At 40.0% G+C, this 72,089-nt stretch overlaps 3 protein-coding genes and 1 pseudogene across 3 annotated transcripts; all 4 read right to left on the reverse strand.

Annotated features, from left to right (window-relative positions):
* Positions 1 to 5,224: 5,224 nt before the first annotated feature.
* LOC143572916 (uncharacterized) lies at positions 5,225 to 12,974 on the reverse strand. Its single transcript, XM_077057944.1, has 7 exons — positions 12,736 to 12,974; positions 12,444 to 12,646; positions 11,913 to 12,360; positions 11,465 to 11,821; positions 11,216 to 11,394; positions 7,988 to 10,951; positions 5,225 to 7,881 (listed from the first exon to the last, which is right to left on the reverse strand). Exons 1-7 carry the CDS (start codon positions 12,935 to 12,937, stop codon positions 5,302 to 5,304), a joined length of 6,933 nt encoding a protein of 2,310 aa, XP_076914059.1. The 5' UTR covers positions 12,938 to 12,974; the 3' UTR covers positions 5,225 to 5,301.
* Positions 12,975 to 24,245: 11,271 nt separating this feature from the next.
* Positions 24,246 to 27,222, reverse strand: LOC143572917 (FT-interacting protein 3-like). Its single transcript, XM_077057945.1, has 2 exons — positions 26,470 to 27,222; positions 24,246 to 25,946 (listed from the first exon to the last, which is right to left on the reverse strand). The coding sequence occupies exons 1-2, from the start codon at positions 27,078 to 27,080 to the stop codon at positions 24,248 to 24,250; spliced, it is 2,310 nt and encodes a 769-aa protein (XP_076914060.1). The 5' UTR covers positions 27,081 to 27,222; the 3' UTR covers positions 24,246 to 24,247.
* A 4,430-nt stretch (positions 27,223 to 31,652) lies between these two features.
* Positions 31,653 to 35,764, reverse strand: LOC143572907 (dehydrogenase FPY6-like). The gene is made up of 12 exons (XM_077057936.1): positions 35,559 to 35,764; positions 35,327 to 35,467; positions 33,970 to 34,018; positions 33,786 to 33,803; positions 33,583 to 33,698; positions 33,400 to 33,513; positions 33,101 to 33,151; positions 32,899 to 32,987; positions 32,745 to 32,805; positions 32,567 to 32,644; positions 32,377 to 32,487; positions 31,653 to 31,830 (listed from the first exon to the last, which is right to left on the reverse strand). Exons 1-12 carry the CDS (start codon positions 35,673 to 35,675, stop codon positions 31,696 to 31,698), a joined length of 1,080 nt encoding a protein of 359 aa, XP_076914051.1. The 5' UTR covers positions 35,676 to 35,764; the 3' UTR covers positions 31,653 to 31,695.
* A 34,104-nt stretch (positions 35,765 to 69,868) lies between these two features.
* LOC143572908 (receptor kinase-like protein Xa21) overlaps positions 69,869 to 72,089 on the reverse strand; it is a 3,116-nt pseudogene continuing 895 nt past the window's right edge.

Consider the following 72,089-nt stretch of genomic DNA (forward strand, 5'->3'; position numbering starts at 1 on the left):
CACGGCCACTTTGGCCATTTTGGGTTTTTTTTGTGAGCTTGATTAAAGTGTTCAAATCCTAGCATCAATTGGTGTTGTTGATTCAAAGCTTGGGGTATACAAAGCTTGAGGGTTTCTCCTTTGCAACCTTGCCATTTGAAGACATCATCTTCTTCATCCATCTACATCTTCTTATAAGGTATAAGAAGGTACCATTTACATTTTGTAAGCATATTGTTCTTGTAATATTGATCCTTGTTCTTTGGGTTTTAGTTTTAACATAATGGTATGTTCATAACAAGTTATAAAATCTAAGCTTCCGTTGCGTTTTCTAGTTAAATATGGTTAACTTGAACTTTGATAATCTTGTATAAAACCCAACATATACACACACATAACTTATTATACATATCACTAATGACTAACTTCTAACCCTTTTAGTTTGTTCATCTTATTTACAAGTTCCATGGTGTGGGTTTGTATAAGACTAACCTCGGTTTAACCGAAACTAGTCCAAACCGGAAACCGAACTTTTGTTTACTAGTTTTGTTAAAATAGTTGTTTAAACATGTTTATTGCTAGATTTGAGTTTCAAAAATCATTTTTACAAGTTCTATGATATTAAGCATATGGAATCCATCTATGAACTCGTTGGGAGATGGAAACCGAACTAAACCGAAACTTTTGCTTAAAAGACTTGTAGTTAACTTTTTAGTTGTAAAATTTAAGTTTTCTTCATTTATAAACCAATATACAAGTTCTATGATATTTGGGCATGTAGAAACCATCTATGAACTATTTGTGAGATGGAGACCGAACTATACCGACTTTTACTCGCTTAAGACACACAAGTGTGTTTTTAGCTATCAAGACTTGTATATTTCTTTAAAAATAGTTTACAAACTGATTTTAATTATTTTCTTAAGTACTTGGAATTATTGGATCCAACTTGATCTCATCACATAGTTTGGACCGACAAAACCGAACACTCGCTTAACGTGCGTTGTTTGTTCTAAACAATAAATCTACATACTTGGTTAAGTGTTAGTATATTTTAATGAGTTATCTCATAACAAGTAATATGTTGGAAAGTTGACTTTGGGTTTGACCATTTGCCAAGACCCGAATCGACAACCCGAACGCTCGTTAAAAACCCGTTTTAGTATCTTTGTCCCAAATGAACTTGCATTTTAGCATTTTTCCCACCTTATTACTTAACATTGGTTAAGTAAATATTAAAGTTAGATACTTTAACCCGGTTTCGAGCAAATTTACATTTTTAAAGGATTGTTATTTTAAATTCTTAAATAGTTACATTTTAAACCTTGAACTTTAATTGTTTACTTTTTGCAACAATTATTTTATTTAAAGATCTTCAAGACAACCATTCTAAATCCAAGATTTTATTGTCATTTAGGCCTTGCTCGTTAAACTTCATCCATCCGGTTATTCATCTTTTACCGATCAAGTTTTATACTTGAACGTGAGTAACTTCATACCACGTTTTCTATCTTTTGTTTTGGGGTGACATTTCATACTTATTCAAATCAAATGCTTTATACTTGAGTCTTAAACCACAAACGTTGTTGTATACTTTACTTGAATAATTGCTCGATTTGGTGTTCTATGCTTATATGCCTATGTGTTTATCGCTTTCAGTTGGTGGAATCTATAAATCCTAGACTACTTGGCATCCCCTTGTAGCAAGGTGTCGTTAACGTAATTAACGATATTCTATTAAATCCTAGACTACTTGGCAATCCCTTGTAGCTAGGTGGCGCTAACGTAATTCTATTAGCGATTGTCAATTTATCCAAGTTTATAGCTATTATTTATGGTTTTGTATACTAGTTTTGTGGCTTTTCATACTATATATCTATTGTTCAAACTTATGAATTGCTCACCAACCTTTGAGTTGACAACTTTATTTTATGAAATGTTACAGGTTTGCATCTAGGTTGATTATGGAGTTCGGTGAAGAAAATGACACAAATACCGTTAGGATATTAGCAAAAATGAACAATATTTGATTTGCTATATTTTGCTATATTTTATTGTATTTGACTTATGAATATTTGGTTATGTGACATTTTCGATGTTGTGAAATGAAATGAGTTTGTTAAATATTGTCGCTTTAAATAGTGTCATGCGCTTATGGGCAATCGTTGCACCTCGGCATGTTCCGCCGCTTTTGGTCGGAGTGTGACAAAAAATAAGCGTCCAAGATGAGTTTCTTTTGGTAGAATGTTTGAAGAAGTTTAACAATTTATTCTAATAATAGTATTATTTATTATAATATATTTAATTTGGATGCTATTGTTTTATTATGTTTTCAGGTGGTGAAACAAAATGAGTTTCTTTTGGTATAATGTTTGAAGAAGTTGACGGTGGTTTAATATAAAAAGAACATGTTTATGTCTGTTGTTGATGTTTTTTATTTGTTCGGTGTACATTAACTTATTGTAACTTTTAACTTTTAATATCTAGACAAAGTAAATGGTTAACGTTTTGGTCCGAAAGTTTGAAGAAGTTTTGTGTTGCTTGAATTTGCTGTTTAAATTTATTATGTTTGTTGAAATATTTTTCCACCCGTGTGTAACACGGGCTATACCCTAGTTCATCATTATTTATACAAAGACCCCTAACTTAAAAATAGGGTTTGAACTCGAAACGAATACTGTTATATATGGGCATCTACACACCTCCTCTCCGCGTCAATTAGTCATTCCATCTAGCATAGAAATATACATATATGGTACACGGGCATACATATGATATATTGGCATAAAGTTAGTGTATGCGAGTGTATAGTTCTCGAATATTTCATGGTATATGAGCGTTTACACTTTGTATATGGGCATATACTCTATAACTTGTACATCAGTACATGGATGTATACTCCATTTATACAGGCGAATGGAGCGTGTAATACGTTCTTATGCCAATTAAATTAGTAGAGGTAGGTAAATAAAAAAAGAGTGGAGGTCAATTATATTAATAGAGGTTGGTTAATACTACTACTAATAATAATAAAAAAGAGTGGTCACTTTAATTACTAGAGGTTGGTTAATAAAAAAATGAGTGGCCAATTAAATTAGTGGATTGTTGGTTGAAGAAACACGTTAGGATCGAGGATTTAACAGAGTTTTCAAATAATCTGGAGTTTTTCAAGAAAATGGTCCTATATGAATGACAACTTTAAATTAATGGAATCATATTTGACAATACCATAAAATTACATAAACGTCATTAGCCTAGTTACATAAAAGGGGTTTTCTGTAACCACATTTTAGCATGAGAATTGATATGGTAAGTGATCAGAACAATTTGAAGATTAGAGCTCCGATAAAATGATACTCAAGTATGATTTTCCTTTCTAGCTATAGCCGGTAGTGGTAGTAAATTGACGATTGGATGTGTGCCACGTGTAATAATCCTTTGGGTCCCTAGTCAGTAACTTGTGGGGCCGCCATAAATCATCATCATCGTACTCAGTATATCCCACCAATAGCAATGCTATGGTAGGGTCTGAGGAGGGTAAGATGTAGACAGCCTTACCTCTATCCCATAGGGATATAGAGACTGCTTCCGGTGAGACCCCCGGCTCGATAGTAGTTTTGCATCAAGCCTTGGACATAAGGCACATAGCACTCAATCATCGGGACACCGGCTGATTGGTGCATGTGTCCTCGTCTTTCGGCTATCAATGGGGCCGCCATAAATGATTGGCTTAATAGTCTCTTCATATAAATATAATTACATTGTGAAGTGAAAATATAAATGTGAAAATGTTAAAAGAATTTTAGAAAAGATAATACTTGGTAGGGTTGGATGTTGGGTAGTGGGTGGGAGTTTACTTGAAGGTGAGGTCGAATCAAGAGTTGGTGTAAAATGTGGGTCAAAAAGATCGGCGTAGATTTAGAACCAAGGACTCGGATATTTAAGGTAGGGCCGGTAATTCGTGTCTTAACAGGTTTAACAGGTAACATGTGATGCGCGTGACATAAATATAAAACTTGAATACAACTCGTTTTAAAGGTCAAAGTATTTCCCTGTCCTTCCATCGATGCATATTTACAATATATAAGGGATTTACATAACAAACCATCCCTAATATTATGGAAAGGAGATCACAATCAATCAATCTAAAATGTACAAATATATAATAAATATAATGCTCTAATACGATTAACTACTTTATATGCCATGACTATAAGACAGTTTTAAGTTTTGTGTACCAATAAGGGATAACGAGGGAGTCTAGCCTACTAATTTCAATTATTTAAGAAAATAAAAAAATCACATACCGCACTTTTTTCAATTAACAGGTCTTATCGTGTCTTAACAGGTACCCAATTTCCAGCCCTAATTTGAGGACTCGAGTATAAACTATTTTCTAGAAAGTTTTGAAACACAATGAATTTAGAGGTCTAATTAACAGCAATAAAATGATCTGGTTATAACAGGAAGTAGGTAAGCGGACAATAAGCTGCGTCGTCATCCTCTTTTGAATGACAAATCTGATTCTACTGAAAACAAAGTTATCGTTCTTCAGCGTAGATGAGTTAATGTGCACGACTTGTTGAACTTTTTATAAACTTCTTATTAAACAAACTAGATTGTGTGTATCAGGGGACAGTTAAAGCTATTGATGATAAGTTGCATAGTATAATCTCGGGAGTAAGATGTCAAGCAACAAAGATGTCTACAGTTTTGTAATATTATTTCTTGAGGCGATGACCGGGAAAAGGCCAACTGGCATCTTTAATGAGGGTCTCACCCTTCTCAAATTTGCCGCCATGGCCTTGCCCGACCATGCAACTCACGTTATTGATGTTAACATGCTAAACATTTACGCAAAACAAGGATGCGAATGCAAAGAAAATAGAGGAATGTTTGGCTTTAACAATCAAGTTTGGAGTATCATGCTCTTCATATTCCCTACATCAAAGGATGAATATGAAAGATGTTGTATATAAATTGCAACATATATGCTACAACATATTGAAGTCACAATATTTATATTCACAAGGGGAAGGTTAATGTACAAATGAATTTAACGTGCTAAACGTGAGAATCAAGTAAAGTAATTATGTAATTACATTATAGAGTAATTATGTAATTACTCTACTTGTATATATAATTACTCTACTTAATTCTCACGTTTAGCACGTTAATTTCATTTGTATTTGATTCAAACTCATATTCACAATACTATGTATGTTATCTTTGTTAATAAACATGAAATGCTTTATTTGATACATCAAGATTCAAGTACATGATGCAAACATTATTAAACCACATATAACAACATAACATTAACTATTTTGACTTAATAATCTCTCCCTTGAATGCAAGTGACAATGCACTAAGACTACCACCATTCTCCACACAAACTCCAGGCATAACAACACTTCTACTCCCTACAAACCCATCTTCACCAATTCTAATCTTCCCAAACATCACCTTCCCACCATCACCTTCATATATATGCCCGAACAACACCGCCTCCCGCCCGACACAGCCCCCGCCCTCTATCTCCACCATCTCGGGGTTCAACACTGCTCCCATACTATCCACGTAAACCCCTTGGTTCACGTCAATATCCGACCCCATCATCTTCATCCATACATTAAACATAAACGACCCGCTCACCATTTCCATAAAATACTCCCCGACTAACGTCCTAAACGCTTGCCATATCGTGTCCATAAACACTTCTTTTCCCCATATCAACACGCTCCCGCCATCTTTCTTCTTTCCAACTACTACCCATTTGGCTATAACGCATGCTAACCCAGCCCACGTACCCGAACACACCCAAAACACTGGCAGCAGCCACTGAATGGGGTACCCTGTCGATTCTTTTACGTAAAACATTATGTTTAAAGGACCCGAAATGAGCAATGCCATTAGATAATAAGGCAAGAATGTTTGTAACAAAGGTTGACTGAATAATGTCCATGATGTTTGATACCATGTTCTTGTGAGTGTCACTTCGGTTGACTTGTGCTCGGTAGCTGACGTGGCGGGCCTGGCGGCCATCGGACACCCCGAGAGGTCAACTTTAACATCTGACTGTTCTATGAAACTCCTCCATGACTCGGGAAGCGGTTGACCGTTTCTCAAATGCTGACATATTTCGTATATCAATGAACGACCGTGATCGATGGAAGCGCTTTGTGACGCTGACGTGGCACGAATAACATCCACCTCGTTACATCTAAGGAACGGATTAAACTCGAGTTCCTCTGATTGTTTTGGAGTTTCGTTTTGATCGATCGTTATCTCGCCCACGTCAATGTATGGGAATTCAAACTCGTCCCATGGTTTCGTGCAGTCGAGCGCGATGTCCTTAGTAACATCATCGTCGGGTACGGGCCGGACTTGTAATTGGAAAATATACCGAACTCCACCCGGTTGACTCACTCGGGTCTTGAAATCATCAGCGAGGAAAAGCGTCGGCCTTTTGTCATTAACATCTCTTGGGATCGCACCCGTTTCGGGTGGAAGAATCCCGATCGGGTCAACCTTACCCGAATCTTCAGTAATATTAACATCAAAAGGTCTTAGTTTAAACTTCACATACATTTCACTTCCATCTTCAAACCGAAAAAGCCTGCATATGTTTGAATAATAATGCAAGTCAGTAAACGAATCCGTGTTACGTAGCGATGCCCAAACGGCTTCACGCACGTGCGGGACCCGCTTCACGTACTCCTCTCTAGCTGGCAAACCACAAACGAGCCACGTGGCAAAATCAGAAATCGTTCTCGCGTAGAAAGCGTTCCCACTTTTTAAAGTCAGATCAAGAAGTGGTGTTTCGGGTCCAGTTTCGGTTTCAGTTAGTATTCGCACAGCTGCACCGCGTGCATCGAGTCTTGCATCATCATCTGCACTTAAGCTGTTACTGTGTCTGATGATCACAGGGTAAGCTTTCCCAGGTTGAAAGATTTTGTGACTCGGGAACCCGTTAATGTTATCATACATTTTAAGAACTCCTTTCCCGCTAACACCGATCCGATGGAAGTATCTTGATTTCACTTTAAGCGTAGTGGCAGCAAGATTTGCAGCTAAATTACCAACAATCTTTTTGTACTTAACATCCATTTCTTCTATGCGATCGTCTAAATCATGCATGGTGTTCTTTATCATAACGGGTGTATCCGACCCGATGTAAACACCTCCTCGTTTGAGAACCGAGTCAACCGGAGACACTGACAAAGCTCCAAGGATCACATTGTTTTCTACAACTGTACCAGGAAGCAAAATGCTTTGACTTCCAACGACTGCGTTATCATGAACTTCGACTTTTTCGGATTTGAACCCACTTTGAGAATAAAACCCCGCAATGATTCGGCTAAAGTCACCCAAATGAACACCAGCACCGATAGAAATTAACCTCGGGTCAGAAACCGGATTGATGGCCCGAATCGAACAGTGATTTCCAATTTTAGCACCTAACAGTCTTAAATACACGCAAAATGCTTCGGTTCCAGAAAGAAGCTTAGCAAATTTGAGATGGCAAGCGATGGTTATTCGGTGGCGAAGCCATATTGTTAACGGGCTTTCGTCTTTGTCAAGGAACTGTGTGACTGTACAGGTTAGGAGGCTGAGGATCAAGCCATGAGCCAGGTAAGCAGTGGCTAGTGATGTGGCAAAGGTCAGTGGGTACACTGTGGTGGTTAAGATCATGGCTGCGTATGCGATAATGGTGAACGGAAGCCAGTGGAAAGCTCCAGCAACACAGAGAAATGAGAAGTGTTTGAGAGATGGTGATTGTTGGTATAGTGAGATGTAAATGAAGTATGCAATTGCAGATGAAAGAGAACTAAGGAACCCAACTGCATATATACCCATCAGGTGATGGATAGCCTCGGTTTGAGTACTGTTTAATGCATCCTGAGACGAAACAATCACAAAACATGAAGCACCAAATATAACCGTGACCCGTTAAAGATAAAACATAAATGTTGGGGTATTAAGAAGTATAGAAGTTATAAATTACCTTTTGAACACTTTTGCGCCTGCTTGATCGAAAAACGGGCTTTCCAGTTTCGGTTTTCTGTAGAGTTCCTACTTTACCCTCTTCACCAACAAAACTTCCTTTTTGGATCACAGCATACGGGCCAATTTCAGACCGTTGACTGATCCTAACTGGCAAAAAACTCAAAACACCATGTTTCACTTCATGTCCTTGAATCAATGCACCTTCTGCAATCACAGCTTGGTCTCCTATAGAAACGAGAGCCGGGTCCGTAATATTAACTGTATCAAGCAAAACCGACGAACCAATTCTCGCACCAAACAACTCAAACCAGTATTTCAAAAAAATCGTCCCACGCAAATGAACTGCCATGACATTAGAACAGATATCTTGGGCTTTGTAAAGCGTCCACCATTTTACAAAGTCGATTGACCATATGGAGACTTCAGGGGTTAAGGCGTAATTCGGCTGGAGAAATGATGTACCGAAGAATGCCACCGAGATGCAGGTGGCAAATATGCAGAAGATCCAAACAATGGGAGCAAATAATAAAGAAATTGCGTACCCCATCAATGAATTTTCAGAAGAAACCAAGTGCATGAATACAGAAATTGATTGATAAGCAGGAAGAACAAGCATCATGCATATATATACAAGTGCAAATACTTGCAGTGTCCAGATACCAAACTGTCGAAGTGTTGAAATCTCGGTCAACAAGTCAACGTTACTGTCGTCTATGTGGTTTGGAATAACAGAAAACGATTGAGTTGTTAGGTTCGGTTGAGATTTCATCACAAGGTTTTCTGAGAAGCTTGCTAAATCTGCAATGCAAGTGGATGTAAATACATCAACCGCGCCAACAGGCACCCCGAGAAAATCCGAAAGCTTTTGTGCAGATCGAACCACACCGATCGAGTCAATCCCGTAAGAAGTCAAACCCTCTGTTGTTGAAATCTTGTTGACCGAAATCCCCGTTTGTTCAGAAACTAAACCGATTAAAAAGTCTTCAATCTCTTTGTGACTCGGCCCCATATCTGGCAACGGGCGGTTCTTCACGAAATCGGGCCTCGGTGTATTCCCTTCTCGACATGTGCCCGTTGTGTAGGACCGCATCAACCTTTTCTTGGTCACAATCGGCTCCGGGACCAGATTCAAAGTTCCATCAGCAAACTGTTTAAGACATTCAAATCTTTTTATCTTACCAGAAGTGGTTTTACTGATGGTTCGGGGCTTGATCAGTTTAACCGAGGCAATCGAGACACCGTGTTCTTCTGCAACCCGAGCCTGAATTTGTTGAACCACTTCTTTGTTAACGGGCTTTCCGTCTCGAACCTCTGCAATCACCACCAAACCAACTTGATCAGAACCATCCGGAACCGATATCCCTTTTGTCGATAACGTCTCCTCCGGGACACCGATTACCGCGCAACAACCGGGGCGTAAGAGCTCAGAAGCACTTTCAACCGTCTTTTCAATATCTGCAGAATATATATTTCTTCCACCAACAATAATAAGATCTTTTATTCTTCCAGTTATGAACAAGTTTCCATCTATTATCCTTCCCAGATCACCGGTTCGTGTATAAATTTTACCGGGTTGGTTTTCGAGCGAATTCTTGAAAGTTGTTTGACTCAGTTCTTCTTTGTCCCAGTACCCGATTCCCGCACTCGGGCTGCTAATCCATATCTCACCTTCCTTACCGGGCTCATCATGCTCTAAACCTGTTTCCGGGTCAACTATTTTGATATCGACATCTTCATCACTCAGGCCCACATAACCGCAACACACCCTTCCTTGCCAGTCGATTAAAACGGGCTTCTTTTCTCCATAAGCACAACAAACATAAACACAGTTTTCTGCCAACCCATAACCAGGAGCCATTACTTGTTGAGAAAGCCCGAATGGTGCGGTGAGCTGAATAAACTTCATTAACGTTTTTTGTCTAACGGGCTCCGCAGCAATCATGAGAAACTTCATATTAGAAAGATCATAACTCAACACTTTATCTTTGACACCCTCTAATCTTCTGACCACTAGTTCGAACGCGAAGTTTGGGCCCGCACTGTGTGTGGCCCGATACTTGCTCATGATTTGAAGCCATAATAACGGTTTCACGATGAACGTCATTGGCGAGAGAAGAATTGCAGACCCGCCACTAACGAGAGATGTAAAAAGCCCGCCAATTAGGCCCATGTCATGGTACTGAGGAAGCCAGCTTACTAACATTGTTCTTGATGTACTTCTATATATCCTTCTCATTAGCTTAACATTATGAATCAGCCCACCATGTGTTATCATCACCCCTTTAGCATCTCCAGTTGACCCAGAAGTAAACTGAAGAAAACAAAGATCATCTTTCATCGGTTCAGAAAAGGTTTTTAAGTCAAAGTCAACACCTTTTGCATTCTTCACAAGTGAATCTGTATGTATCCATGGAAGATTGGGCCATTTCGCAGAGCTTTTCCCGCCTTTTCTAGATAACGAGATCATGCTCTTCACATTACCCGCTCTCACCGCTCCATGATAAAGCACTGTTGATAATATCGCCTTTGCATTGCTCGATTTAGCAATGTTTTCCAGCTTTAAAAGTGCTTGGCCACCTCTTTGAAGCGGGTCGGGAGGAAGAACAGGAACAGGGAGGACTCGGGCTCGTAAACAACCAAAGAAAGCGTCTATGAAATCAAGCCCGGGAACATGGAGCAACAAGACCCGGTCACCGGGCCGGATAACGGGCTTTGAGCCCGTCAACAGGTTATGAGCAATGCAAGAAGCATTAACATTGAGTTCTGCATATGTCCTCTTGTATGCTTCCTTGCCTTCATCATTAATCCAAGTGTAGAGCGTTTTTTCCCGAGTTATTTCATGAGTTCCCCAGTGCTTTAAATAGTTATCGAGGCTATTTAAGTCTGGGAATGTTATTCCCGAATATTCATCCAACGGTTCTGGGTTCCTGTCCCAACAATCTGATAAAAGTGGAAACAATCTCTGCAAAATAGAGGAAATAATAATTTCTAATAAGTTCAACAAAAAATTTGAAAAAATGTTATTGTTTTATTTTATCAATAAACTAACTTATTGAATAAATGATTTAGGAAGTTAAGCTGTTTTAGAAATTTACATGTTTGACTCACTAGAGATAAAATATGACCCAAATCATTCCATTTATAAGTAAATGTCAAAACGGGTTAATATTGACATTCTAGTAATTAAATGATGACAGTATTCTGATTAATAATTATATTAAATTACCTTCACATATGGAAATTTTGGTAAAGGATCATCACTTGCAAAGTGTTTACGAACTAGATTCATAGCATATGATGAATTCCTCTCGGTTAGCTCAAACGCAACAAGTCCACCTACGTAGTAAGTGTTCTGTTGACCTTGTAGTTCATTCTCCATTTTATCATAATATCCATCCTTCATATCTGCATTTTTTGTAAATATATTTAATGGAGTTCACAAATGATATTATTAACTTTTGTTTTTTTAGCATACCTTGGCTACTAACATGAGGGAAATATTTAAACTGTCGCTGCAATATTACATTCTCAACTTGGCCTCCCATTCTGTTAACCACTTCAGTTGCAAGTTCAGTGACCCGTGGTCCTTTAATATCAACCGCATTTCCATAAGACCAGAAAAGATAAATATCTGTATCAGCATAAAATTTCTGAATCGCGACCGGATATCCTATACTTGCAGGATTCATGAACTCAGCAAAGTAATAAAATCCTACTGGCAGATGATCTAGCCCTTTTATTTTCATGACAGTCGTGTAGTAATCTATCGTCTGCACTTTACCAAACAACTCCTTTTCAAGATCAGTCAAATCCATTAATTCATCATCAGTTTCTGTAGTTGCAAGACCAAAATAACATTAATTTAACATACGACGGTATGACACAAATAAAACGTTAATTATAAAATCATCCCATTATATTACCTGGTGTAACATAATTTGGTGATCTGTAGATTTTCCCATTTGTAAAAGGAAAAGCACCAGAAATGATGACTTTATCAAACTCCATAGTTTTGACTTCCCCGAAGCAATTCTTGACTTTGACCGACACGTTTGAGGAGTTTCGTTTAATAGCTAAAACTTCAGTGTTGCAGTGAATATTAATGGGAAGAGATTTACTCAAGTTATGCCAGAATCCCATGTAACCGCCTTTAAACCGTCTTATTTTACCAGCCATTGAGGTTCGTGTGAACTCATGAATGTATGCATAAGGCATATCTTCAACAAACCCATAACCAGAAGCCGTGTATCCATACACAACTGATTTTGGAACAGTTTTTAGTCCTTTAGATTCAAGAAATTCAGGAACTTGTTCTGAAGCAAACTCACTAATTGCGTGAACTCCATTTCGACCTGAATTCTTTGCCTTATCCTGAAAAATAGTACATCAAGATATTATTATCATCAATCTTCAAATTTAATCATCAAATCATACATCGAGTTATTATTATTAACCTGGAGTTCTAAGGTCAATGAAACTACAGCAAGATAATCATCAGCAACTTGTATGTCTTCATATTTCCCGGTTGAACTGTCGATCAGGGCTAGTTTATGAGAGTCCAATTCTTCAAGTTCAGACCCGATTTCTTTTGCTAAGTGAAAAATAGTGGGCGCACTATTTGCTGCGAGAACTTGACCTCCGAGATCATAAACTTTTCCTGTAATTATAAACTTAAGTTAGCATCACATTATTATCATTAAGATGAATAATTACATAAATCGGGAATGTAAAAGAGATGCATCTTGCCTTCAATTTCAGCTGATTCACACATGCCACTGACTGTGTGGTATTTTTCAAACAGGGTCACATTATTATACCCAAGCTTAGCAAGTGCGTAAGCTGCTGATGAACCACTCGGGCCACCTCCCAGTATGCATATGCTTGCGTTCACAGGCATACATGGATGCATTTTTGTAAGTTGGTCTGGTATTGACTGCTTCAAGTCCATTTCTTTGGAATATTTTAGGTCTTATAATTTATGTCAGTGGCTGATGATGTCAACAGAATAAATTCACTCAATAACACTACATGGTATCCAGTAAATGTTACCAAGAGTTACAGCTAGAATTGGTATGAACATCCACTAATATAGAAAGAAGTCAATCTTTATTATATTAAAAAAGTTAACTACTTTTTAGCAGAAGTTTATACGTGATTAAATGCAAATGAACATAATTTTATTCTTTTGTCTTCCGCACAATATCACAGCTAAAAGAGGACAATAACGAAGATACTAAAAATGAAATATGTTAAGTACTCTCTTGCAGTCTTGCCACCTCACCAATCAAAACAAAGATCAAGTTTCTGTTGATGTTTACAATGAAATGCAGTCCTAAATCATCCAAAAGATAATCTTTTTGCTAAAAAATAATTAATTTTTCAGGTTCATCAACATAAACATGTTTCTAATGTGATGGAAAATAATTTTGGTTATAGTTTGTAAATGGAATCATATAGAGATGAGAAGAGTGTGAACTAACAAGTTTTTTTCTCAACCAAACTCAAGCCGGTGTGAGTAGATATTCTTGTAATGCACGAACAACTGCATTTATTTCGAAGATTTACTAGTTAACTCCTGCAACTGCAATAGATTCTTATGTGAACATTCTGCTCTACAAACATGAATTCCATAACATGCAAAACCGCACTATCTCGCTTCACGGGCCTTCCTTTCCTCCAACATATTCTAACATCACAAAGTCTGTAGAATGATCTCCTCATTGAAATAAATATTTAAAAGAACTTTAAGTTCTAAGTACCTTCTCATTGGAGATCAGTATCTCTCCCTATATATATTATACATTTTACTTTAAAGTATAAAGTCTTTTTTTATATATAATTCACATCTACCAAATATGGTTCTACAAAGTTCATGACAACCCTCTGAGTTTAGGAATGCACACTTCACACCCCTCTGGTTCCAACTATAGTGTAGCAACTAACAACATAATTGAACTTTTAGTTTTATAATTTGCTTGAATATGCAAAAAGCTCTTGCTACTGAATCCATAGAATTCATTACTAATTATTAGCTCATATCAAGACCTCTAATTAGCATGTTCCATAATATTTTTCGATTTTCGACTCTTCATCTAACAAAGTACATTTAGCAACCATTATATGAACCTAACAACATGATACATGATCAACATTGTCCAGTTATAAAAATGAATAATGTTGTAGCTATGTAACTTCAAGGTACTAATTTGCAAATTCTTAAAATACAAGGACTACACTGCACATATACTAAATGCATAACGAAATAAACTGCCGACAAGTCACTTCACCTAAAAAAATAGTTCTTTTACCAATTCTAACACACAAAGCATAAATCATCATCCATGAATCTGGTCATTGAACAATAAATTACTAATTAAATACCCACTAATCCTATTTACATTTACTAAAAGAGTCTCCACACAATGCAGCGGAAACACATACGCCGGTAATCACGTAACATGTTAATTTTTTTTTGAATTAAAATAAACTATAGCAATAAATTTAGATTAAAAAGAATAAAATGCTCGTTTCTATAATGTATATTTTTTTTAATATTAACCTATGTAAAAATTATATATGTTTAAAAATCGTGAAGGTGATTATATCCTGTACAAATTAAATTAATTTACTAAACGTACAAAATAACCAGAATAATTATTATTAATTTACAGTTTTGAATCATAGTTTACGACTTTACGGTACAAAAATAAAGTAAAGTAATAATAATAATAATAATAATAATAATAATAATAATAATCATAATCAATTAATCATAATAATAATAATAATAAGGGGAAGGTTCATATACATTTTGATCTTAACATCTATAAAAATAAACCTAATCATAACAACAAATTGGTTCTCACCGTTTTCATGTTAAGAATAAAATGTATTTGATCATGTTTCATAATAATAATAACTCTAAATATTCTAGTTATTTATATGTTTAGCATGTTAAACGTAAAATATATGTGTATTTGATCAGAACACACACGTAGTAATAATAATAATAATAGTAATAATAATAATAATATAGTACAATAAACATATAACCAACCTGAGAGTCAGAGTCAATGATCGTTGTATCAGCAGTTGAAAATGCGCGCCAAATGGCACACAAATTGTAGAGATGTGACTGACGGTAACAACCGGATCTCAACGAACCACAAGTTGTTGTGACGAGTGACGAGTGATATTTAAATAGCATCGTTGGTGAACGATTCCAAATACGAAACGACAACATATCGGTAAATTCTAAAGCGCGGTTAGTCCAACAATGGAAACTGAAGGTAATTAATTGGTATAAAAAGTTAAAATAATAACAAGATATTCTGCAGTTGATTCTTGCTGCCATTTGTGATCTCCGTCAAGGTTGTGATATTTAATTAGGGCTTGAAATTGAAAGTAACGATGACTGAGAGATTATTGATTAATTAATGGACCGGTTTAGGATCTTAGAATTTGTATCCTTGTTGAGTTGTTGGTTGGTGTGTGTTACCGGTATTGGGAAAACCGCCGCTGCTCCGCCCTAACGACGTCATCGGGGTGAAACACGCTCGTTGTTTTACTTCTTGTGTTATGTAATTTTGAAATGTCCTTGCGGCGACACAACGGTTAACAACCGAAAAAACGTTCATGCAAATGGCAAAACTTGGACAAGAATGTCGGGTTGGAGGGACTTAGAATGTATGAAAATTTTCACAAACTCGTAACTGGGGAGCTCAAATTTTTGGTTGAAAATGGATAGATTGACAGTTTGACACTAAGTATAAATATTTTCGTGCGAAAAAACGGTTAAATTTACGCGATGTAAATTTACCCGTTTCCGCGCCCGCCCCCTGTTTTTTTGCACAATAGTGTAAATTTAGCCGTTTTCTTCTAAGAATTTTTATACGTAGTGTAAATTTACATGTTTTCGACCAAATAAATGAAACGACCCCCCCTCGTTTATGAAAAATTTCATACATTTTGGGTCCCCGGACATTCTTGTCCATGCTTCACCACTTAATGAATTTTTTATGCATTGTGTAAATTTACATGTTTTCGACCAAATAAATTGAAACCGGGCCCCCTTGTTTATGAAAATTTGCATACATTTTGGGTCCCCAGACGTTCTTGTCCATACTTTACCACTAAGGGGCCAAAACCGCAGTCACATTTAAATGTTAATGGGTTGTTTAATAATCTTGTGCTGAATCAATAAAAAGTTTGACTGATTAAGAGGTAGTTTTTGAATCATTCAACATGTATCTGGAACTTAACTATTAAGAGACTTCATGAGTCATTAAGATGTGTAACCAAAAAAACTCTAGGAGTTTATTTTTTAAAAGTTTTATTTTAAGCTGAAAGAGCCATGAGACGTAAACCAAAGAGGCTAGAAAATCAATTTACTCTAGATAAACCCTACAAAACATATAAGGAATGAATGCCATGTTATATCTTTTTATCATCTTATCTTCTTCATCACATTAAGAATAATGACATTTTGTTTGTGTTGTATAATTTCCTGAAAACTATTACTTTGGGGGGACAAACTTTTGGAGTTACATATATGTTATACATATAATGATGAAACAATAGATATGATCGAAGGTAGATCACTAAAGCCTAAGACAAGAAGACACAATGGCATATGCGTAGATGCATTTTTATACCTCGTTTCTTTATATTTTCTTACTAGAAACATATTTAATCTTTATTTTGTCTTATTTTTACTTTAGTATATTTTACTTGCATCTTGTATTACATGTTTGTCCATGCAAACATAGCTTGATACCATGTTTTGGCAATTCAAAATAGAATACACAAAAAAGAGGAAAAGAAAATTGGAAATGTTATATGCAAACACAAGTTAATAATAATAATAATAATAATAATAATAATAATAATAATAATAACCGGAACACCTCGAAATCAACCAGCCCTGAGGATACATATCATTTAAAAAGTGTGATCCACACATAAACAGACCATTTAGAATTACACGATGCCATGATGGTTACTGTAAAACCTTGGGCGTCAAGGGTAGACCACAGATGTGCAAATATGAGTTAACCAGTTTCTAAGTAGTCGGTTAGTAATCAAGGGGGTGTTTGGGATTGCTTATTTTACTTCCTTATGACTTATAACTTTCACAAAAAAGTCATAAGGTGTTTGGCAAAATTGAAAGTTGTGAGGGAAATAGGTTATAAGTTAACACTTTTGTAACTTATAACTTATGAGAATAAGTGATAAGGAGGTGGAAATAAGGAATCCCAAACACCCCCAAGTCGGTTCTTGGTCAAACGGTAAAAACCGGTTAATCTCAATAACCGGTTTCAATTTCTAATTGGTTTTACTTTTGAGTGAAAAAATCTCTAACCTATGTAGGTAGTTATGTTTGGTTATTAACCGAATAACCGAAAGTAGCCTATTGAAATAAATCTTATTATCACTAACTTTATTAACTTATGTTCGGTTAACCTAACCAGCTCCTATGTGAAAAATTGTAACCACTCCCTAAGGTATGGTTAATATCGGTTACAAACAACTTTCTATTATATACCGGTTTCAGTTGTGATTCGGTTATTCGGTCAGGATTTACACCTCTAGCTAAGGGTAAAGTCTTACGGAAAGTATATACATATATATCATATATGAATGTAAATTATATATCGTCATATAAGCCACTATCAAGAATATGTTTTTAAAGGAAAAATGAAGAATGGCATCACTGTTTAATTGTGTCGTGCAAACCGGCGACAAACAGTGATCACAAGTGATGAGAACCAAGTTTCCTTAAAAAATTGAAGTACAGAATATCCACTATTGTTTTAACTAAAATTAATATATTTGATTACACTTAAGAAAATTAGAGAAGAAAATAACATATCAAAAGCATTTTATTTAATTCTAATATGTCTCACATTAATAAAAAAAATTTATTTGAATAACATGTGACTAGGAGAGGGTCAAGAAATTCCATTATAACTTTTGTCACAAAAATTTATTGATTTTTCTGATATAAAAACTCATATTATTTTTAGACAGAATTATAAATTTTGTCCTTTAAAAAAAGCCAAATTACGGTTCGTGTCCTTTTCTAAGTTTCCTTGCACGCGGTGTACTTTAAACTTTTTTTTCCTACAAGTTATGTCCTTTACGCTAACTGGGTTAGAAAAACTCTGTTAAATCCCATCACGTGAGAAGCATGTGAGGGTAGTTTTGTCTTTTTGTCTACCCTGCAACTTCTTCTTCTTCAGTGCATCTGATAGCATCAAACCCTAACATCAATGGAGAAACACATTCAAATCTTCTTACACAAGATCTCAATCCTATCAATCACCATTGCCACATTAATATTATTAATCTTCCTCTTCCAATTCCAATTCCAATTCCAATTCCAATTCCCACAAACCTGCAATTCACCAAACCCTAACCCTAACCACCATCCCAAATCCTCCTGCGCCGCCGGCGGCCGTCCAACCACCACCATCCACCGCAAAAACCACCACCTCTGGTCCACCGCCACGTGGCGCAAATCCGTCCATTCATTCTCCACCATCTTCCACCACCTCCAAACCCTAGCTCTTGCGGTTGCTGTTGATTTGTGGAAAATTGACCATGAACAAGGTAGATTCGAAGCGCGATATGTAACATCCCGAAATTTCCAAAATGATATTTATTATATTACTTAATAATAGAGGGAAAGTTGACTCGGGTTCGGGAAATAAATAATAGAGTAGGAGTTGGTATGAGTCGGGCTAGTGTTAGATTATTTGAGATGGGTTAAATGAGAATGGGCCTTAGGTCCATGGGCTTTAAGGGATATAAATATCCCCTAAACCACCATAAAACCCTAAACCTCATCTCTTTCCATTCTAATCTCTACACATTCAAAACACACACACCATAAACGAGCAGGATCCGAGAGAGAGTAAACGTTAGTTGGTGCTAGATCGTCGTGACGAACCAAAGCAACAAGACCAGCTCGTGTTCGTAAGTTCGACTCGTTCAAGGTACGTTTATGGTTAGAAATCGTTCGTATAGGTTCGGTTTGATTTGAGAAATGGTAGATCTGAGTTTGTATGGTAAAAACGAATCCAACAAAGCTAAACTTACTGAAAATGGTTATGATTTGATGGGTTAATCGATTGATAAAAAGGACCCGTAACCTATATGCCTAAATCGCACCCTCTAAACATCGATGTTAGGTCGATTTGATAGTTGGGGTTTGTAGGCGCTGGTCAGACGATTCCATGGGTACCTAAATCGAGTTATTTGGTTAAGGAACGAAGGATTTAGGAGCGAACAGAACCTGCAGACGACAACTTCGCCTGCAAGCTAAGTTCGCCTGATGAACTTCGCCTGCAAGCTAAATTCGCCTGATGAACTTCGCCTAAAGCTAAGTTCGCCTAAGGTTTAACTTCGCCTAAAGCTAAGTTCGCCTGATGAACTTCGCCTAAAGCTAAGTTCGCCTAAGGTTTAACTTCGCCTAAAGCTAAGTTCGCCTGAGGTTTAACTTCGCCTAAAGCTAAGTTCGCCTGAGGTTTAACTTCGCCTAAAGCTAAGTTCGCCTATGGTTTAACTTCGCCTAAAGCTAAGTTCGCCTAAGGTTTAACTTCGCCTAAAGCTAAGTTCGCTTAAGGTTTAACTTCGCCTAAAGTTAAGTTCGCTTAGAAAATAAATTAAAAACCTAATGGAAAATGTGTTAAGACAGTTAATGTAAATAAAATTTTTCCAAGCTGACCTGGCAGCTCGACCCCAGCCAGGGGCTCTGCCCCTTGGACCCTGCTAGGGGCTGCCACCCCTAGACCCCGCTGCCAGGGGCGCTGCCCCCGGACCTCCGTTCGTTGTGGGTAGTAGTTAAGACTGGAAAGATGATATGAGTAGTGATAGTTGTTTGATACGTGTACTTGTTATACAGTCAGCCGTGCACAGCTGAAGAAAGGGATTACGATTAACGGTGAACGTAACCGTGTTCAGGTGAGTTTCTAGCCCCATTCCTTGTTATGTTTTCGGGGCTGTGTGCATACTCGATGTGTTGTTAATACATTTATCCTAAGTGATAAGTGTATGTCATATGTGATATGTGTGATAGATATGAATGATTGTTTGTCGGTACGCGAACGATCTTCGGATATTGCGCGTACTGTCAGGTTAAAAATAAAGGTACGAATATTATATATCGAAGATGTATGAATATTTCAAATGAATACTTGTCGGGGCGTGAACGATCTTCGGATATTGCACGTAACGACAAGGGGTATGGTTGTTAAATGAATGAGGTAAAGAATGCCTAGAGTGTTCTTATGTTATAATGTAAGTATGTGTATATAGGTACACGAATGGCATGTGAGCTCTACGTTCGACATAGTAAGTTAGGATGGCAAATCCCTCTAGCTTCTGTCGGACATAGACTCGGCTGGTAATGGCGTAGTTAAGGACTGCGAGCCTTATACGTGAAGTAGATGATATATGTAAACGTAGATAAGGACTGCGAACCTTATACGTAATGTAGATAACCGTCAGCATAGGAAAGGACTGTGAACCTTATACGTGCTGTATTTGTAGCATAGGGGAGGACTGCGAACCTCGTACGTGCTATGAATTAGGTTGCAACATAGGGAAGGACTGCGAACCTTGTACGTGTTGTGGATGTATTTCAGCATAGGAAAGGACTGTGAACCTTATACGTGCTGATTTTGTAGCATAGGGGAGGACTGCGAACCTCGTACGTGCTATGAATTAGGTTGCAACATAGGGAAGGACTGCGAACCTTGTACGTGTTGTGGATGTACTATGGTATAGGGAAGGACCGCGATCCTTGTACGTACCATAAATGGTGAACATAGCTAAGGACTGCGAACCTTGTACGTGTTCACGACCTTGAGTACAGGTATAGACGGTGAACTATGAACGTACTCTCGGTAGACTGAGGTTAGTGATTGTAGATATGTATGTATGTATAGTAGCGAGTATGTATGTAGAACAGAAGGGTAACTAGTGAAGTATGGATATGTATCTACAGATATGTATGTATGTGTATGTATTGTATGGCGTTCGATTAACTAGAACTCACTCAGCGTAGCTGACTTTTAGTATGCACGCAGGTGAGCTGATTATAGAGTTAGCATGAGGATGACACACGGCATGGATTGAACGGCTGGCATCTGAAGAAAGAAGTAAAGATGTTTTAAATATAAAGTTTTGTGTTATGGTATCAAAGAAAAGATTTAATGTTTTGTAACAAATGATTGATGTTTTATATTCCGCGAAAAGTTTTAATAAACTCTGATTTGAAGAACTGTGTTTATGAGTAAATCCGACGCTAAAGTAGGGCTACCGGTAACGGGGCCTTACACGATATCTCCTCGAACATTCGAAAACAATCCACGCTTATCCAACGGGTATCTTTGCACAGAAGCTTCAGCCTCTGACGAGGGGACCATGGCGCCAGATAACCGAACCCGACCCAAAAATTTTAAAGTAGGGTTTGATGGAGTGAGAGAGGAAGATTAAGGATGAGATTTGGTCGGTGGTTTGCCGGAGTTTTGAAGTTCCGGCGAGGTGGTATGCGAAATCCCATGTGCGAAGCTTGTATGCGAAATCCTCGGATGTGTGGCCGGAATTGGAAGGGGCGACGGTGGTGGAGCCGTGAAGTGAGAAAGGTATGTGAGAATTGCAATGGAGATTGAGGGGTTTGTGTAATTTGTGGGTTTGATTGTTATAAGAGTGTGTTGGTAGGATTTGGGGTTATGGTAGCAATGGAGATTGAAAGGTCTGCCAGGTGTTTGATGAAAGAACAAAAATGAAGAAGAAAGAGGAAGAAGAAGTTGCAGGTACAGGTGAAAAGACAAAAATGCCCTCACATGCGCCTCACGTGAGGGCATTTAACTGAGTTTTTCTAACCCAGTTAGCGTAAAGGACATAACGTGTAGAAAAAAAAGTTTAAAGTACACCGCCTGCAAGGAAACTTAGAAAATGACACGAACCGTAATTTGGCTTTTTTTAAAGGACAAAATTTGTAATTCTGTCTTATTTTTACAAAACACTAAGGGGCTATTTGGTTCATTCAGATTTGAATGAGTCAGATCTTAATGAACCTCTGTCCCATTCAGCAACAATTATAAGCCTGAATGTTTCAGATATAATTTTAACCATTCAGATGTTTTTTTGTCTGAAACCAAACAGTTTAAAGTCTGAATGAATCAGATGTTAACATCTGAATGGATCTCATAGTTGTAGACTTGTAGTCGGAAAAAAGAGAACCTTGTGATGACCTACTAATTAAGACGTTTTGGTTCCATCACTTAAAATTTATATGTCAAATATTAATTTGTTCTTATTTGTACTAATGTTAACCAAGTATGTTGTCTACTTTAAAAGGAACATGTCCGTCGACCGTCTTTAATCTGTATGATATTAACGATTAACATATTTTAATTCATAGTTATGAAGATTGATATTTGAGTACTGAGTGGTGTTAACAAGGAAGAACATAGAAACACAATTATCAAAATATATTATTGTTAAAACTTATTTAATTGGAAGCTTATATTTAAAATTGATGCAAGGTCTTAGATATGCTCCGTTGTTTCTCCAATAGTATATTTGTGGAAATGATAAAAGTACGAATTCTACAATTATTTTAAGTAAAATAGAGTTATAATATACTTATATACCTTAAGAATATAAAATTCATAGGATGATTAGTGAATAGATATAATTTTAAATATGAAGTTTGGAGTTGCAAACAAGGGAGCCATTGGATATAATAATCAAGTCTTACACTCTTACATGCGAATATGCGATCATTTTTTTATATTTTTATTAAATGTTTATCTAAATAATTAACATCTTGAATTTATTACTTTGATTTTCCTTTTTGAGACTTCAAGGTGTTCGGCAAGAGACATTTAAACTCCTTTCTCACTATAAAAAAAAAACGACGCGTTAAGTATGTGGACATTTTAAAAACAAAATTAATCACGAAGTGTAAAATAATTTATGGTTTTTACCTAAAAACTTTTAGACATATTTTGTGTAATGGTACGGAATATTCTTAGAATTTATTATGTACTTATAGATATTTTCAGTAGTAACACGTGTTGTATGAGATACTTTCCCCCATCGACCTATCGTGCATCTAAATTTTCACATATCAAACACGTGCCATACGCGAATAACACTCACATATCCCATAACTCAAGTTGAAATGTACGTCACACTTGACCTACAATCATGTACCATCTTTCACTCGTCATCTCCTTGTACCAGTAAATATTTGTTAGAATCTGATGATCATATTTCTTAGCTTTTCATCTTTTCATGACTTACTTTTAAATAGAGAGAAATGGCTTCAAACCAATCTATAAAATCTTATTTATAACACAACATATGAGCTCATTGTTATTGACGTTATACACCCAAACAAAATACACAACAAACATTCAACTGTGAAGTTGTGAACTGTGATTCTGTGAAGAAAATGTTCTTAGTTAGGCCCAACAATAAAAAGGCTCTTTCCCTTCCACTACTAGGGGGCCAGGGGATACCCCAAAAGCCCAAAATATAATATATTAAAAAAAAAACAAAAAAAACAAACTAAAACTAAAACTATATAATGTTTAAAACAAGTGAAACCATCATTTCGGTAAAGCTAGTGACCCGAGAAAAAGAACTATCATCGAAGAAAACGTGTTTTATAATTGGCAATTATGATCGATTGATTTGCGCTAAAATAAATTGTGTATGATTTCATTTGGGTCATCTTAAATCAGTCAACAGGTTAATTTGGAAACAATGGGTCAAAACATGTGACGAAAACTAAAACTTGTTGACTTATCCAAATGAGTTAGTACCCCGTCCATGACCAATTTTATCTTCACCACCTGCTCGTTGTCATGCACCGCCGTCTCCACCACCATCATTGCCACCTCATCTCTGCCTCCACCACCATTATCGCCACCTTCGTCTCTGCCTCCTCCACCTTGCAGTCGTCCCCACCACCATCGCCACCATAAGCAAATACCTACTTTGGTGCTTCTTTCTAAAACGACTTATTTCAACCTAACTCCGTTTTGTCCTGGACCCGTTTTGACCAAAACAAAACACGAAAACAACAATTTAAATTAATTTAAACAGTTTCTACATATTAGATAACATAGTACAACTTGACAAAAGATATCATGTTTCTCATTCCAAATTAAGGAAACATGTATACTAACTAATGAAATAAAAACAACAATGTAGACCAAAACCAACAGTTTTTTTTTTCCTACAACATACTATCGGCACCAGACGGAAGCCGTCGAAAGAAACTCGCGGGCATCGAAGGCACTTTCGTTCGAAACCTTGGATGTCTCAACACATAAAACACGAAAAGAAGCGCAACAACTTGAAACGGTATCACATACAACACAACCGCGGCCACCAAACAAAATGTCACAAACAATGCCGAGGCTCTCGGGTCCCGCCAGCTCAGCAACGAGTGGAACCTCTCACCTTGAGTCGCCAAGTCACCCGCCACGGTCTGAATCCGACCGCCAATACTTCTTAACCGATCATATCTCATCCGAACCACATTAGGCCCTTTTGACGTTGGAAACGTGTCAAACTCTTCATCTAACTCGTCATAGGAAACCGCGTCCGCGTGGGATAACCGAATATCCATGTGAGGCGGGTGCCTCGGTTTTCGTCTATACCGCCAGATCCCGACGACAAATAAGTACAAAAAAAATGTGGGCAAGATAAGTTCGGGTGATAATATTAGTAACACAAAGAGTACATGAATTAAAAGAGTTGTGAGCGGGTTGGTCCATTGGCATACCGCGTCGAGCCACTTGACCAACCCGACAAAACCGCTAACCACGTTCACTATTCGAAAAAAATTCGCTTTGCTCCTTCGCACGCTCCATAAATGTGACGAAACGTCTAGCATGTACTCGACCACGTCTCTCCTTAACGGTGGCTCGGCCCGAGCTAACCTAGTCGAGACTATTTGAATCGCGTGGTGTCTTAATTTATCGGTTTGACTCATTGCCAGCGGATGCACATAGTGCATCTTAGGTAAAATTGGTTGTGAGTATTTATGCAGCATATTAATATACGACGTGCATGAAAATCTCACAGCCAATTGTACCTCACCCATTTTCTTTACACCCAAAGGATGTAAAGCAATAAGTGGGTACGAGTGTGTATACACTCTCTCCGTCTCCAACGTCGATAACCGGATCCTCACTTTCCCGATCCTCGAGTCACTTTTCGCCCCGTGTAAAAACCCATTATCAAACGCGCCAATCGTTAGCACCGTGCACGGATCAAAAACCTCCCACGTGTACTGCTCGTTCCAACTCGGCGAAAAACTATCGATAATTGTCCGCGTTCGAACCCATTTATTCCCGTACTTCGCGACACAAAACGCGTCGGTCGACCCTCGACCGTCGCGTGTTTTCATCGGCGACAACCCCTTCGCGCTAATGATCCCGAGCTCTAAAATTCCAATGCTCGGTTTCCATATCTGCTTCGCGGTCGGCCTTAAATCGCTACTATAATTCGTGGACTCGTCCAATACATGATACCCTCCATCTAAACACACCCGAAGATGAATCCGACTAGCGAATTTAAGCTCTTTCTTTTCGCCCGAAACAACCGCGTGTTTCTCAAGATTGTGCCATTTTGAATGGACTGCTTTGTTATCCCATCTACGGTGAATTGAGTACAATGGCAACAAACACTTTCCTAGTATTTCATCTTTGGTACTATGGTCTTCTACTGTTAGCATTAATGCTTCTTCGAACGGTTCGGCTGCGACGAGTACCAAATCTTCGTTCCAGACCGGGTTTATCGTCTTCACTGAGGAGATTTTCGTCCTGGCGAATTGGTTCCCCAATGCCGCCTTTACGCATACCTCCATCGGCTTGTTCCGGTCACCCGGGATCAAGTCTTGACACTCGATCACGTTAACTCGAACGTACCTGTTAGTATGCAGATATTAGTTAGGATTTATTGTAACTATCTACTGCACGTAGATAAAAATAATATAAATTTAAAGTAGAATTAGAAAGTGTATGAGTTTAATATTAAAAAAAAATGATGATTATTATTATTATTGTGTTTTATTATTATTATTATTATTATTATTTTAAAACGGCTAATTCAAAAACTCATAATACCACTCTTAAATCTACACAAATTTACGTCGAGACTCTAACCCTCAACCCTCAAGTCTTGACACTCGATCACCGCCGATATTAGTTAGGATTTATTGTAATTATCTACGACATAATTAAAGTCTGTACGTAGAACAAATAACTGTAGATTTAAAAGTAATATTAGAGGGTGTATGAGTTAATCATTTTAAAAAATGAAAATTATCAATTCTTGTATTTTAACCTTTTTTTTTGTGCTTAAAACGGCTAATTCAAAAACTCGTAATACTACTTTTAAATCTACATATATGTCGAGACTCTAACCCTCAACTACTTAACTTAAACTTACCATAATTTTGGGGACAAATAGACTTTTCCCCGAATCTTGGACACGCCTTCACGGTTAACAGTGGCGGCGTCAGAATGCCAGGCGTCCGAGAAACACTCGTCCGCCTGGGTTCCTTTCCAGACAGCGAGCATAATCTCGCCATATTTAATTTTCTCCCCCTTTTTATCTTCCAACTTGTACCACTGCGGTGCCAGTGGGCTATCGGGCGGGAGTCTTGTCGGGACGTCTTCGTTAAGCTCAAACGAGATTTTCCCGATGAAATCATCTTTCACAACATCTTTATCTTTGACAATAATTTCAACGACCGACGCTTGAATTCGATCACGTGAGAAGGCGAACACGTGATCCCATTCGGGGTTCGATTTCTTTTCGAAGTGTCGAGTGATGCCTTTGTAGTTTCCTAGTTTGACTTCGACGTACGGGTCACAACTTCCCGTGACGTCTTTTGGTGGGAGGTCCTTGGCTTTAACCACTCGGACATAGAGATATTGCATTTGTTCGACGAGGTCATACGTGGTTGTTAGCTTGTCGCCCGTGTACCTGCCTGATCCGGCTATTTTCGGGGCCGTTTCCCGGAGGGCAAATTCTTCCGGTGGTGGACGTTGGTGCATGTTGAATATTGATCAAATTTTTTAGGGATATTTTCAGGGGAAATGGACAAATTATTGCATGGAAAAAGGGGGGTTTTGAATTATGGAAGACTCAAGCTAGCAAAAGTATAAGCAAACACAACATATATAGTGGTAATTTGTTTGTAGTAGGATCATGTTACTTGTTTCTTTTTTTCTTATATAAATGAAACTGATTTAATAAAGTTAGGGTAAGTATATATGCATCACTGATGTCTAATAATATCATATTTTCTAACAAAAATGTTACTATCAATTATACTAATTTGAAATGTACACAGTACACCAACTATATGTAAACATATGGATGGTATATAAATTTACCCTTTTCTAATCCGAGAAAACACATAAACTAGTTACAGTTACTTGTTTTGTGTAACTTGATCCGGTTATCAAATTTTTACACACTTGTGTGTGATGTATTTACATCGTTTTCAATCAAAGTATGTTGATATAAGTACGTGAAAATATTTACTACACATAGACATATCAAGAACAAGAAAACAAATCACGTATCGGTCCCTAATGAATGTTATTCACATAAGTTTTATTATTTTTTTACGGATTAATTTTCTTTTTATCCATTTTTTTGTATTTTACTACATGAAATACTTAAGCATGAATTATTTTTTATGATTGTAGTTTGTAGTGTAGCTAGTTAATATTATTCAAGAACGTATTGTATTTTACCATAACCGAATAATAGTAATATAAACTGTTTTAAGATATAAATTGGTTTATTACGTATAACAAAATTGGTGAGGTTGTAACTACCCACCAACTCTTTAGCAACTCTTAGGAATTGGAACAACAAAATTCTTCTAGAAACTCAAGTTTTTTTATTTTTATATTATATAAAACGATAATAATAAACCTTGTTACTTAATTTGCCTATACTTTTTTGTATTAAAACAAGTCTAGATAATCAACACACGAAACCATAACTCAGTTGCCCATAAATCCCACCATAAGTCTCTTTCACAAATCATTTATTAACAAGATATGGTGAACCAAACAACACAAAATGTTGATTGATTATGCCAGTCCCACCAAGTGTCCAATTATGGATACATCTATGTCTTGTTAACATTTTCGATATGTGTATAGTTATTGGTTTCGTCACATCTCGAAGGAATTTGATCCCAGCTGTGTATAGTTATTGGTTTCGTCAACTAGGATGCGTAAAAGATCAACAGAAGCATAACCGGCCTCCCGCTTGAACGTTTGGATCGCAACATTTTACTATAATCATTAATGTGAAGAAAGAGTTTAATATCAAAACGTTGAGGGTTCCGTTTGATTCAAGTTGAATTAAGTTAGGTTTTCTATACAAGAACTAAGTCGTTTTACAAAATAATAATAATAATAATAAAAATCGGTCAAGTTTTTTTATGGTTGGCAATATAACCCGAGTTTATGTTCCTAATTCTACACATTTTTAGTGAAAGTATATAAAAGTCATAGAATTGAGTGATTTGTGTAAGTGTGTAAATAAAAAATAAAAAAAGAAAAAAACCTTATATGTTTCAAGATATCATGTATATGTTATGTTAATAGAGTTAGGCACTTAGCATATGTTATGTTTATCATCTAAAATATATAGCATATACATGTAAAAAGGTATTTTTTTATTAATCATTAATCAATAATTTAGATCTTCAAATAGTATAAAAGTTAATTAATTAATGTATGTATAACTTTTCCATGTAGGAAAAGTGAAGTAGAAGCAAGTCGTGATGGGCAGGTTTCATGGGTCCAAAAGCAACTGCTGGACTCAACTTTTTCTTTGTTTTGAACGTTTCAACTTTCATTTCATTTCTTCTTCTGGTTTTGACATATATACAGTTAATAATTATTAATTAATTAATATGAAATAAGACCCATAGACACCATTTTAACTGAGATTTACTTACAAAAACTGATGTGTGCAGATCACACCAAATCCTAGCTTTATTTCATTATTTGCTGACACTGACAAAGTCATGCTTATGCAGCAGCAGATAGGGAGATCAAACCCAATGTAACATGTTTAGTAAGATAGAATCAAAACCGGGCCTACCCGAATCATGGCCAGATTCCATTTGAATGATTCAAAATCTGCAAGTTACAATCATAATCCAAATATTAAGATGATTTGGGTTGTAATTGAGAAAATATTGATCATTTTATATATAACACAAACCGAACTACATCTGGATAATGGGTAAGCGAGCAACAAACTGCGCCGCTATCCCCTTTTGAATCGCAAAGCCTATTCTACTAAATATAAATCATTGGTTCCTCGGGCTCTGCGAGTCACTGTGGACCACCTTCTGCACCCGCTCCAAGAAGCGAACCGCCTCGGGAGCTAGGGATCCAAAAGTGTCGAAGGCAAATGGAATGAACACGTGCTGATTCTCCAAACACAATGTTTCATGCTTAGCAACCTTCCTAGACTCCGCTCTCAAAACCGCCTGTCCCGGTACGAAGCCACTGTCTCTCAGCCCCACCAACGGGGACACCCCAGTGAGGTCAACACACGCATGCTTACCCCCTGCCCAGCCAAACACAAGAACATCCGCAGGACGCAGGGTAGATCTTCCCTCACGCGGATCAATCAAAAAGTTAACAGGTGCCTCTTTCTTGGCTGAGATCCCGGCACGTCTAAGCACATCTCATAACACATCTCTAACCCAGTCATGACGATACTTGAATCCCGGCAATTCCTTACAGTGGAGGGCATGCTCACCGAATCTATCCAAACAAGCTTTTTTATAAATGGGGCATAATTCATCTGGAGGGAAAAGGGGAATCATAAGCCGGTATTTAAGGATGGCTCTGTATTCAACTGCCGACATTCGTTGCCCAAGATCTTCAATGGGCACAACAGTCAAAAAATCCTAGGCATGAGCCCCCTTGAGACAAGCTAAAACTGCCTTTTGTCTCGGGGTCATATCGAATCGCTCCTCCAAATCATGTACGTGTTTACCGTAAAGAGCACTCGCCAAGGTTTGTTGAGGTTTCTTGGGGGCGGTCTCCTTATCAGTAAAACCGCCTATATCAAGGTTCGGGAGAGTTGTTCCAATATTACCAAGTGCAAAAGAGTAGTCAGGATCTACCCCCGTAACACCAGCGTTTCGCAGGACGTGGTCTTGCAATTTCCACGACTGAGACCTGGAAGCCACAAATGCATATGCGGAGACATCCTCAGCCGAGAAAATTCCTAAGCCTCCGTAACGCATAGGGAAGGAAGCCAACCTCCACTGGAGGTCCCCAAAATGCGGTCCTCCACACACAACAATATCTTCAATTGCCCCCTGCAGGCCCGCATCAAAGATGGACACAGCCTCTTTGACATGTTCAGGTTGACAGGTCCGGAGCCCAAACACTAACTTAGCAACCCCCATGCACGAGCGTAACAAAAGGAGCTCACTTTGGGGGTCCCTCAGGTCCGGCAGGCGTTCCATAAGTTCAACCGCCCTCAAAGCTCTTTTAGTTGCCAAAGACCGAATAAACCCTGCATCCCGACTAACCGCTCCCCCCAAGAGTTTAACTCCCATCGCAGGCCTGCTAATCTCTGCAGGGAATAAACCCCACACTTTCTTCGAATCATCACATGACGGCCAAAAAAACCTCTGTTTTTCGAATATTAAGCCTAAGCCCCAGAGACGCCCCCTCTGAGCGAATAATGCCCAACGCTCTAGCGACCTCCTCAGCCTTACCAATAATAGTGCCATCGTCTAAATACCAAGCATGGAAGGGCAAGGGACAGGTCCCCTGCACCCTAAGGATGAGCGGATGAAGGACCAACGCAAAAAGAAGAGGGCCAAGGGGGTCCCCTTGCTGCACCCCAGTAAAAGCCCCGATATGAGTATCCCCCACATATAAACGAGCGAGGCGGGCATATAAAAACTGGACCCATGGGAAGATGGATGGACATATGCAGCTAACTTCCCTGAGAAGGGTCGTCCGATCCACCTCGTTGAAGGCGTTAGAAAAATCAACAGCGAGCATAGCCAGGGACCCGTCAGAATGAAACGCGCTCAAAAATCTGTTAGCACTATGCAATACCGCTTCTGCCCCATTAGGGATCCCAACCCCGAATTGGAAATCCCCTAGATAAGCAGCAACCTTTTTCCCTATTTTACTCATAGCGACTTTCGACACCAATCTTTTCCAAATGGCCCCCACTGCAATGGGTCTAATTCCATTGTCAGACTTCAACAGGGGGGTCAACGGTGCCGAAGCAATGAACTCCGCTAGAACTTTTGGACAAAGCCCCCCAAGCCACAAGTTGACAACATCAGTGATGGCCTTTAAGAGCCCGGAGGCGGTCGGAGACCCCTGGCCACAGAAAGCGTCTAAAATATGTTGGGCCCGCAAACCATCCCTCCCACAAGATATACCTTTCGGGAAGGTTTTAATACATTCCAACACACAATCACCGTCCACCTGCAAGGCTGGTTCCGATGGCACGACGGAGGGCATGGTCGGGGGGTCCACCACAGGATGTTTATCAATCAATGCTCTCAAAGTATCCCCCCGGCAGGCGCGACCCCGGTTGTAATTATTTATACAATCATTTTATTTAGAAAATTTGGTGTATTTAAACACAATATTATCGCCTAAAGTTTTTCACTTTCACAAATGCTCCTTGCTTTGTTCCAGATTCAAGCATTGCATCCAAAACCTTAATGTCTCGTGCACCTTCAACATACGCGCACCGAGGTTCGGGCTCAAATTTACCACTCTTCTGCATTGAAGTTGAAAATGTATTATATGTATTGGCCAAATTCCGGAATCTTGAAAATTATTAAAAAAAAATAAGTGAGTAAATTACGCTTTTGGTCCTTGAGGTTTGGCCTATATAACCCTTTTAGTCCAAAATGGAATCTATTGACATGTCACGCACTCACGCCCTGAGGTTGCTTTTTTGTAACTATTTTAATCCCTAGTGCTAACGCCGTCTAAAAATTCAGTTAAATCTCATCATATGCCTATCACATGAGGGGCATTTTAGTCTTTTGGCTCACCATATTTATTTAAAATGATAGTAAAAAGACAAAAATGCCCCTCATGTGGGCACATAACCTTATTTAAATGAAAATGTATCTAGGTTAGGGCCGGGGACCAAAATGGTTATAGAATGTAAACCTCAGACCCTGATTTGTTGAAAGATTTTTTTTCGGGCTGAAATGGATAAAGAAGGCGAATAACAGAGACCAAAACCGTAATTTAATCTAAAGAAAAAGATTGTTATATGAGTGAAATATAATGCTGATATGTGTAATAATGCCACCTGAAGATTGGCCACAGAAATGTCACTTATAAAAGCTTTCAACTCTTCAATCACCCCACTGTATGGGTAGAAAGCACTCTTTATTTCTCTATTGGCATTAAATAGAGTAACCTGTAATTTGTAAAATAGCATTAAATTTTAAAAATTCGATCGTTAATAGCTGCATAAACATAAGATATTATTGCATTACCGTATAACCAGGTGTTCCATCTTTGTTTCCACGTTCGACTTGAACCGTCCCGTTCAAGCCAACAACTCTCCACACAATCTATCATCATTAATCCAAAAATAAATGAAATTAGTAAATTATAGTTAATAACATACACGAATTATGTGACATAAATGTTTTGTAAATTGTAAGTTGTGACCTTAGGATTTTTGGTTGAGACTACTAATACAAACACTCCAGAACATCCATTCTCCAGCTGACTATATAAAAAAATTAAAAAAGAATGTCTTCTTGAACTAAAACACCTTTAAGATGATTAGAATTAAAAAGATGAAATAATAATTTAAAGTTACAATAATGAGGAGATGTTATCTGGTGGAGGCACGTCCGTGTTTACATGAGATGTTGTCGATGACACAGAAGCTATCTCGCATCCAATGAGCTAATTAAGCAGACGGAAAACTATGTTAGTACTTATTATGTCAGCATAATCATTTTTTGTTTCTAAGTTCGTGAAGGGCGAAAAGGGAATAATAGTAAAACAAAAAAGGTTACCATTCTTAAACCGGCAACGTAATGTACACCCATGTCCATAATGAACCCTCCCTCAGCATTCTGCATAACTTATGATACAGAGCTAATCCAATAATAAACGGGAACATCTTAACGTGCCGTCAGTCCAGTATTTCATCAGAATACGGAACACCTTCAGATTGATATTATGCACATGTACATATGCAGGGGTATTTAGGTCTTTTGTTATATTACAATGGTATGTATGTGTACTAGTCTGGACACATATTTCAGCAAAATAATTACTTGATTTGTCTATTATCATGGTTAATATGCCTTACAGCTAAATCTCGCCTCCACGAACTTGAGAAGTAAGGGTTTGAACTGTTCATCGACCCGTCAATGAGAAGCTGAACACTCATCATATCTCCAATTTCAGACACCAACTTTCTGCCCTGTTGTGTCAACACTAGTTATGTCATAAAAGATTAAACGCCAAACGGATGCTCAAATAATGTAAGCACCTCTACAAAGGCAGGCTCGAAACGGTAGTTTTCTGCAACCGCCCATATTGGCTTAGCGGATTGTGTACTGAAAAGAGAATTGTAGCTTGATAATGCAGCTTCCACCTCACTACATGCTGCATTGTAAAATACAGAAGAATTGACAACATGATTTTAACCATTAACCGATGTTGCAGAAACAGGATTATAGTCATCATACTTACATGCAGCAGCTGGTTTCTCTTTAAAGGAACAATCCCGGTGTAAAGATATGCAAGGAAGATCAAACAGTGAGAATAAACGTATCAGTTTGGTGCGTGAACAGATTAATGGAAACAGTTGCAAACTATGGCATTGATCAATTTAAGGAGCTTGCAGTCAGTGGCTTAAGTTTGGTAAAAGAATTACCTTGAAGAACATGCTTCCCTGCCTTCAGAAGTTTAAGTGACATATCCACCTACATGGCTACATGTCAGCATGATACGGTTTGTATAGTGAATCACTGAATTCAACCAATATATTTGATCATATTGCATTAAGGTGTATATTCTTTATCATGCAAATTAGAGTTAATAAGGCCACAAACGACAAAACCAACCATGTTAATATGTTATGCAGATAGAATGTGTTGAATGTAATCAGCGGAATTATACTCTCAAACACACGAAAAAAATCTCATATTGAAGAATCAAAGAATCATGAACAAGAACAGTCAAGCGATATGATCTCTTATTGTTCATGTACGGATTACAAGATGAAACTGAAAAAAGAAAATCAATTAACATTGATTATGAACTAACTGATCTATGCTGTCACTAATCTCTATATAATAACCATCATCCTAACTACCATCAACAAACCACAAGTATGGCTTAACAGTAAAAAGACCATAATGCCCCTTTATTCTCAGAGCCTCAATTAGACTATTTAAGCTAATTTTGACTTTGTTGAAGATGTTGACTTGCGGACCCGTTGGCATTGCAGTATATTTAACAGAATGAATCATTTAGCACAATATATTTCATGACAATACTTTTTATACAAAATTTATACAAAATGTGTAAGGCGCAGCATGATTGATAAGGTCTGGAAAAACAGGTCTAAACATATTAAACAGGTCAGACACGACATGGCACAATTAACACGAGTACTAAACACGAGCATAACACATTAAACTAATTGAATCATTTTCTTCAAACACGAACCTGAACCTGTTTATAAACGTCTAACACGACACGACCTGTTTAACACGATTAATATCACCTATTTGGTGACCCGACCCGACCCGAAACAAATAACAAGATAAAATAAAGATAACCAAAAATTAAGATCCATCAAAACAAAATCCTTCAAGAACAATCGTTAACATTTTTTAAACAAGAGTACATAAAAGTCTAACAATACATAACATACTTTAATAACAATCAAATCATTGGAGTACTGGAGTGTATGACTGCTTGACCTAAAAATCGGCTATGGTTTTAGTAATATAAATATGTATATTTTTTAAAAATTTATAAATATAAATTTAGACACGCTTTTAATCATGTGTTAAACTTGTCAACCTGACAACCTGTTTATGACACGAAACCTGTTAAGCTGAAACTCTAACCTGTCTAACCCCTATGTCAGAAACTGTCAGCACTAATTGATGATAATCTTAGGTTTAACAGTGTAACACATCAAATATGTGCAATTAGCATCTCCTGTCCACATGTATATATGCATGTATTTGATTGATAAACAAAAAAATTAAAATATAAACCTGAAATTGGCCAGCAAGAACAACAGCAACAGCTACGACATCGGAATCTCGAATAATATCATCAATTCCATCATCTCCATACTTACACTCCACATTAGGAAACACTTTCCTAGCAATCTCAACCGCCTCCTTTGCCGATTTCTACATAATTTTGGAACATATCATTCAATTATCTAATCATCAGGAATAATAATAATAATAATAATTGAAAATGGTACAACCGATTACCTACCTCTGTACGGCTCCAAATGGCTTTGAGAGAGACTAGGTGCGAGATCTCTGCGAGTATGGGGATGTATTGAGACTTTACGAAGACTCCGGCGCCTACGATGGCGATTTGCGGTGCCATGATCGTTGTACTGATAGTGTTGATGTTACTTGTTCAGATTCAGTGTAAGGAAGATGAGTTAGTTAGTTAGTTAGGCAGTTATATTTGGCGCATGCTTTTAAAATGCTTAACAGTGATAAACTAGTAGCTCACCCGGCGACGGTAGTCATGGGTGTTTGAGGCGATAAGTCAACACAAATTTTGTCGATTTTGGTTACGTGTGTTATGTATCGGAACTAAAATAAAAAAAATATAAAAATTGAGGTGGCATAGTGGGGTTTGTCGGTCTGTAAAAGTCGAGCGTTGGTAAACCGGAGCGTTGTCAATCCCGGACATTGAGGCGGTGACTCGACGCAAATTCGGTTGGTCTCTGTCACGTTATCATAACTAATTAAAACAAAAACAGATTTGGCATTTGATCGATTTTCGTTACATTTGTTACGATATTGAAACTAAAACAAAATGTAGTAAGCTTATGCAAATTCGGTTGGTTTCCGTCACGTTCATTACGGTACCGGGACTAAAACAAAAAAAAAGTGTCATTCAGTCGGTTTACATTTTGCTCGTTAAGGTACTGAAACTAAAAAACAAAAAAAACAAAATTCGCCGACCACTAAGGTGCTGCCAAGTAGCCCAACAAGGGTCCTTGCGGCACCAAAGTTGTCATTTATTATATTTTAATAATAATTATTGAAACCAACACGTTTTTTTTGAACGTGAACTTTATTATGTGTTAGGCCACCGGACTTTCTAAATTTAGAGAGTCATGTTGTCCTACTTTTGTTAGACTAACCAAGCTCATGTTGGCTTCAAAGTTTGGCTTTGGGCGTTAACACAGGAAACCATGCAGCTGGCTGCCACTTGATAGTTATTGTGTCACCATAAGAGCATAACTCTCTAGCGTAACACCCAGTGGGACAAAAGCCCGGGTGGGTTCGGGATTCGAACTGACAAACTTGCAAGACGTAACTCACATCCTTTATTGCTATAATCCATCGAAAATGACAACAAATAAGAATCGAACTTGAGTCTCGAAAGAGCGGGTTTTAAAAATTGGCATGCTTTCGAAATGCCTATTGGCTTGGCTACCCAATAATGATAATAATTCAAAGAGAATATAAAGGGACTGCTTTTTTATTCGAATTACATTTTCTGAGACATGATGTCCACTGTAATTTTGATACTTCAGGTTTAACTTACACTATTAAGAAGGAAACTCAACACTTGTGAAAACCTTATTAAGCCAAGTTTAGGACTTGACACTGTAAATATATCAAGCCTTAACCATATCCCGAAGTCACTAAACCAGAAGCCAAATTGCTAAAAGAACAACCCTCATTCATTGTATTCAATATAAAGCATCTACAATACGTATTGAATCGATGCATAATGATATGAAGTTGTTAGTTAGCTAACATGTAAGATGGTAACAACCCCTTGACAACGAATGCTAATTTGGAGTATATTTTTAAGGTCTTAATAATGCGTTGTATAAGAAGACAGTGTACACTCGAATCACACGTAACAATGATCACAAATTCAACACCAAGATACTTGTCGATGTTCCATTCTCCAATTCAATATTTCAATCTTTAAAACCCATTCTATTGTAAGTTGAAGACATTTAAATATAAAGTCATAAAGATTACTAGTTTTGAATAATCTAAATTAGGTACTATTAACTGTCAATATATCTATATAATTGTAATGTTTTGGAGTGTTGGCATTCTTCACATTCACATACCCATTCAAGCTTAAAAAAAGTCTCTTATAATTCGACTTTTAGCTTTAGTATAACAAAATTACATAAACAAAAATAAATAAAGGCAAAGATCTTATTTTGCTGGAAAGATGTCCAAATAATCAGGATGCTTTAATGGTCCAATGTGACCCATTACCTAATTATCATGTACCAAACTACCAATATGTTCTCTAATAATTCAACTGAAAGGAAATTAGTAGCCCAATTTGGAGATCCATTAATGAACTTTGGCCCATAGTTATAAGCACCTAACTCATGAATACTATAATAACGTAGCCTTATACTGAGCCATAAAAACCGGGCCCGTCAACCCATTTCATAACAAGCCTACTAAACCAAAAGAACCGGTTTGTCGAAAACTAGTTAGGACCCGGTCCAACCCGACATGTCGTATACCGGTTTGGACTCGACCCGATATGAAAAAACATGCAAAATCAAAACCCTTTTTTTGGTCCCCAAACGATTTCAACCTGATCCAAATCTGGGTGAGCGGGCTGAACATTCTTGCATCCGAACATGATTATTTTACCAATCAAATACATCATTTAAAAATTTTGAATTTCCTTAAATCCCAACACTTTTAAAATAAATTTCAACTCATTGTAGCATTCATGTTGTTTTATTATAAAAATAAAAATAAAAATAAATAAATAAATTGATAAACTAAATACCCTCCAAAGAGTTAATAATCCATAAGATAAGATTACAGGATAAATTAAAAGATAATTCGTATTTGTCGTTTTTGAAAAATAAAAAAATAGTATCAACTATCAAATAGTTTGGGTTCTTTTAAGATCAAGTTAAGAAAGGACATCTATTGCTTCCTATCACGAAAAATAGTACGAACTTTCATTGTAACTGTTTGATGTGATATCTTACTATAGTATTTTGTGCAAGTGCAACCCACCTTTTCTATAATGCACCCAGCCATACATAGTCCACATATATGATTAGATTTTCAATTTTTCCTATTTCCCTTTTGGTTTACTGTATAAAATTCATAAATAATAATCAATATACAAAGGAAAAACACACGAAGGAACCCAACATGTAGGTTTCATATCTCAAATCATGTCATGGATAGCTTTTCGCCATTGATCAGTAGTAACTTACTATTGATACTATTGATGCTACTTGACACTACTAAACTAAGCTACTATTGATCTTGATACACTACGCAGCTAGTTACTACTTATAAAAAAACTCATATTATATATCATTTCCATGCAACCTTCTACGAATCATGCAGATAAAAAAATAACTTCCAATGGTGCTTCCAGTGTGACAACACTAAGGCTCAACTCCTTGGACCGTACAAGGGGTGTTGCCTCATTTGAACCCATGTTTAAGGGCTTTGCCCATTAGAACCGATCGATAAGGTTCTATGATGCACAAAGTTATAATAGTCTTGGATGAATATGTAGTTTACACTTCATAACTCATATCAATGTTATTGTATTAAGTTTGGACCGAAAGATTACAGTTACATGACATAGATATATATAGAAGAAAATTTGAACAACTAATTTGTTCACTAAGAAAACACAAGGTTATTAGTATTCATCTAATTGAACGATCATAAAATAGGCCCCATAAGGCCTTCATACCCAACAAATTTATCAACAAACACAGTGTACACATGTTCATACATTTTCACAATTCTACTCTTTTTTCTAATGGCGAATTTTATTAAAGAAAAACAAGGACCTAACGAGAAGCTAGGCAACTAGACAACCACAAAACAAAACACTTACAAGTTCAAAGCATTAAAAATAAGTACACCAATGTTCCCAATCAATATTGATCTTTTTGGAACTCGAGTTCACCCTAACAAAACTAAGGGCCTTCACGTCATCCACAATCTTACTTGACGAAATTGCAACATTTACGACATTGTTGTTTCTAGCCTTCCATATAGTCCAACTCCTAACTTCTTTTGGGTGTCTATACCGTTGACAAAAGTGTAATAATCCATTATGAGTTAAATCGAGAAAGCGAAGAAGGGTGGCGGTTTACACCATCGATCCTCTCTCTTAAAATCGGTTTTCACATGTACATTAGACACATATTCATACTATTCACTCAACAAAATATTATTATAGCCTAAAAATAAATATTTGAAATTGCAAAATTCATGCAAAAAATCTAGTGTTTGTTACATCAGTCAACTTTTTGTCTAAAAGCAAACAAGCCATCAACTTTATACTTGAAACTAGTGGACATTACTAAGAATACTGGTTCACATCTCAGCCGATGTCTGTTGTTGAACGACAATATAGGCCCGACACTGGCCAAACGTGGGAGTTGGAGCGTTTGAAACCATGTACGTGCATACAAGATAAGATATAATTAATTAATTAATTAATACACAAATATCATTACTATTAATATTAATATTAATATTTGTGATTTAAATTTATTGCACTAAAAATTTCTAGTGATGGTTTCTTCTTAGAATTGCATTCAACACCTGTTGACAAACGAATTCCAAATCCGCCTTCTTTTGTTGTTCTAACAACGCCTTATGTTCATGAGCGAAGCTTCTTTAGGGCCCGGGTGGCCCCGTCCCCCCCCCCCCTTTTTTGTAGTGGAAATTGACCATTTTTCGCCCGAAAATGTGTATACGTAGTGTAAATTACCTGGTCCCCCCCTAGAATTTGAGTCCGGCCCCCCTAGTTTATGTTTTAAAAAAAATACATTTTGGACCCCCTTGACGAACTCGTCCAAGCTTCGCCACTGCTTATGCTGTTATACCAAAGTGCGTTGAGCGCCTTTGTTTTTCTCGATTTTACTTTGCTTCACATCATATGTAATTTGTTTATCTTCGGCTTGTTTAATGTATCCCTTTCGGCTCTTTCAGGAATGGGTCTTCATCATTTTTGATGACGAAGTTGAGGTCCACGTATGGAAATTGGGTGTCCGAAGACGTGTGTACGTGTTTGAAGTCGAAGTCTTGGTTAGTTTAGACGGTTGGCTCTTAAACTTGGCTCCTAATTCTAGAGTGCGGGACGATTACATATGGGTTCTAGCTTCTAACTATTAAACTAGTTACATATTTGTAATTGTGAGATAACCGGAGGTAGTCAATTGTAAAAATCCATTGGGTAACGTACGGGATTATCGGGTTGGAAAAGATGCTCAGAATGATTTTTTGTCCACAAAATGGACGGGGTAGTGTTCTTGTCGGTACCGATCAGTATTGACGTGCTGTCTCCACCTACGCCCACTCCGTCCACCCTTATGTGCTCTTTACGTGGTGGGTGCTTGAATTTGTAAAATATGTATTTAAGATTAGTATTAATGTTGTATAACTATAGTTAACTTGAAGAAACACTAAGAGGCCCCGACAGATTACGGATAATCTGAGAGTTAAGTAGATGTTTCCCACGAGGGTTAGGTCCGGCAAAGATGGTTATTCTTCTTGACCTGCAAAACAGACACCGTGAACTCGTCACAGAGAAGGAGGGGGTTCCTCCTTGTGACCACCCTCCGGCGTGAGAATCAGACTAGATTGCTCTGAATATAAGTGTATATTAAGAGAAATAGCTAGAGAAGATCAGATAAGATAAGATGTCGATACCGTTCCAAGGTGTTGGAGTATTTATAGCCGAAGGTAGGTTTCCAAGCAGGTACGGCCAGCTGTATAATATTCCTTTTCCACCAACTACGGGCTATGTACGTGCCACGATGGGAGTTGGTGGGTAGGCAGCGGCTGATAGTGACATGGCCGGCTGTATACTATTCCTTTTCCACCAACTACGGGCTATGTACGTGCCACGATAGGAGTTGGTGGGTAGGCAGCGGCTGATAGTGACATTTTGTACTAGAGCGTGCTCCTCCTCGTACTATTGTCGGTGAGCTGTCACCCTGTGATTGGTTCATGGGCTGCTTTGGTCAGATCTTGTCTATTTTGTCCATACCTTGGCAGGTATAGTACAAAAGATCTTCAGAAGCGTACGGACTGGCTCTTTTGGGCGGGAATATTCCCGCCTTGCTCATTCCTTCTTCAGGTGACATTGCTGAAGTATAAGAGTTAGTGCTTTATGCGTGTAGTCTTACCGTTAGTGCGGGTAGCCTTCCTTCTTGGCTTGTACCCATAGCTGCGGGAACAGGCAGGGTGTAGGCTCCTGGACGGATCGTACACGGGATGTCGCTATCTGCGCAGGTGCGGAATCCCTGCGTAGGTAGATACGAGTGCAGAATATGTATAAATCAAACACACGAGCAATAACCGAAACACGTTATATTGATAACCGAACAGGTGACTCGAGGTCACTATTACAGACTCTAAAACACGTGAAATGATCTCACACTGAAACTCGCTCTCAAAACGCTCAACTGATTCACTCTAAACTGTTACGGCTGAACAGTTTAAATAAGCACGACAACTTCGCCTCAGGCGAAGTTGTCCATAACTTCGCTTGTTCAACAAGTTCGCCTGAGCGAACTTGTTGACAACTTCGCACATACAAAAACATAAACATAATCATAAACATAATTACATTACAGACTCGATTACAAATGATAGACTATGAACTACTGACACACATGTACCAACAGACTCCCCCTTGGCAGTAGCTTCATATCTTGATCTTTAAATCTTGAGTCTTGTAATCTTGCATCTCTACGCGTGCGCTCCCTCTCTAACACACACCGACACCACCCGTTGATATTTCCTAGCTTGATCCTTCCAAGCAGGAATGTAGAAGATCTTCTTTTCGTTGAGCCTCTTCAGATCAGCTTGCGATAGATTAACAAGATGCATCGGGTCGTAAACCCTAAGCACTTCTTGTTCATCCTCATCTTCCATTACCGCCTCCGCTGTTTCACAATCCACGAACCACCATTTTAGGTCTTTGAGCACGTCCTTGGGCATAAGCTTCATCGGTACTTCTTTAAGGCACCGGATCGGTTTATACTTCATAACCATCCAAGGCTTTCCATCAGCTCTCAAACCTCTATCCTTGTCTTCGACAAGTTTCCCCTTTTGTGGTTTCAGCAGCTCAAACTTCTTCTCCTTAATGCTCTCTTTCCATACGATCTTTCCGATGACTCTAGCCATGTTATTGTCACTTCGATTTATCAACCCCAATCTGGCTAAGTCTTTAACCTCACATTCAGGTAGTGTGTTTAATGATCTCAAAGTTCTCCTGAAGTACTGAATCCCGTCATATCTTTTGATCACGAAGAGCCGCAGCTGCTCATCATATATCCAGCAGATAATACATTTCTTTGCTTCAGCGTATCCCTTAATATTGTAACTCTTTTTGAACATTTTAGGGACCGCCGGTTTCTTCGTCTTTACGAACCATTGAGCACAACCTTCCTTCCAATTCGGCTGCTCTTCCCATTCAGTATCTTCCACCACTGTCTCATCACCCATATCGGGCATCTCAACCTCTGGAATCTCGTGTTCAATATCTTCATCTACTATCTCCCCTTCTTCTATCACACTTTCAACAATAATTTGATCACCGATCTTCTCAATCTCATCACTCGGCAGCACATCTTCTTCAAGCATAAAATCATCATCATCATCTAGCTCTTTCAACGCGTCGATTACATCATCAACATCATCATCATCACCAGCTGCGCTTGTAGACTCCCCCTCAGCTGTGGAAGTACCAAGAGCTATAGAAGTTCTTGGCAGCTCACCACCTGCACCTTCCGGTGCATTGGGATCATCGTCATGATCTTCTCTCCGTTTTGTCCTCAACTCATCTCCCCTACAGGTCATCTCCCCCTGAGATGCCAAGAACGCTTTCATAGCGTCTATGATCTTCCCATGCTCAACCAGGAGGGAGGCCTGTAGTTGGTTTGCTTCCACTAGGCTTTGAATTGTCTTGGACTGCTCAGCTACGATCCGCTCTAGTGAAGCTATCCTTTCGGAGTCTGAAGTAGGCGTTGGAGTTGGCGGGACATCAGCAGCAGAAGTGACCGCAGGTGGTACACTAGGTAACCCTGCAGTAGTAGTGACTGTAGACTCAACAAATCGTGCTACTACCACCGATGGAGTAAGCGATTGAGGTGGTAGAGACACAATTGTTGGAGTCGACGTCTCGACGGTAGTAACCTGTGCTGTAGAAGGAATAAGAGACATACCAGACAAGGCAGGTGGAGCAAAACGTACCAGCCTTGAAGTTTCTCCAGCTCCCGAACCATACCTATCCGTTCTCTTCTTGAACGTCTGAGCACTAGCTGAACTGCTTCTTCTTCATCATCTTCCTCGTCATCGACGTCAACCGTTCTCTTCCTCTTCCCAATCGTTCTCTCCCTAGACACCATCAATCGTCTAGCTTCAGCAAATGTCTCATCAAGATCGGAGTCAGCTACCGAAGTAACTGCTCTAGTAACATCCATGGCCTGAGAACCCGAGACATCCATATCAAACAATCCTTGGCCGCTAAAAGCAGCATCAAGGTCGACGTCTTCAGCAGTAGACACAGCAGGCGCAGCTGATACAGCATGAGGTGCTGCCGCCTGTTGTGGTCTTGGGTCTCTGAACTCGTCCCCACCAGCAGGAACATACTCCGGGTTGACAAGATACCCGAACAGTGGAGTATGCCTGGGACGCAGCTCAGGCTTGCTTCGTGCGCTAGAAGTGCGACACTGAGCAAAGATACGCTTCGTCACACATTCAACGTATCTAATAGGGCGTCTCTGAGGTAGCAACGGAGCCACATGATTGAGAATCATTTGTAAGAATCGAGGATACATAATAAATCGCTCACGCGCCACAGCCCTCCTCTGACGATCAATCTCGTAAAATATCAGCTGACTAAATGAATATCTTCTGTTGTAAGTCAGGGCAGTCATGGCAGACTGCATCGTCGCGCCCATTCCATCAGTTCCTGCCTTCCTCCCAGACATGCACACGATCAAGACGTGCATTAGGAAGCGCCACTGATCTAACAAAAATCCTTTTCTCCTCTGCGTGTCCCCTAACGGACCTGAATAACCCATCCTGAGATATGCCCCATCACGAAAAGGAGCGACGAACTCCGTTGGGTCATCCCTCGTTTCTTCTCCAAACTGCAAAGCCAACCGTATATCTTCTGAAGAGAACTGCACAACATGACCATTTACGGTTGCTCGCATCACCGGGGGCTCAACCCGGCAATCATACTCTACCGACCGCCAAAAGTCTTCAATGTTAGGTAGTGAAATAGGCAAGGTATTCGTGATTGCATGGAAGATCCTTGAGCGCAGGAGAAATGAGATTATTTCCCTGTAGTCCTCCACGCCACTTGCGTCTGGGTCTAACATGATGTACTGGTTATGCGCTGGAAAGAACTGTCTTTGATCATCGCCGTCATCACCACCAGCCCCGCCAACAGCAGCCATATCTGCACTAAACAAACCAAGTTAGATAGCTGTTAAGCAACACACAAGTTCGCGTTATACCATGTGCGAAGTTGTGATTAAAACTGTATAGGCGAACTTAAAGGTGAGGCGAAGTTGGGATTTACTTCGCTTCATCTGTAAGTTCGTCTAATGTAACTGTTAAACAAATTGGTGTAGGCGAAGTTGAAGATAACTTCGCCTTATCACAACATCGCCTCAGGCGAAGATAAGTGTTAGGCGAAATTAAGCTTCAGGCGAAGTTGTGGATAACTTCGCCTTAGGCGTAATTAAGCTCAGGCGAAGTTGTGGATAACTTCGCCTTAACCCTAACTTCGCCTGAACTTAGTCGGCGACTGTTAGGATTCCAACACCGGAATTCCTGTGTTTTCGACTAAGAACGACAATCAAGGACATCAAAACAAATGATTTTAAGGATGTTAAGATGAGAAGCATGTCCATGCACACGTTAACACAAGTTATGAAGATTTCGGTTTTGAAGGTCCGACGACCCGAGGTCTCGAACCGGGTAAAAACGATCAAGAACGAACAATTTTGTGAGAGATATCGACAACACATACCCTAAATGATAATAGAAACTGAGAAAGAAGATCGAAAACGGAGATAAACACAAGTTCGCCGGAAAACGCTCAAGTTCGCCGGAAAATCGGAGCTCAAGTTCGCTGAGAATTTTGAAAATAATGAAAATCACTGTTTGAAAAGCCTTATATAGGGTCAGAGTTGGTCAGGCGAAGTTACGAATAACTTCGCCTAGGCGAAGTTATGCACAAGTTCGCCTGATTCAACTACTTCGCCTATAATTTCAAAATCAAACCCTTTAAGTTTGAACATTTTGCAATAAACATTTTAAACTTCCAAAAGGAGTTAAACAAAAATGATCATGTCTAAGTAACCAGTTATAAAATAATACAACTACAAAAATAGAAAAACTTATAAAAATTTAACGAAATAAGGGATCAAATTTCAGTCTTGGTAGGGACAGCTATGTTTTAGAAAAGATCCTAACAGGAATCATACTAACTACGTGACTGTCACATAGATCCGTGTTTAGCTGTATTATGACATATAGAGACAGGTTGTAAGTAGGTAATATACTTAAGATGGTTTTCATCGTTTCTGTGATACGAGTTAGGTTCAATTAATCCTTAAAATTTAAGTGGGCAACAACTCAGAAATATTGATGCCTCCTATCTATCCTCAAAGCGTATTTGGCTTTCCCCTAGTCACCCCGAGTTGACTTCGACCCATAGTGTCTGTTTAACTTGTATATACTCGTTGTCTGCTTCCCGTTCTCTTCTTACTCTAAAATATAGAAGTCTTGAATTTACAATAACTCATAAGTACTTGAATTTTTTTTTTTTTTTTTTTTTTTTAACCACACATACTTATAGACTTCGGAGTACTAAACCACTGCAAGTCCCGAATTTGGATCACTGCAGTGTCTTGACATGCTTTCTTCACGGGAATCAAAACACACATGGGCTCGTGTATGACTGGGTAATCGCTTTTCTGCCTATCATTCGAAAAGATATATATGAAGACACGCAAAACTCTTAAGGAGTTTCCACGTAAAATCAAGTAAAATTAGTTTGTATCACATCTACTTTTACGCACCATAAAAAGTTACCATGACATACAATGATTGTCCTAAAGCCTTTTAAGCCTAATAACTTCACTAGTTAAGCACACACAATCAGTATATATATCATTTTCCAAGGTTAGATCAATTTTCCGTTTAACATAGCTAACGAACTTCTTACGAAGTAACAGACTTGAAAAGTAATTTCATTTCCCTATAAAATTTTTGATTTCAATCGCCCCGATCACGTCAAAGTCTTCAGGTAAACGGCAATCCTGAAGATCCAATGGATCAACTGGACCGACCACATACAAGTATGTGTCCTTCTTACTAAGAATGACCGACTAATTTTCAGCAACTGAAAGAACACACGTCATAACTGCCCCGATCACTTTCAGTCTTCTGGTTAATGGCGATCCTCATTCTCTAAGTCGAAACGAGGACCAAAACATATCCGAGGATATGTCCATCAAACTGAGGTAACCGACTAATTTTAAGCAAAAATGACATTTTTTTATTTTTTATTTTTTTTTTTAAATAAACACAAAGACATGGTTACTCGGGATTGATCATCCCGTTCAGCTCAATTAGGTTTTGAAATCTGAATTTATCAAATGCTTTTGTAAACAAATCAGCAAAATTTTCCAGTGTATCAACTTTTTCGATCTTGATCAGTTTCTTCTCAGCACAATCCCGTATGAAGTGATGACGAATGTCAATATGCTTAGTTTTACTATGCTTCACGGGATTGTTGATTACTGAGATGGCGGCAGTGTTATCAATTAAAATAGGAGTGAGTAAGAAATTCAGACCATAGTCGCGTAATTGTTGCTGAATCCACAAAACCTGAGAGCAGCAGTTGGATGCTGCCATGTATTCAGCTTCGCATGTTGAAATTGCAACTGATGTCTGTTTCTTGCACTGCCAGGAAACTAATCTTCCTCCAAGAAACTGACAGCCTCCTGTTGTTGACTTCCGACTCTGATTGCATCCTCCATAATCAAAATCTGTATATGCCACCAGTTCAACGTCTCCTCCCTTTGGGTACCACAACCCTAGCTTCGGCTTGCCTTTGAGATACCGCAAAATCCTCTTCACACCTTTCATGTGAGATTCCTTTGGGTTTGCCTGAAAACGAGCACAAAGACAAACAGCAAACATTATATCAGGCCTAGAAAGCAGTTAAATACATTAAAGAACCTATTATTGCCCGATACAGAGTTGGGTCCACATCTGCGTCACCATCTGATTCAGCGCCCAATTTGTGATTGACGCAGATTGGAGTGTCAAATGGAGAACTGTCCTCCATCTTGAATCTCTTGAGCACATCATGAACGTACTTCGTCTGATGAATGAACATCCCGTCCTTCTTCTGATCAACCTGCAATCCTAGAAAGAAAGTTAGTTCACCCATAGCACTCATCTCGAATCGTTTCTTCATGACAGCCTCAAAATCCTGACACATGGATACTCTTGATGCAGCAAATATGATGTCATCCACGTAGACTTGAACTAGTAGGAAGTCGCTTCCTTCTCTCTTCACAAACAACGTACTGTCGATCAAACCTCTTTCAAAACCATTTTCCAGCAAGTAGTCTGATAACGTTGAATACCAGGCACGAGGTGCCTGATGTAATCCATACAGCGCCTTGCTCAACTTGTATACGTGATCAGGAAAGTCTGGGTCAGGAAAACCCGGAGGTTGCTCAACATACACAACCTCATCAACTTTCCCATTTAGGAACGCGCTCTTCACATCCAACTGAAATACCTTCATCTTTTTAAAAGAAGCAAACGCCAAAAACAATCTAATCGCCTCCAACCGGGCGACAGGAGCGAACACCTCATTGTAGTCAATACCCTCTTGCTGATTAAAACCTTTAACAACCAGCCTCGCCTTATTTCTTATGATAATCCCCTTATCATCTCTCTTGCACTTGAACACCCATTTTGTGCCTATAGCATGCACATTCTTTGGTTTTTCAACCAAAGTCCAAACTTCCATCTTTTCGAACTGAGCCAACTCTTCTTGCATGGCTTCGACCCATGAGCTGTCCTTTAAAGCCATTTGATAATTCTTTGGTTCAATCTGGCTTATAAAGCAGGAGTGCAAACATTCGTTCAGTATACCCGTTTCCTTAATGCTTGTATAAACACAGGTGTGCTCATTCAAGCTTTTTCTGGTTTGTACACCGGTGGACACATCACCTAGAATATTCTCCAAAGGGTGATCTCTGTGTATTCTCGTGGTCGGAACAGAACTAACATGCAAATTATCTTCCAAATTTGAAGAGATCTCATCAATGGTTGTTTCTGGCTGAGAGTGAAAAGGATTAATAAATTCATCTTCAGTCGAGGCAGTAGGGGTACCGATAGTGTTTGATGTGGAAGGTTGAGATTTCTCAATCAGCTGTCGTTGCAATAAATTCTCTTCCTCATCAAGTATCATCTTCGTCACAGCTCTTTCGTCTTCTTCAGAAATTTCCAAATCAGGTACGTTAAACGACTTAAAAAGCTTAACATAGTCGAAAAGCTCAGCAGGTCCATTGCTTGGTTTTGGCGATTGGTAACTAGTAATGTCGGTGTTACAAACCACCTCCACCTTGCAAGTCGACGTATTGAAGACCCGTCTGTTGGGAGTCCCAACAACATAACCGACTAGGATTCCCTCATCGGCTACTTCACCAAATTTCGAATTAGTCTTCAGAATCGAACAAGGAGACCCGAATGGTTCAAGACCGCACAAGTTGGGCTTCCTTCCATGCATAAGCTAGTAACAAGTTTTTCCAAGTCTCTTAACGGTTAACACCCTATTCAGAACATAGCAGGCTGTAGCAACTGCTTCAGCCCAGAACATCACATGAAGCTTCGAGTCTGCCAGCATAGTTCTGGCTCCTTCAATTAACGTTCGGTTCTTCCTTTCAGCCACTCCATTCTGTTGCGGAGTATACGGAGCGCTATATTGATGTTCAATTCCTTTCTGAAGACAGAAGATTTCCATTTCAAAGTTCTTGAACTCTGTCCCATTGTCACTTCTGATGTATTTAACTGATTTACTCATGACGTTCTCAACTTTTGTAATTAGATTCTTCACCATTTGAGCCGTCTCATCTTTAGATTTCAGAAAATATACCCACGAATATCGCGAGTAGTCATCAGTGATCACCAAGCAGTAAGAGGTACCTCCTAGACTTTTTACATTCACGGGACCGAAGAGATCCATATGAAGTAGTTCTAGAGTACCGGCAATAGAGTTAATCTTCTTGGTGAGATGGGATTTCTTGTGTTGTTTTCCCTTCTTGCATGCTATGCACTTGTCTTCAAAGTTAAAACTTTTTAAGGGAACGCCCATCACAAGCCCATTCTTGACAATGAAGTTCATCTTCCGAAGATGAATGTGTCCCATTCTCCTGTGCCATAATTCTGATTCTGATTCGCTTGCTTTTGTCATTAAACAAGATTCTCCGGTGGCCATTTCAGTAGACCTCATATCCATCACATATGTATTCGTTTCACGTGGAGCTTTCATAACTATCCATTCGTCTGGTATCTGAAAACCAGGCTTTAATACGATCGCTTCGTTCTTCGTGAAATGGACAGTGTAATCTTTATCACAAATCTGCGACACACTCAGCAGATTGTGCTTTAATTCCTCCACAAAATTCACATTCTCAAGTGTCATCCTTCCATTTGACACTGTTCCTCTACCAGTAATCCTTCCTCCGCTTTCACCAGCAAAACTAACTCTCGCTCTCTGAACAGGTTTTAAGTCGTGCAACAAGTGTTTGTTGCCCGTCATGTGCCGGGAACAGCCGCTATCTACAATCCAAAGATTGTTGGCAGCCCTGTTCAACTGTTCCTGCACAATAAAACAAAGAATTAGAATCTTGGGACCCAAGACCAATTGGTCTTGGATCGATACGTCCCGTACCCTGGCTTTCTCAAGTTAGCATCAGGATAATTTCTGTAAGTCCTGTTAGGAAATCTCCTTGCAGATTGAGTGTAATGCCTCCCAAACCTATATGAATTGAAAGTGTTATATCTTGTGGTTTGGTTGAAAAACTGAGGTTTGTTTTTATAAAAACTTGAATTAGTTACATTTTGGCACTTTGAAAAGTTTTCATTTTTAGCAGTAACAAAATGACGCTTATCCTCAGTTTTATTTGGCCTCACACCTATGAATCTCGGCTTCAGAGGGCAATCTGCAACTAGATGTCCTAATTTGTTACATCTAAAGCAACACCGACTCTCCTTTTTCTTGTCAAATGTTGGTTTGGATGTAGAGGCAGTGTTACCAGCCGTTCGTCTCACATAAGGTGGGACGTACGGATTGAGTGGAGAACTCTTTTTAGAAATTTTATTTTTATCTCCACCGGTGGGTAACCCTACCTTCTCTTTTGTCTGACCAGATTCAGACAACTTATCCGATTCCGATGAGACTGGACTCGAGACAGAAACTTTCACATTTGAAACAGGCGAACTCGTTTCGCCACAGCTAACACTTGGTTCTATATTTGTAACCTTGATGGGAGTTGTCTGAGTAACCTCGAAATCAACAGATTTCTGAACACTCGGATTATAAGTATAGTTGTGGTTAAAGGGTGGTGGAACCTCGTGATAACCGATTCCTCCCCTCTTTGCAGAGGTACCTTGATCACTCACGAGGTGATCAAGGATGGCCGAGGAATTCCTGAACTGCTCAAGTTTGCGGTTCAGTTCCACCACCTTCACCTGGTGGTCAGCAATCTGTTTATCCCGATCAGCAATCAATTTAGTTTTTTCTTCTAAAATTTCATAACTAAGATCAATTATTTCAATTTTCTCAGCAAGTTTAGTTTTTAAGCTTTGAATGTCTTTTTCACATGCTTTTATTTTAATTTTATAACTGTTTTCTCTTGCTTTCGTAAAATGGTGATCTTCTTTAATAGTTTTAAAATCAGCATCTAAACGGACGTACTGATCAGTTATTGTTGTTAGTTGCTCAGACAAATTCTCACAATTAGTACAAATATTCTTATTACTTACCTCGGAGCGATTGTCCTTGTCATCTGCCATGAAAGCTGTTTCTTCTTCAGTAGCTTTCTCATTTCCATCAACCTTCTCACATTCTTCAACTTCAGCCTCAGCCATGTTCGCTTGCTCACCAGATTCATTTGAATGCAGGTTCCAGTTGTACTCACCTGCTTCTCTGGTCAACATGGCATTAATCTCTCTGTTAACTCCAGAGTGTTGTGTATGCCGACCTTGTCCTCGTTCAACCCTCTCATTTCTACATTCTTTGGCAAAGTGCCCGTATTGTTGACAATTATAGCACCTTACCTTAGATTTGTCGAATCCAGGCCTACCACCAACAAACTTTCTCCCAGTTTTCTTCATAAACCGTTTTACTCGCCTCACAATCATTGCCATTTGCCATTGCAAATCCATCTCCTCCAGATCATCAGCATCGATCTGGTCGTAATCCTCATCCAGAACAGCAGGGTCCACAATCTTCCCCTGGATGTAGTTTTCGTAGGAAGCAATAAATGATGCATAGACTGCAAACTGCTCTTCAGCAGATTTTACACTCATAGGCATCTTGGAATAATTATTGCTTGAGGCATTTGCAGAGAAACCACTTGTGGATGCTTGAGGCTTTGAAGTACTTGATCCTCCAGCAACGAAACAGACATCACCGTTCAAGTTCACAGAAACGTTTCCTTCATGAGAAGAGTCAGGACCTGACTCCCCTTTTGAGTAAAAAGCAGCAGATTCAGGCCTTGAACTTGAGCCTGAGTTAACCTTTGCACCATACATACCAGGGTCTTGTATCTGATCTGTTGGTGTTTCTTTTCGAACCATATTAAGCTCATAAGTTCTGAGCTTGTTTACTGTCGTTTCCAGATCATAATTAGGAAAGTCTCTGTCTTCCCTCATAAGAACGGTGTACATTTCCCACTTCGGTGGGAGAGCATCGAGAAGCTTTTCAACGATCTCTTCTTCTCGGTAAGCAATCGAATAATTGTTAAGCTCTGTCATTAGATGATAGTATCTGGTGATAATATCATCCAGTGATTCGTTCTTCAAATATTTGAAAACGGAGAACTGGGTCTTTAAAAGTTTGATCTTTGATGCACGGATACCCACGTTCCCCTCGAATCTATTTTCAAGAGCATCCCAAAGCTCTCTCGCAGAAGTGTACTTTCGGAACGTATGGAGAACCTCTTGAGGAAGTGCCATTGTTATAGCAGCATGGGCCTTGCTCTCGGCCTCATACATTTTCTTTTCTTCGTCCTCCATTTTGCTATACTTCTTAACCACATCACGACCTTCGTATTGCATAGTTGGAGGGATATATCCATCCTGGATGCACACCCACATTTTTGCATCCTGATATTTAATGTATTGGATGAATCTGTCCTTCCATGCCACGAAGTCAGTTCCTTTCATCAACCTCGGGGCCTTAGTGGCTGACCCCGCTTCTACTTCCATCTTGACTAAATCGGAGATGTTAATTGACGACATCTTTGCGAAAACCCGGAACCCGAAAATTAAAAAAAAAACTTCCAAACAGTACAGTAGGCGAAGTTAAGAATAACTTCGCTTGAAAGTTAACTTCGCTGGAAAGTGTAACTTCGCTGGGTCTTAAATTCGCTTGACTGGGCGAAGTTAAGAATAACTTCGCTTAGAATGAGCGAACTTAGGAGGTAAGCGAACTTGGGAGGTAAGCGAAGTTGAGGATAACTTCGCTTAGGCGAACTTATGAGGTAGGCGAAGTTGTGGTTAACTTCGCTTAATCCTTATATCTTCGCCGAAACCCTACTTCCAGTGACGGCAACTTCGCCTGAAGAACGGTAACTTCGCCCGATGAACAAGGAAACTGTTCAGATCTGATTTCGTCAATCTAGCAGTTTCCGATCGATGTAATGGCTTGAAAATGACTGTCAAACACGAGTATAACACAATCCCAATAAAAACACGTCCCGCGAATAGGTCAAACGAGACGTTTTCTACACCCGCGTGAAATCCCGAACCTCACAATCGAGCCGATGGCTCTGATACCAATTGTAGGCTCCTTGACGGATCGTACACGGGATGTCGCTATCTGCGCAGGTGCGGAATCCCTGCGTAGGTAGATACGAGTGCAGAATATGTATAAATCAAACACACGAGCAATAACCGAAACACGTTATATTGATAACCGAACACGTGACTCGAGGTCACTATTACAGACTCTAAAACACGTGAAATGATCTCACACTGAAACTCGCTCTCAAAACGCTCAACTGATTCACTCTAAACTGTTACGGCTGAACAGTTTAAATAAGCACGACAACTTCGCCTCAGGCGAAGTTGTCCATAACTTCGCTTGTTCAACAAGTTCGCCTGAGCGAACTTGTTGACAACTTCGCACATACAAAAACATAAACATAATCATAAACATAATTACATTACAGACTCGATTACAAATGATAGACTATGAACTACTGACACACATGTACCAACACAGGGTACTGTACCAAGGGAGGTTTTCCTGCGGGAACAGCTGGCTTACTGCGTATAAGGTCTTCATCTCTCTGAGCATGGTGGGTCCTGCGGGACCAGTTAGTCTTTGCGCAGATGTACCTCTTCAAGGTGTGTCTTGCGGGTCCAACTGGGCTTTGCGGGGACCTATCTCTTCAAGTCCCTCCAGTCCATTGTTCTTCTCATGAATTGTTAATGAGTGAGGTGAACATTTGGACTTTAAGCAAGGGGTTTTAAAGAGGTTTTTGTTTTTTAAGGTTTTCCGTGGGGATTCTTCCCGCGGTATTCCTAATGTCACTTGCAGAAATTCCCGACTTTTCTGCCTGATCTTTGGTTATGATGCGGTTAGGTGTTTAACCTCTTCGCAAGTCGGGAGCGTTGCATTTCACTTGTATAGACTTCACGAGGTTTTGGTAGTTTTGGACATAGTGATCAGTTATGTTAAACTACCAATTCCACCTTGAAGTTTCAAACAATCTAGTTCCCAACGTTCCCGCCATGCGGAGGTGACATTTCCCTTTCCGCAAGCATAGCCCATAAGATCCTTCTTGGCTTCAATTCCCTGCAAGTGCTAAGTATGTGAAGGGTTTTGCCTTGACACTGTACCCGCACTTGTCTTATGGTTTTTTGCTTCCCAAGGTAAGGGGGTATATTCCCTCTTATTTTTGAATCTTTTTGAATCTTTTTGAAATTCGAAGAGTTGGTGAGGATAAGAACAGTCCAAACTGTTGAAGTGACGTTGGCGTCTCTTGACGGTTTCTTCTGACGGTTTCAGGACGTGCAGGAAGTTATGGCGACGTGACAGTATATGGTCATTCTGGACGCTTTTTCAGGCGCGTGGGCACGAGTTTTCTGGCGCGTGGGCACGATTTTTACGGCACGCGTCCTTTCGACAGCTGTTGCCAGCCTATTTTTTCCACGTGTCGCCGTTTCATTGCACCTGCGCTTTCTCTCTCCTCCGCATTAAATTCATCGCATTCATTGCGATGAGTATATAAAGGGGGGAGATGGTGCATCTCAATTCACACCTTCACTTCACTCTTCTTCTTTTAAGCGATTTCCGGCGAATACTCTAACTTTTCTGTCGAGCATTCTCCTGAAATCGTTCTCTTTCATACCCAAAACATGTCTTCTATTCATGATCCTGAGGTTACTGCGGAGGAGTCCGATGTATACCCCGAGAACCCGATGTCCGCGTCTGACAAGGACGACAAGAGTACTGCTGGCGAGTGCCAGTGTGCTCTTTCTGTCGATCTATACAACTATATCGTCAAGAAGTTCATGCTCGATCCTTACGAGCCTGGGTTTCCGGAGCCTCACCAGACAGTGTACGATGCCCCCAAGGGCAAGATAGGGGTTTATGCCTCATTCTTCATGTATGGGAATCTCAGATTCCCATTAACGAAGTTTGTATACCGTGTTTTGGAGAAACACGGTGTACACTTGACGGAGGTACACCCAATGGCGATCGCTAAGGTCCGCCATTTTGAATGGGTGTGCCACATTCTGGGCATCGAGCCCCATGTCAACCGCCTGATGACCTTCTACTCCTGGAAGTGCATCCAGGGCTGGTATACCTTGGTCACTCGGATAAAGGGTTTGAAGATCTGCGCTACCGAGCGCAGTCTTCGGTCTTGGAAACGGGAGTTCTTCTACATCTCTGCCCGCGTCGTCCCCATTGCGATGACGTTCAAGAACGGGAGAGCACTCCCCAACCTTCACGCCTCCAACTACCAGGAGACGGAATGGTTTACCAAGATCTCCCAGATCCAGACTCCGGTTTACCACTTTGCGGAGTCTGGGATGGTGATGCTCGGGATGAGCCGGGTATGGAAGGATGCCGGTTCTGGGACGCCGCAAGTACCTATCATCCTCGAATACGGTTTGAATTCTACTCCCTACGGTATGCTTCGTCTTTTGTGCTGATTTAGGGTTTTTCTTCTAACTGTTTATTTCTTTTTATTTTCAGAGGGAAACAACTTACAATCGCTTCTGCAACCGCGGGAGACTGGTGATCCCGCTCGACTGGGTACTCGTGATCTCGACGAGAACGAGTTGCCCATTTTGGAGCAAACGGCGGATAGGTTCGTGGAGGTCTACCCGCCGGGCCACGAGATTTTGAGCGCCACGCGGCCAGGTAAGGGATTCTTTAACCCTCGCCCTCTTCATGCTGAAACCTCTGCTGGAGTTCCTCTAATTTTGTCATCTTCTGATGAGGAATCCGCAGATGGTCTTTTCTTCGTGAGGAAGAAGAAAGCTGCCGGCGTGAAGGGCAAGGCGAAGGTTACCTCCACCGCTGATCAGGGAAATCGGTCTGATTCGGAGACCGAAAGCGAGGAGGCGGCAGGGAACCCTGGTGAGACCATTTTCCGGAGGTTGGGACAGCTGTCACCTCCGAGCAGCCAAACGTTACGACGGTGACTGGCGTGAAGAGGCCAGTTCCATCGGGTTCGTCCTCGCCCGTCAGAACCTTTAAGCTTAAAAAAACCCGTAAGTATAAATTTTATTTATCTTTCCCGCATTTCTTTCCGCCGTTGTTTCTAATATTTTATCTTCATGCAGGCGTGGATGCAACCGCATTCCAGAGTGGTGTGGGCGGAAGCAGTTCTAGACCTACGACGATAGGTTTGGTCAACCTATCCGAGGCGATGACCCAGGCGGCTGGGCCTGTTTCCCGTGTTGGTTCAGTTGCTCATCCCGTTGAGTCAACTGTTCCAATTGTGTCGTCATCTCCGCCGGCTGTCAGTGCCATCTTCACCGCATCCTTCACTGAGCGGGCGGTGATTTTTTCTGCGGGCTCCTCCGCAGCGGCGGCCACGGTTGTGAGTTCACCTCCAGTGAGTTCACCTCCGATGGTCTCTACAGCGGTGGCTTCTACCATGCCTTCTCCGGCACCGGCGCCTACCTCGTCCATGGCCGGTTCATCAGGTATGTTTAGGGTTGGGGCTTCTAGCCAATCTTTGCCTCCTTCCTATCTCTTTGACCTCTTGGATGGATATCCCTTAGGTTCAGGTGATGGGTTTGGTGGCTACCGGCCTGTTACCGACCCTACAGGTGCGTGGGGTTCTTTTGGCCCATTATCCATTTTTATCATTTTTTCCTAACTGTTTTTTTTTTGTTTTTTCAGTTTCGGATTCTAATGAGGTGTATGTTCCACGGTGGAACATCCGCCGGGGAACAACCCTTCGAACGGCTGTGGACTACGTCGAATGGGCCCGCCATGCCGCCCCAAGCGGTGCGTTGGGGGAGGCAATGGCTAGCTACCAGGAGGGTAGGCTAACCAATGAGCTCCGAATTCTCCTTGCTCGGATGCAGCCGCGCGTCGAGTTGCTTTGTCGTGAAAACGACAAGTTAAAGACGGCGCGTAGCCTGGAAGTGGCTCAGGCGCGAGCATTGCGAGAGGAGAATAGGAGGCTTGCTGCTACTGCTGCAGAGAAAGAGAAGGCCTTCAAGGACCTTGAGGTCGAGGTTCAGGCCAGGCATGAGGCCCGTTCCAAGGCTACCCAAGCTGTTAACCAACAGCTTAGGTTGGCCAAGGAAACTGCGCGGAACGCGAGCGAGAGGGCCACCAAAGCTGAAGCCGTTGCTGAGCCTTTGCGCACTGAGAACGAAGAGCTTAAAGCCAAATTAGAAAAGCTCCAGCAGGCTCATGATGCTTTGGCCTTAGAAGATGCCAAGAAGCTCCAAGAGCTCCTGGATCAGAAGGGTATGCTTGACCGCACTGAGCGTAAGCTGAAGGGCGTTGAAGAGGCTGCTGCTAAGGATGTGTTGCTTGCCAACCTTAACAAAAATGAAGCCGAACGCGCCCGTGATCAAGCTCAAGCTGCCCTCCAGGAAGCTCTGATCACCAAGGAATGGCTTCTACGCGAAGCGTTGTCGCAGGTATGCGTAGTTTCGTAATTTCTTTACGCTTTTCTTCATACTTAGAAAAGTTTTTGATATATATATATATATATTTTTGTAGGTTGTGCATCGGATCTTCACGAACACATCTTATGACGATGCCATGAGTGCAGCCCTCAACGCTTCTCATGAGGATGGGGAAAAGGCTGGTTTCCTGCTTGGTCTGGGGTTTGTTGAGAAGGACATCCCGCCTTCCAACTTTCCTCTATATGACGTGGACACTGAAGCTGCCTACGACCAAGCAGTGAACCAGTATGCCGCCTTCCCGCATCCGGTGGTGGAGAAGGTGAATGAGATTGCTGCTGCTGATGATGGGCTAACTATTCTCAAGGCTTTCCTTGAACCGCCACAGCCAACTGATGGTGCGGGTTCAAGTGGATTTGGAGGGAGTGGTCCTAAAGTTTGAATCTTGAGATCCCTTCCCACCATTAGGATAGATTTATATTTTTGTAGGCGGGTAGATACCCAACTATTCTTGTAATGTTTGAATCTTTATGGAATATAAATGTTTTGTTAATGCCTTGCCTTGTAAACCTTATATGTTTTGCTCATGCATATTTTAGTTTAACTTAGCAACTTTCTAAGTGTTTTGGATATGTTAACCTGTCAACGTGGTAGATAATAAGTTCAAGTTTTGCTTCCTCTATCATGATTGTGCGGGTAAGACCGTCACTTTCACTTAGTAGGATGGCCAAACTTTACCTATATCTGACCTGCGTGAAGGTTTTCCTCATCTTTTCCTTAGAAATTTTTACCGTTTTTATGTTTATGCGGGTTTTGCCGCCTTCCACACGCAACGACTTACTTCTTTCCACACTTATTTATGCGGTGAATACCGGCATATCAGTGTGGAATATTCATAAGTATAAAGGTAAGGCTATCAACACAATGTGATAAAGAAGAATCATTTCCACTAGAAGTGGCTCTAGGCCTTTTCTTTACAAGTTTTGAATTGATCTACATGTAACATTTGCGTAATTAAGCTCCATTCCATGTTCTTGGGATGGGGGTGCCATCGAGCCTTTCGAGCCGGTATGCGCCCTTTTCCAAAACTTCTTTGATAATATATGGCCCTTCCCAGACCGGGGCCAGCTTTCCTGGGCGTTCTTGGTTCGAAGCCTCGTTGTTACGCAGTATGTAGTCTCCGACATTGAAGTTGCAGAGTTTTACCCGCGTGTTGTAGTACTTTTGCATTTGTCGCTTGTAGTTCTATTCACGCGCTGCGGCTAAGTCTCTGCGTTCTTCGGTTAGCATAAGGTCTAACCGTCTTTCCGCATCATTGTCTTCTGGTTGAGTCAAGACCCTTGTTGAGGGTAGACCAATTTCGACCGGGACCATGGCTTCAGTGCCATAGGTGAGGCTGAACGGGGTTTCTCCCGTACTTGCCTTTTTTAGCGTTCTGTTTGCCCAAAGGACGTGTGGAACTTCGTCCACCCAGCCGGAACTATGTTCCAAGAGTCTTTTCTTTATGCCGTCGACGATGCTCTTATTTGCTCTTTCCACCTCACCATTACCCTGCGGGTGTGCCACTGAGGTAAAGGTGTGGGTGATTGAAGTTCTTCCAGCCACTTTTGTAGCTTTTTGTCAGCAAAGTTGGTGCCGTTATCGCTCACCAAATTCTGTGGAAGTCCAAAACGACAAATAATAAATTCCCAAATAAATTTTTTGATATGTTTTGCGGTTGTTTGGGCTAAGGGTTTTGCTTCTATCCACTTGGTGAAGTAATCGATAGCTACCACTAGGAACTGAACGTTCCCTGCTGCTGTGGGAAATGGGCCCGTCACATCGATGGCCCACTTCTGAAATGGCCATGAAGAAGTGACTGGAACAAGTTCATTTTTCGGGCGATGCGTGTTGGGTGCGTAGAGCTGGCAGGACCTACATTTTCTGATGTATGCCAGCGCATTCGTATGCATTCCCGGCCAAAAGTATCCCGTGTTGTTTAGCTTAGCTACAACTGTGCGTGGACCTGCGTGTACTCCACAGATGCCTTCGTGTACTTCCCTTAGGAGGTAATCAGCATCTTGGTCATCCACGCATCTTAGGAGTGGGCCAAGAAAATTACGCCTGTAAAGTATGTCATCAACGAGTTGATAGTTCAGTGCTTTACAGCGTATCTTTCTTGCCTGTGCTTTTGACTCTGGTAGTATACCCGCCGCAAGGTAATTTATGATTGGTGTCATCCACGTTTCCGTACCGGTTTGGATGACACAAATTTCCTTGTGCGGGACTGACGGTGCTCCAAGGAGTTTAACGCGGATGTCCTTTCCCAAGTGGGTGAAAGCTAACGATGCAAGCTTGCTTAACGCATCCGCAGATTTGTTTTCGCTTCGCTTGATGTGCATGACTTTGCAATCGTTGAAATTGCGCATAAGGGTTTTTGCTTGTGCGAGGTACAGGGCCATAGTGTCGTTAATGGCCGTGTACGTCCCGTTTATCTGGTTGGCTACTAACATGGAATCCACGTGGGCTTCCAGGTTTTTCACCCCCATCTTCCGCGCAATTCTCAACCCGGCCAGGAATGCTTCGTACTCCGCTTCGTTATTCGTACTTGGAAAATCCAGTCGAATAGCGTAAGTGTACTCTTGGCCTGCTGGGTTGGTTAATTTCAACCCTGCGCCTGAACCCTCGTTGTTGGCTGCTCCATCAGTGTAGAGTCGCCAGGCATCATCAATGTCCTGTGCTGGAGAGGGTTGAGCCTCTTCCTAGCAATCTTTCTCCCGCGAAGCGGGGACTTCTACAATAAAGTCGGCCAAGACCTGGCCTTTTATGGCTGGTCTTGGCTTGTACTTTATCGCATATTCTCCCAATTCTATTGCCCATTTGGATAGGCGTCCTGACAACTCGGGTTTGCCTAGAACGTTTGCAAGTTTGAAGTTGGTGAGAATGGTGATTGGGTGACCTTGGAAATACCGTCTTAGCCTGCGTGAAGCCTGTACGAGTGCTAAGACTAATTTTTCCAAAGTAGAGTACCGGGTTTCTACGTCTGTTAAGACGCGGCTAACATAGTAGATGGGCATCTGGATGCCTTTCGTTCTACTAGCAGGACTGCCCCGGTTGCTCTATCTGTGGCGGAGAGGTATAGGATTAACTCCTCCCCCGCTTCTGGTGCTGTGAGCGTTGGGAGTTCGATCAAGCGTGACTGAATCTCTTGAAAAGCTGCTTCCGCTTTTGGTGTCCAGCGGAAGTGTGTTTTCTTTAAACAATTTCTCAATGTTGACACGAATGGGAACGACCTATCCGCATGATTCGCCAAAAAGCGGTTAAGTGCGACTAGTCGTCCATTCAGTGTCTGAGCATGTTTGATGGTAGTAGGTGATTCCATTTTGATAATGGCTTCGACCTTTTCAGGGTTCGCTCTGAAGCCATCTTTGGTAACGATGACTCCTAAGAACTTCCCTTCTTCCATTCCAAAAGAACACTTGCTCGGGTTGAGCTTCATGTTTATCTTTCTGAGCGTGTTGAAAGTTTCCTCGATGTCTTTCAACATCGCTTCTGGCTCAAGGCTTTTGATGACCAGGTCATCCATTTAAACTTCCAAGTTTCTCCCAATTTGGGCATGAAACTCTTTGTCCATCAGGCGTTGGTATGTGGACCCGGCATTCTTAAGTCCGAATGGCATCATTTGATAACAAAACGTGCCATCGGGCGTCCGAAATGCGGTTTTGTCCTGATCGTCAACGGCCATGTGGATTTGATGGTATCCCTTATACGCATCTAGGAAGCATTTAAGGTGAAACGGTGCTAACGAATCTACCTTAAGGTCAATTTCGGGTAACGGGTAACAATCTTTGGGGCATGCTTTGTTTAGGTCTTTGAAATCTATGCACATGTGCCATTGTTTGTTAGATTTCGGTACCATGACGGGATTTGCAACCCACGTTTGATATTTACTAACGCGTACGATGCCTGCGTCAAGGAGTTCCTTGACTTGGGTTCTACACGCGTTAGCCTGTTCCGCTCCCATTACTCGACGCTTTTGTATGACCGGCGTAAAAGCCGGGTCACACTTGAGCTTATGCTCTGCCTTACTTCGAGGTACACCAGTCATGTCAGCTGGTGTCCACGCGAAGATGTCAGCGTTTTTCTGCAGTAAGCGTTTGAGTAAGGTGCGTGTGGGATCGGTGATTGTTGGACCAATGGTAACAGCCTGGTCAGGGTATTTGCCATTGAAGGCCCATTCTTCTGGTTCGGTAATGGTTGGTTTAGCCATCTTTGGTTTGGGTTTAGATGAGACAGATGCGATGCATACCTGGGGAATACCGGTGATCATCGCTACACCCTCAGCTGTTGGCCACCCCATCATGCCGTGGACTGAAGACACCACGGCATTGAATCTTGCCATCCCATCTCTCCCGAAAAGAATGTCGTATGTGTGGTGTGGCTTCCTCATTACGACGAAGTCCACGTCTTCTGTGCGGGAGTGTTTCCCATTCGTGAGAGTGACGGGGAAAGATAGGATACCCAGGGGGTGTTTGTGCTGCCATCGATTCCATCGAGGCGTAGACCGTTTCCAGGCGTTCTTTGTCTTCGTTGTCTAGCTTGTCGAAGAACTGCCTGTACATGACCGTTGACGAAGAGCCGTTATCAGCAAGAGTGCGGGAAGTGATGTAGTGCCCCAGCTGGCTTTTGATGACTATAGGGCCTTCTTTGTTGGGCCCTCCTGACACTCGCGGGAAGCGCACTTCAGCTTCCTTCCACGCACATGGTTCTGTCGTTCGTCGTTTTCTTCCTCTGACGTTGCCATGAACCATGTGGATGCTGATGTCGACGGGCTTTCGTCCGTTGCCCTTGTACCGATTATCATTCCTCCCTCCGTTCTTGATTGATGCCACGAGGTGTGTAAATTTTCCATCTTTGACGAATGTTTCGACAATATCCTTCAAAGATGTACGCTCCTCGGTGGTGTGGCCCTTGTCCCGTGGAAGTCACAGGATTTGCTCTGATCAGCGTTATGGCGCTGTCGGATCATTGGAGCTTTTGGCCATGGGAGTTTCTCGGTGGCAAATATCTCTGTGACGCTTTTGGTGAGTGGTGTCCATCTAGGGTTCCGGTTTGATGAGTGCATGTTATCCCTTCCGCCTAATAGAGGGCGAGAGCTGGATGAGGTGTCAAAGTTTACCCTTGACTGCCAAATACCAAGCTTCCTCTTTTTGTTTTGTCGGGCGGTGCAGACATTATTCTCTCTGGTCCTTTGCGTGTAGAGGTTTGTACTCTGGGGAAGATTCCTACCCAGTTGCTTCTCCGTTTCGGCAAAGCGTTTAGCTGCCGTCATGATGGCATCCCATGTGGATGGCATGCCATCTTTACCCGTCAATGTGCGGATAAGCTCTGGGTATTCGGCGCCCTGGATGAAAGCGGCGCAAACGAGATCTTCACTTATGGTGCCCAGACTCAGCTTCTTTGAGTTGAAGCGAGTGATGAAGTCTAGCAAAGATTCATCCTCCTCTCTAACGCAGTTGAGGATCGTCCACTGCTCTTCAGTATATTTTCTCTGTTGACTGAAGTGCTGGCTGAACTTGTGCTGGAAGTCCGCTCAATCATAGATGTGGTGGACCGGTAGACGATCAAACCACGCCCTGGCCGCTCCGACCAGCGTCATCTGGAACATATAACACCACGTGGGTTCCGTCCAGTTGCTGACGGTTGCCCCCGCTATGAATCTGTTCAAGTGATCGTCTGGGTCGGATATGCCATCATAAGTGCCGTTGTTGGACATCTATTTGGCACTCTTCGGGGCGATTGCTTCCGCAATGTCCCTTGCAAACTTGGACGTTCCCGCATTTGCAACACTTGGCCTGAAAGTTTTGGAGAAGTCACGTGGGTTTCCCCCCGCGTTCCTTGGTTTAAAGGTTTCTCCAAAATTTCTTCTCGGCTGGAGGTCCGTTTCTTTACGCTTCCCTTTCACCCTATGACGAGGGTTTGCGTCATTGTCGGACTCCTCCCAATCATCGTCCAAGTACTCGCAATCATTGCTCATGTTGAGCTGTTGTCGAGTGCTTCCGAATTCGTCATTAGCCTGTTGGAGTGAACGTAAACGTTCATCCAACTCAGCTTGGAATTCTTTCTGACGTGCTTCCGCCCACGCTTTAACTTGATCAAGTGTTTGGCGGAGGAGCCTCGTCTGTTGTTTCTCCAACTGGGTATCAATGAATCCCAGTGAATGATTGTTTACTGCACTTGCCCCGGCTTGGGTAACCGGGGTAGTGTTCGTAAAAATTATGTACTCGCCGGTGTTCCCCCCAATAGCTGGGGTTGTGGTTACCGGAGTTTCTTGGTCACTCGTTGGCCTTGGCATCGGAGTAACCTTAACCATCTTTCCTGGCTGGGGTTGTGGTTACCGGAATTAGTTCTAGCTTTTATGCACGGATGGCGCCAATGAAGAAACACTAAGAGGCCCCGGCAGATTACGGATAATCTGATGGTTAAGTAGATGTTTCCCACGAGGGTTAGGTCCGGCAAAGATGGTTATTCTTCTTGACCTGCAAAACAGACACCGTGAACTCGTCACTGAGAAGGGGGGGGAGATTGCTCTGAATATAAGTGTATATTAAGAGAAATAGATAGAGAAGATCAGATAAGATAAGATGCCGATACCGTTCCAAGGTGTTGGAGTATTTATAGCCGAAGGTAGGTTTCCAAGCAGGTACGGCCAGCTGTATAATATTCCTTTTCCACCAACTACGAGCTATGTACGTGTCACGATGGGAGTTGGTGGGTAGGCAGCGGCTAATAGTGACATGGCCGGCTGTATACTATTCTTTTTCCACCAACTACGGGCTATGTACGTGCCACGATGGGAGTTGGTGGGTAGGCAGCGGCTGATAGTGACATTTTGTACTAGAGCGTGCTCCTCCTTGTACTATTGTCGGTGAGCTGTCACCCTATGATTGGTTCATGGGCTGCTTTGGTCAGATCTTGTCTATTTTGTCCATACCTTGGCAGGTATAGTACAAAAGATCTTCCAGAAGCGTACGGACTGGCTCTTTTGGGCGGGAATATTCCCGCCTTGCTCATTCCTTCTTCAGGTAACATTGCTGAAGTATAAGAGTTAGTGCTTTATGCGTGTAGTCTTACCGTTAGTACGGGTAGCCTTCCTTCTTGGCTTGTACCCATAGCTGCGGGAACAGGCAGGGTACTGTACCAAGGGAGGTTTTCCTGCGGGAATAGCTGGCTTACTGCGTATAAGGTCTTCATCTCTCTGAGCATGGTGGGTCCTGCGGGACCAGTTAGTCTTTGCGCAGACGTACCTCTTCAAGGTGTGTCTTGCGGGTCCAACTGGGCTTTGCAGGGACCTACCTCTTCATAACTCTTGTCACATACTATAGTTAAATTAATTGTGTGGGTTTTGTCCTTGTACAAAGAGGAACACTAAGCCAAGTTATAGTAAAATTAATTGTAGTGTAGAGATATATTCAAAAGTGATTTCCGCCATGTGAGCCAAAAGTTAGACTTGTATTATTATTGAGCTTTATGTTTAAAGCACGATCTTGACTCATGAGTAATTTTTACAATCTAGCTAGACTCGAGTCTTTTATAATTTATAATTATTTAGTTGTTTTTATATACTTGTGTATTTATTTGATAATGTTTGTATATAGTAATAATTCTATTTATATTTACATAACTTAATTTATTGTAGCTGTATATAATAAAAATTAATTATCATGTAGTTATATATTGTATTAGATAGATAAAATAATATTATATTTATATGAATAATATGATTGCTTAGATTTTGAGCCAAGTCAAGCTTAAGTTTGATTAAGGTCAAGCTCAAGCTCGTTATTAAAAAAATGAGTTCCTCCAACTCATTTAAATTCGGCTTCAGTAAAGCTTTTAACAAGCAAATTTGGAGTAGCTTGGGAGCGCCTTAACTAAGTTTACATGAAAAAATGCATAGCAAATTTTTTCTACTGTAGTAGTATTAAAAAATTGACCGTACGTAACATGACATGACAACCATATGTAATAATTGTATAGACATTACATGTTGTTAAAAATGCACTCAATTGCAGAAACATTCCCTTTTGAAAAAATTATGTATTATTAATTGGTTAGGCTGAGGGGTGTGGGGTTTCAACGGGGCGCTAGAGCCCCTCCGCTCGCATCCCCAGGCGCTAACACCACACCACCAGAGCGCTAGCGGGGGCGCTAACGGGGCGCTAGCGTGAAAAACAATGCAGGCGTGAGCCGGTTAGCGGGAGAAGAGAGAGAGAAAGGTACATAGGTTTTAGCAAAAGAGCCGTTGAGCTCATATTAAATTAAAAAAAAAATATTTTCTTAAACTTTAATATATACTTTTATAAAATATACTCCATTTCACAATTATACACCTATCCTCCTAAAATCCTCTCAAAATTAACACAAAAAAAATGTCGTGGTACTCGTCTGATTCCGACTCCTCCGAAGAGGATGATTTGCTTCTTCATATAGGGGAAGTTTTGACCGCAACCGTGGTGGATGATTTGTTTTTTTTTTTGTAATTTGAATTTTAGATATTAATGTGTTTTTTTATTAATGTGTTTTTTTTTAATAATTTATGAGTTTTTTTAATAATACGTTGTTTGAATATATTTATAAAAAAATAAAAGAAAAAAAAAATTCGCTGGAGCCCCTCCACACCAGGGGGCAGGGGCTCCAACACCCCCCTTATCCAGTTTCTCTCTCTGCCACACGTCATAATATTATTGGTTGGAGCCCCCATTAAAGCCCCCCACACCCCTCAGCCTTAGTAGCAGACAAGAAACCATGGCTTACGTAATGGCTAGCATGGCAGAGATCTACAGGATGCAAACACAAAGCTCAAGAACATATGGACTAAAATTAAAAATAAAAAAAATAATTCACAATAAAAAATCAGTGGTTGAGTTGATTCAAATTATATGATAATAATCACTTTCATCTACACATAATAATTGCATCAAAATAGCTAAATTATATTAACTTATGAATTAAATAACACATGTGTTAAATTCAAAACTTTCTACATAGGGGAAATTAAAGAGATCAATTAAAGTATTTTTTTTGTTCTTGATCTCTACACAAAGCACTATTACAATCTATGGATCACTAGTTATGTGAAGGGTTCGACTTGCTAGGCGGTCGCTTCCTCAAACTATCTTCCACCGATGCTTGCAAGTCGTTCATGACTGCACCCTTGAGCTTAGACGGATCAATAGAAACCGAGGTAAGAGATGGAGTTGCCATCAGTCTTCTTGCTTGAAATCTTGCTATGGGAATACTCGGTTTGTCGTAACCGAATGATGAAACCGAAAGATGGAAGAAGATCAAGAAAAAGATGAAGAATAATGGCTTGGAATTCATGGTTTGTAGATAATATGATGGTTTTGAAGAGAAAATGAGTGAGAAGTAGTTATAGATAATATGATGTGTGATTTGGGCTGCTATTATAAATACATTTGAAAAAATAATAAAAAAATGAAAAGATACTAGTTTGAACATTGTGGTATAACTATAGGCTAACTAGATTGACCACTTTAGTGTAGGTTTGAATGTGTGTGTTAGGGGCATTATGGTAATTAACTATTGTGAAGAGGAATATTGCATGATCAATGATTAAGTGAAGTGTGTAAGGTAGACAACTAGAGGGTGGTGGTTTGTTTGACTAGTGTGACATATGTGAGTCATATATATGTTGTTTTGTTTTTAAAGAGGTTGGAAACTTTCAGGAGGTTGTCATGTGAATCAGATTTGACAAATAGTGATCATATTCTTCTTCACAATTTGCAGAAATCTTTATAGAATAATAATAAATAACATGTGTGATCATGTGACTTCAACACATGATTACCAAATACCCTCTTGTGTGTGTTTAAAATCTTAGATTTACAAACTAAAAAGATTCTAAAAGTACAAACATACACAGCTCAATTTAGCTGGAGTGACCTACATTTTCTTTGTGAACCCATTTCCAAGAGACTGCTCCACACCACCTTTTTCCTCTAAATTTGTGAGTTGGGAGAAAAAAGACCCTTTGCAACTAGCGATGGACCTGCTTATGGTACGGGCTCGGCTGTCCCTTGTGAACTTTTTTTCTTAGTATTATTATAGTGTATAAATCCTGACTGGCCCATGTGAGTATTGTTTCCAACCTTCCTCTGTGTTTATAAGTATTCTATTTAAGGATTGTAAAGTTTCGTTCTATAATAACCAGATCGGTCCTTGAAAAAAAGTAATATTTATGCTATGTTTTGAGAATAGGTTGGAGTGACTTACCCGCAAGTCTATTCGGTTTGAGTGTTTGCGATGTCACCTACCTTTTCAGTTCAACTACAAATTTCCGCTACTTAAAAACACAACGAAAGTATAAAGTAAATTTAAAAGCAAACTGGCTGTAAAAAAACAAATCCAATCCTATGTATAGCATCTCTAAATTGCTCAACTCTTCATTATGCTATCAATGTTTGTCACAAACAGATATCTAACAAGAACAGATTCAGTTCATCATTGTGATGAACTGATTACAACAATACTCTCTAAAACGAATAAGAACACAAGGCCCTAACTGATCGTAACAGAGGACTCGAGAGAGACAAGAGATGTAAAATATCTCGAATTGAATAAACCGTCTCAACAACTTTGATTATATCTGGCAACTAGAGGTGTACATAATCGGTTTTTTTCCCAAAGCGAACCGGTTTGGTCAAAGCCTGGTTAAAACCGGTTTGACCCAAACCAGTTCGGTTTAGAAACCTGTTTAGGAGCAAGAGAGGTCGACCTGGTCCAAGTCGGTTCAGTTCGGATTAGATACGGTTTTCTTCAAACCGGTCTAGTTTTAAAACCGGTTTGGTTGTTCAAAAGGGGAACCGCTACCAAAACCGGCGGTTTGGGTCGGTTCATGAACCGGTTTGGATGAAACCGGTTTTCTTGTCAAACTGGTTCAGGTTGGTTTGCCATGACCGATCTCAAACCGGTTTTTTTACACCTTTATGCAACCCACACAACAAACAATGGGTTATTTTGCGAACCCGGTTGCAAGCATAATGGGCCTTTAGGTATCCATCCAGCCTAGCAACTTTAACCGAGCCCATCAAGCATTTAAACAATATAAACCTCAAACAAAAAAATAATAACAAACTGATTAAATATTGAAATGAAAAATATCAAACTTACTTTTTAACAATGTTGGATCAATATGTCGACGTAACAACATATAGTATTGTTACCATGAGTTTTGATCCTAAATGGTTGCACAACGAGCAACAATAACTAATCAGTGTGATTAAAGGAGTTTAGACAAATTAACGTGAATTCGTGATGTAGTTAAAATGATTATATTTAACCTATATATTAACTGTTATTATGTTGAGAAATGATAACTGGATTTTTTTAGAACAACTGACATACCCATCTAGCCTACTCTTAGTTCTATTTACCGTTCACCGCAAGACTAACTGGTTAACCAATGGCAATAGGTGGCCCCATATGCCTGCAATTGCAAACGTTGGATAACCCAAGCCCACTATCTGATCTCCCGTTCCGGGAAAACTTGTCGCCCGAAGGCCCATTGCAGTAAAATTCGGTTGGTACCATATTCGAACTTGAGACCTTGCGGTATCTGGCTCAAATCTTCACTTCCCCTCCAATACCGGTTACGTTAAAGCTCATTGACAACTTTAATTATAACTTAACATAAAAATCCCTTTTACCTTTTTTTTTTTGGTTTTTTCTATAACTTTTATATATAACACAAACCGAGCTACATCTGAATAATGGGTAAGCGAGCAACAAGCTGCGCCGCTATCCCCTTTTGAATCGCAAAGCCTATTCTACTAAATATAAATCCTTGGTTCCTCGGGCTCTGCGAGTCACTATGGACGACCTTCTGCACCCGCTCCAAGAAACGAACCGCCTTGGGAGCTAGGGATCCAAAAGTGTCGAAGGCAAATGAAATGAACACGTGCTGATTCTCCAAACACGCTGTCTCATGCTTAGCAACCTTCCTATATTCCGCTCTCAAAACCGCCTTTTATTTTGCAAATCCATTTACAATAAGTAAATAGTTCATGACACATTAATATCTACAAAACAAATCAAGCCAAACAAACTTGACTTGGCTGGAGCTCTACTAAGGCAAATACTTCAAACATTTTGAAGTATATGAAGAATATGCTGCAATCGTGTACAACGTTTCTGATATTCATTCGTTGTGGGGAATCAACGGAACATGCTACTCCAATCTTGATAGTTGAAGTAAGACATTCCTCTATTTCCTTTCCATAAACTTCCTTAGTTTGCTTAGTGGTGTTATCCTCTTGATAAACATTTAGAATGTTAGTATCAATAACATCAGTTACGCGTGGTAAGGCCATGGAAGCAAATTTGTGAAGACTAAGACCTTCATTAAATATGTCATCAGTTGGCATATTTCTGGTCATCACTTCCAGCACTAATATTCCAAAACTGTAGACATCCCACTGCATGTCATCTCGCTCCCAAGACCATACTCAATAATTTATAAACATTACACAAGAAGAAAATAAAATACTACATGTTTGTAAATATGAACGTCCACAAGGACATACATGGATTTTACCTGGAGCAACATAACCGATCGTTCCATTGATCCCTGTTGAGTTGTGTTGGTATGAAGTTGTTCCAAGAAATCGAGCTAAGCCAAAGTCTCCAACATGAGCCACCATATCATCATCGAGTAGAATGTTTCTAGGCTTCAAGTCACCGTGAACAATGGTAGGTAGGCAGTGATTGTGAATATAATCAAGAGCGAGCGCAACATCGATAAGAATATTCATTCTTTGTAGAAGGTTTAGTCCGGGTGTATATTTACTTGAATGCAACCAATCATGTAGACTTCCGTTAGGCATGAACTCGCATACTAATGCTTTAAATTCATTTCCTTGAAAGTCAACACTTGAACATGAAGTTATTATCCTCAATAGATTACGGTGTCGGATGCTTCGCAAAAATTCACACTCCCTCGTAAAGCTTCTTTGAGCTCCTTGGGTTTGAAGATGTAGAACTTTAACAGCAACAAATATATCATCATCTTTATCAAGGATTCCTTTATAAACAGAGCTGAACCCACCATCTCCAATCAAATTGGCTTCGGAAAACCCATTCGTAGCTTTAAAAAGTTGATTGTATGAAACTTTTATGAATCGGTCTCTTGTCGATGCTTGAGATAGTTGGCTCTTTCTTTTCTTCTTACACCAAACATATGTTAAACATGTTAATGTGGAAAGTGTGAGCGCAATCAAAATAATTATAGCAAATAGAGTAAGCTTGATTTTATGTTTGTTTGTATCCTTGCATTTAGGTAACCCAAGTTCCACAAGGCCACCACAAAGCCTACTATTTCCCGCAATAGAGAATGCACTTGCATTAGCAAGCACCCCATGAACTGGTATTTCACCCTCGAAATCATTATATGATAGATTCAAATATTCTAGCGCAAGCAATTCTTCTAAGAATGGAGGAACTTGGCCTGAAAAATTATTTTGAGAAATATCGAGTTCCACCAGTCCTTTCAAGGAACTTAATGATGGTGGTATCATACCTTGAAGTAAGTTTCCTTGGAGGGACAACCATGAAAGGCTAGAACAACCACCAAGGGTACTAGGAATGTTACCGGATAAAGTATTGTATGATAAATCTAAAGAACTCAACATCTTGAGGTCCCCAACATCCATTGGAAGCGAACCAAAAAGGTTGTTCCGAGAAAGATTCAAAGTTATGGACAAAGATGAAAGTTGAAGAAGTGTGGTGGGTATTTTACCGTTAAGTTTATTGTCATTAAGGTTTAACTTCAATAGGTGATTACAACTTTCCATGCTTGAGGGAATATGACCTTCCAATCTATTGAAACTTAAATCAAGATAAATTACCGCTGACATGTTTCCAATGGAATCGGGGATCTTCCCTGAAAGTTTGTTTTCACATAAGTGAAGGATTTTTAGTTGTTGAAGTTTACCAATGGTTGAAGGAATGTTTCCTGTGAATTGGTTATATCCGAAAGATAAAAGTTCCAAGCCAACTAGATTACCAATTGATGTAGGGAGGTTTCCATGTAATTGGTTTTTTGCAAAAGATAGATAATGTAGTTGATTAGAAAGATTACCGATTGATCTAGGGAGCATTCCTTGGAAATTGCAATCACCAAGACCTAATCTCTTTAACTTAGTGCAGTTTTTCAAAGAATCGATAAACTTCATTTCATTAGCTTCTTTGCTTCCAAAGTGGTTACTACCTAAGCGTATAAAACAAATCTCTGTTAATTTTGCAAAGTCTATTTTCAACTTCCCGCTAAACTTATTATAAGTCACTTCAAGATGAATTAATCTTG

This window comes from Bidens hawaiensis, unplaced genomic scaffold (genome assembly GCF_021521415.1).
Source record: "Bidens hawaiensis isolate Kalapana, Puna unplaced genomic scaffold, B.hawaiensis_p1.1 tig00026173_1, whole genome shotgun sequence".
Taxonomy (NCBI): Eukaryota; Viridiplantae; Streptophyta; class Magnoliopsida; order Asterales; family Asteraceae; genus Bidens; species Bidens hawaiensis.

Excerpts from the sequence above, each read along its gene's own strand:
- LOC143572916 (XM_077057944.1), bottom strand. The coding sequence starts at position 12,937 with ATGGACTTGAAGCAGTCAATACCAGACCAACTTACAAAAATGCATCCA. Across the intron at positions 11,822-11,912 it reads ACCAAATTATGTTACACCAG|AAACTGATGATGAATTAATG; the intron begins GTAATATAATGG and ends TTGCAACTACAG. Across the intron at positions 11,395-11,464 it reads CCCTCATGTTAGTAGCCAAG|ATATGAAGGATGGATATTAT; the intron begins GTATGCTAAAAA and ends CAAAAAATGCAG.
- LOC143572917 (XM_077057945.1), bottom strand. The coding sequence starts at position 27,080 with ATGCACCAACGTCCACCACCGGAAGAATTTGCCCTCCGGGAAACGGCC. Across the intron at positions 25,947-26,469 it reads TATTTGTCCCCAAAATTATG|GTACGTTCGAGTTAACGTGA; the intron begins GTAAGTTTAAGT and ends GCATACTAACAG.
- LOC143572907 (XM_077057936.1), bottom strand. The coding sequence starts at position 35,675 with ATGGCACCGCAAATCGCCATCGTAGGCGCCGGAGTCTTCGTAAAGTCT. Across the intron at positions 32,988-33,100 it reads ACGTTGCCGGTTTAAGAATG|CTCATTGGATGCGAGATAGC; the intron begins GTAACCTTTTTT and ends CTGCTTAATTAG. Across the intron at positions 32,645-32,744 it reads TCTCAACCAAAAATCCTAAG|ATTGTGTGGAGAGTTGTTGG; the intron begins GTCACAACTTAC and ends TAATGATGATAG.